This window comes from Prunus mume, linkage group LG1 (assembly GCF_029339155.1).
Source record: "Prunus mume cultivar Tortuosa linkage group LG1, ASM2933915v1, whole genome shotgun sequence".
NCBI lineage: Eukaryota > Viridiplantae > Streptophyta > Magnoliopsida > Rosales > Rosaceae > Prunus > Prunus mume.
The window spans coordinates 2,035,929-2,087,476 of record NC_142698.1 but is presented as its reverse complement, the minus strand read 5'-3'; the positions used below and the strand labels follow the sequence as shown (position 1 = coordinate 2,087,476).

At 35.3% G+C, this 51,548-nt stretch overlaps 3 protein-coding genes and 1 pseudogene across 6 annotated transcripts; 3 read left to right on the top strand and 1 right to left on the bottom strand.

Annotated features, from left to right (window-relative positions):
* The first annotated feature begins 2,895 nt into the window (after nt 1–2,895).
* On the top strand, nt 2,896–8,610 carry LOC103329768 (TFIIB zinc-binding protein). Of its 2 annotated transcripts, XM_089050709.1 has the most exons (7): nt 2,896–3,194; nt 6,218–6,288; nt 7,122–7,280; nt 7,593–7,633; nt 7,982–8,041; nt 8,131–8,190; nt 8,307–8,610. In XM_089050709.1, exons 3-7 carry the CDS (start codon nt 7,163–7,165, stop codon nt 8,379–8,381), a joined length of 354 nt encoding a protein of 117 aa, XP_088906835.1. In that variant the 5' UTR covers nt 2,896–3,194; nt 6,218–6,288; nt 7,122–7,162; the 3' UTR covers nt 8,382–8,610. The 2 variants fall into 2 exon arrangements, with proteins under 2 accessions (XP_088906835.1, XP_008230497.2); XM_008232275.3 differs by lacking the exon at nt 6,218–6,288 and having other exon boundaries at nt 2,898–3,194.
* Nucleotides 8,611–10,319: 1,709 nt separating this feature from the next.
* UBP8 (ubiquitin-specific protease 8) lies at nt 10,320–24,285 on the bottom strand. Of its 3 annotated transcripts, XM_016792644.2 has the most exons (14): nt 23,623–23,683; nt 23,255–23,503; nt 21,855–21,950; nt 21,471–21,612; nt 18,934–18,993; nt 18,766–18,855; nt 16,928–17,272; nt 16,653–16,793; nt 16,390–16,560; nt 15,819–16,076; nt 15,499–15,647; nt 12,722–13,267; nt 11,698–11,971; nt 10,320–11,011 (listed from the first exon to the last, which is right to left on the bottom strand). In XM_016792644.2, exons 4-14 carry the CDS (start codon nt 21,549–21,551, stop codon nt 10,895–10,897), a joined length of 2,232 nt encoding a protein of 743 aa, XP_016648130.2. In that variant the 5' UTR covers nt 21,552–21,612; nt 21,855–21,950; nt 23,255–23,503; nt 23,623–23,683; the 3' UTR covers nt 10,320–10,894. The 3 variants fall into 3 exon arrangements, with proteins under 3 accessions (XP_016648130.2, XP_008230487.2, XP_088906832.1); XM_008232265.3 differs by lacking the exons at nt 21,855–21,950; nt 23,623–23,683 and adding an exon at nt 23,822–24,285; XM_089050706.1 differs by lacking the exon at nt 21,855–21,950 and having other exon boundaries at nt 23,623–23,761.
* An 8,257-nt stretch (nt 24,286–32,542) lies between these two features.
* LOC148920672 (uncharacterized) lies at nt 32,543–33,482 on the top strand (annotated as a pseudogene).
* A 9,360-nt stretch (nt 33,483–42,842) lies between these two features.
* LOC103329744 (uncharacterized) lies at nt 42,843–48,204 on the top strand. The gene is made up of 4 exons (XM_008232249.2): nt 42,843–43,073; nt 43,447–43,548; nt 45,875–46,035; nt 47,963–48,204. The coding sequence occupies exons 1-4, from the start codon at nt 42,971–42,973 to the stop codon at nt 48,068–48,070; spliced, it is 474 nt and encodes a 157-aa protein (XP_008230471.2). The 5' UTR covers nt 42,843–42,970; the 3' UTR covers nt 48,071–48,204.
* Nucleotides 48,205–51,548: the final 3,344 nt, after the last annotated feature.

Below are 51,548 nucleotides of genomic sequence, written 5' to 3'. Positions count from 1 at the left end.
AAATTCAGGGTTTCACACATAAACTACAAATATGAGTTTTCTAAATAATTCTTTCATAATAACATCAAAAAAGCCACTTTGGTAGATTATTCAATTGGTCCAAAAGAATTTTAAAACAGATCAAGTTTGTGTATAACAAACATAATTTCCTTTAATAATTTAAAAGAACATAAAACCACTAGCTAAAACAATCGAATTCTAGTGTTTGTTGATGTATTGAAAAACACAGTAATCATCACTTAATTGAATTGAACTCAAGAAACAATTTGGTGATGATTTAGACAACAACTGTATTTTTCAATAATAAATAATATAAAAAATCTTCAAAATAGCTCTTGACCTGTTGCATTGGGTTCGCAGCATGACAATTATGCGGAACATAAGATTGGAAAACATAATTCACGCCCTTCAATATTATTTCTCATTAAAAACAATTAGTTTCCAAGCAGCAGGTTAGACAAAATTAAGCATGTGAAATCATGTAAGTAAAACTTTTAATTATTAGGCTCTGATACCACATGTAAGTAAAACTGAAGTTAAATACAATAAACACATGAATTACAACATGAATAAAGCATACTTATCGATTGATTCATACTCAGTGAAGAAGACATGACAACTATGGGAAGCTGCGACTTTCTTCCATATTCCTAAATAATGAAAACAAATGTCCAACTATGGATACCATATCAGTGAGTCAAAGAATTTCAAAAAATGCAAGTCAAGCCAATATCAAAGAATTTCTTTTAAAACTCTCGTCACGGATCCTTTGTTTCAAAATTTCAGATTCATCTCAATATCCTATTCTTAAAAATTATGAAAAAAAATATTAAATCAATTTATAATAATATAATATAACACTTATTATAATAATAAAATTTGAGGCCCCCTTGAATAGGGGTGGAGAGGGGAAGCTGCATTTCAGTTTTTTATTTTATTTTAAAGATTATGTGACTTTTTAATCTTATTTTTTAGTTTTAAATTGAATTTTCCAATACTTGAAGTAATTACATTTTTTAATTAATTTTCTCAAGGTTTGATGATGTGTCTTGTTTTAAGCGACTAGATTATGAGGATGGTCAAGATTTTGCAAAATATGAGTAAATGCGTAAACTCTAAATGTAGAGGCTCGGGATCCGTAGTTAAAATAGCCACTAACTAATTTAGTATACTAAATTTTTGAACCCCAATTTCTTTTTGTCCTTATTTAAAAAATATATATATTATATTTATTCTTTTAACTAAGGCATGTGCACGGTTTATGATGATGTAAACATTTTTTTTTAACAATTTAATGTTAGGAATTTCAAAAAAATCAAAATGACATTTCTCTTAAACTTTTCTTGATTTACAAATGAAAACTCAAGTATGCTATGTCTAAAACCTAGATGATGGCTACATAAGCAATGGAGCTAAATTATGTGGATATATACGAAGGGTTGTTATATATTTCATAAGAAGGGATTGAGAACCACACAAAGTGTGCAAGATGAGAATGCAAAGCAAGTCATCACAGTGGTCCTCTCCTGGTGGTGTGAACTGGATTATAGAGAAACATGGTACTGCTACAGCATGGCATGGCAATCAGCAGCTTGGTTTGGTCTGGTCCCCATCTTTCAATTATACACCCAGATTGGAACAGGTAACGTGGTCCAAACTACTATAAATATGAACACTGCGACTTTCTTCAATGAAAATGAGACTATACCATACTGAAGCTGTCCCCAATTTTATTTTATTTCAGTACAATCGTTTTCTCTCTATTATTTCCAATTAATAATACAAATTAAATCTTATAAAAAAATAATAATAAGACAAATTAGATTTGAGCAAGTTGTTATCGAAACCCACTATCATAGTTCACTAATTGGGCGCAAATCAAATGTCTCATATTATTGCCAATGAGGTTTAGCTTATTGAAAAATGACCTTATAACTTATAGATTAGTGGTATCAAATTCAACCCCATGACACTGACAGTAACGAGCCTTGAGCCTTGAGCCTAAAGCCTAGTTAGTTATGATAAAGTGTAATGATGGTTTATAAAATACTAGCATTGTAAAGGCTCCTTCAAATTTGATCTCAAAAAAAAGAAAAAACAAAAAAAAACCAACTCCTTCAGTTCCCATATTAAAGGATTGCTTAGCACCTTTCTTTTCCTTCAAAATTTAAAATTGCTTGTTTTTTTAGAAAAATTTAAAATTGTTTTGTAATTAAAGAGAAAAGAGGTAATCTATCTATATATAAAGCAAAATGCAGAGAATGGTGAAACATTCAAAATACCAGAATATGCCCATTGGTTAATTCAAACATTAAGAATTGAAATTATTAATTAAATGAGGATAATATAGTAAATTCACATTTTCATATTTAAAAAAATTAAAATTAAAAATAAAATCAGATAAAAGGTCATACTTTTATGGAACATAATACAATGTTATTTTCTTAATTCTAAAAATAAAATAATAAAAAATAATAAAAAAAACCAATTGGCACATGAGTGAACATGTGCCAAGGGGCTAGTATGAAAGAATAAGAGAGGTGATAAAACAAAAATAAAAAGTGATACTTAAAAACAATATGAACCTATCAATGGTACGAGGATAATTTTATTAATTTTATCAATAGAAAAACCTCATTCTAGCGTCCTAGTGAAAAACTCTTCGCTCCATAGAAATTTCGGAGAGAACCTATTCACTCCGCATTTTCAAATTCTGAATCGTCTGAGTTAACGTTCCTCTTACTCACTCTTACGACATGATGATAAAACTCATTGCAATGAGAGAACGAATAGAACGCAAACTAAACTATTTAGGGCCTTGGTGGGCTGGACTGGACAAGATTTTTCAATTAAAATGGATTACAATCCTGTCCGTCGTTTGGTGAGCTTAAATGCACAACGGGACTGGTTAGTACTCATATTTCCTATTGGATAACAATCCAGCAAACCTAGTATTGTAAACCTGAGGGGAACCACGGGTTTAGAACGACATCACCTCCTTTCTCCTTTCTCCTTCGATCGTCTACGGCCTACGCTTCCTCCCTCCTTCGTTCTTCTACGCCCCTGCCTCCGCCTCTGCTCTTTCGATTGTCTACTCCTCCTCCTCCTCCTCCTCCTTGGCTTTTCTCCTCGGCTATCGGCTATTTCATACCCAGAAGTGTTGGATCCTGAGCAAGCAGTGAAAGAGCTATCTGGTAATCTAATGACTAATACTATTAGTTGGATATGCTGTGTATGTTTTCTCTTCAAAATTCCAGATTTAGTAGGATTGGCATACACTATCATGGCCTGATATATTTTCAGAGTGTTTTAATTACTGGCTAATAGGGTGTGGTTTGAAACTTTGACTGATGGGTAGGGGAGCTTGGACTTGGAGTTTTCTTGTTTTTGTGAAATGGGTATTGGATGATTAGGGTTTTTAGGGGAGTGTGTGAGTTTGCTGTTTTGGTGGAAGATATATGCAGAAGAGTTTGCTGTTTTGGGGTTTTCTTGTTTTTGTTAATTCTTTTGTTTGTTGGAAGAAGAATGAGATATTGTGGATAGTTGGGGTTTTGCAGGGTGGGTTTTGAGAAATATCTGGTGTAGAATTTATGATTGTTTGTTTGTGTCCACAAATCTTCTAGGGTTTAGTGTTGGACCAACAAGTCTAAATTTTGGGTTCATACTTGCATTTTGAATGTGCCAGCAAAGATTGTATGTTAGCTATTTTTCTGGGTGATTAATTGGAGATTATGAACATCAGTTTCAAGTGCTGGTCCTTATTGCTATCAGTTTAAAATATGTTTTCAAGTCTTATGAGTGAGTTGGGTTCGAAAGCAATTTTCTAAAGTCATATTTTATTTTTTTTAATTATGAAAAGTTTTTGTGTCAGTTGCTTGATCTGCTGTTTTATGTAGTTTTTCAAAGGCATATAGTTCTTTGGCCAGTTCATAAACCCTTTCAACCAGAGAAAGCTTAGTTAAAAAAGGCGTAAAGAAAGATAGAATTAGCAGGTTTTATTTGAAGTTCCTGTTAGTAAAGCTATAAAGAACAGAATGGCATTTCTTTTATTTTTTGCTCTTTATTACATGCTTCAATGTAACATTCAGGTTAGGTTATTGTGTGTTTAGCCTTATGCTCAAATTGATTTGTTAGCTTGATTTATGAGAAGTGTTTAGCCTTATATGTGCTAACCTACTAGCCTGTGTGTGAAGCTTAATGGAATTCTGAACTTGTCTTGTTTACCTGGTTTGGAAGAATCTGAATGCAAATATTGCACCTTGCATGAACATAGTAATTGCAGGCTTATTCTTATAGACATCTGTATTAGTTTTCTAGACAAATCTTTGACTATAACCCTTTATTGATCCTGCCTGCATGCCAAAAACTTTCACTGCTTGGAAAACTATGGTGACATTCAGTTAACTAGAGCATTGGCTTTCTAAGTTGATCTCATCTTTGTGAATGTTGCTTTACTGAAATAAGTGTATGAACACAGGCTGCTCATGTCAGGCAATGACAAATCTAGTCTTTGTTAAGACATTTGATGAGCAATAGTGCTTATTTCCAATTGTACTGTCTTTAAAAGAAAAATTGAAAATCCGTAAAAAAAAACAATAGTGCTTGTGGCTGGAATTCATGCATGTGCTGCAGATACAAAGTGTTTGTGTGTTTGGTTTTTGTATGATAAGGCCATGCCAAGAGAGGGCAATGCCTTGTCAATGCCGTAAACTGTAAACTAGATTTTTTTTTTTTTCTCTCTGTTCTCTCTCTGTGCTGGTTTTTATTTCTCCTACCTTACGAGTCATACGACTGTCCCACTCATATTTCTTATGTTTTAATTTTCTCTTACTCAATGTTTCTTGTTTTAGTCACCTTCTGAATTTGATTGTTTTCTTTTGTTAAACTTGTAACTATCTTCTCTAATCTAACATGATCTAGACTTCTTATCTGCTTCTAAGGTTGCTTTAGTTCAGCTGATATCTGTGTGATTAATGCAATATTTTTCTAGACAAGCATATGTCTGAAACTGTTGGTGCTGATGAACTTATTTCTATTAGGCCTGTTCCTCTTGCCTTGAACTTACATTGCCTAGTAAGAACATGCTTACCTAATCTCCCTATGTTTGAGTCTGTTAGTTTATGTTTGAGTATAAAAAAGAAAGTCACAGATTATGATTTTGTTCTTGCCAATATTGTTAATGGCAGGGTAGACATGGATCGAAAGAGAAAGAGGAAGATTGTGACAACTCTAGTTGCAGTAGAGTTAGAGAAACAACGTTTGTGTGCATCCATGATGTTAGTAACTGTCATATATGCTTTGACAACATGGTACTATGAAAAGTACTATCTTAAGAACCGAACCTTTGTTAGGCATGAGACTTGTTTGAGTGTTCTAGACCGATTTATAGGACATAGTGATATAACATGTGTGAATGAACTTCGAATGGATAGAAAAACATTTGGTACATGAAATAGAGCAACCTAACATAAGTATTTGTTGATCATTTGAATGTACTTAAAAGAATTTTCGTGTTATTATTAATTTTGTGAATTTTTGAACTATTTTTATGGTTTCTTCATGTGATTTCTTATTTTTAATTTTGTGTACAAGTTTTTTATATATTAAATTTAATTATTTCTGATATTAAATAATTTTAATAAACATTAAAATAAATTTTATTTGAAGTCCAATGCTGTCCAGTCCATACTTGTACCAAACAATAGACTGGACTTTAGTCCAGTGCAGCCTAATTCAACTTAATGTGCCAAACAACTTATTAAAGTCCAATCCAATCCAAGCCAAACCAGTTCAACACTCAAAAGCTCAGTCTTAACCAGTCCATTCCAGCCCACCAAACAGGGCCTTAGGTAACTACTAACCATCGTTTATCTAAGATACAAATTCAATATATCTCATCAACAACGCCAAAAAATTGGGAGTTGGGCCTTCATAAATAAATAAACTAATGAAGGTTCAACCAGCCCAAAACTGAAAATCATAATAAACTATCATAATCTTTCTTCGACATTCAAAATTCCCATAAACATATTAAAATTGATTTTTTGGGTTTAGGGTTTAAGATTTTGGAGGCTCACAAGTTTGAGATTGCACGCCCAATTTATTTTCACTTTTTTTTTAAAAAAAAATTTTTAGTTCTCTCACGCTCTCTCTCTCTCTCTCTCTCTCTCTCTCTCTCAACTCTCGGTCTACCTTGGTTATCTCACCGCCACCTCAGTCCTCTCTGTCTCACTCATATCCTCCTGTCTCTCTCTCTCTCAGATCTCACTGCCTGGGCTTTCATCGAAGGTACAAAAATCTGACTTGGACTGTTTGGGTGTTTCTGATTTGGTGTTTTTGAACAGTTTTAATTTGTGGGTATTTGATATTTGGACTGTTTTTGTATTTTTTTGTTGCTGTGTTTTTGGGTTTTGGTGTTGCTGTATTTTTTATGTGCTTCGTCATAACTGAAGGTATTGAATCCCCTAGTTGTAAGGGCTGAACAAATTGAATGCTAGATTGAAAAGCAAAGAAAAAACAAAGAGAATGTAAAGGGTTTGCTATTTTTGTTCTTCAAATTGCACTTCGTTGTGTAAGGTGTTCAAAACTGGGGTGGGAGGTAGTTCCCTTATGTAACAAAATTCTAGTTTTCTGCTCCTATTTGTATTGGAGAAGATTTCAGCTGCTAGCCACTAGAAAACACAGAACAGTTGCAATGTCTCTAGATAATTGTTATAAACATTTGAATAATGATTTATGGAGATTAGTTCTCCTTCATCAGAAAAATAATGATTTACATATGTTGTAGCGGCATCTAGGCATCATTGTTTACAATTTCCTCTTCAACTTATTACTCCAGTAATGTTGGTTATATAATGATTTGGTCTTTTTAGTAGCTGCTGCACGTTTGTTTGTTGAATCCGCTGTTTGGCTTGTGGTAATATGAATGAAATTATCAGATATGAATTTGATTTGGTAGACCTTTTAAAGAATGGAACATGGACAAATTAAGTGCCACAACTAGCCATTTGATGAAATTCTCAACATAACTCGTGCATTTTCTTGGAAAAATCTCATTCTCAATGCACCTCTCTAGACATGTATGGATATTACTTTGTTAATCCTTAAGGGTCTACGTGCAGGTTCATCAACAATAGTGAACGGTTCATAGGGGAGGCATTTCATGGCATATTCTGAAGGGCGTGATTTCATGTTCTGCGACTTGTGTGGGACTATGCGAACATTGAGTTCAACTAAGCATGCTCAATGCCCCTTGTGCAAGCGAAAGATAAGCGCGAAAGGTAGAGGAAACTTGAGCTTTCAGCCTTTCACGTTGACTTGCATGTTTAATCTATTTTCAAATTTTAAATTTCATTTCAGATGATTGATGGATAAATAATCATGTATTGGTATTGGGCTTTGTATTCTTCTGAGCTGTACCATTTGTGCTGCAAGTATTACTTCGTAGTTTACAAACTTGTGTGGTACCACATTTACCAAATTCACGGTGTTTGGACAGTTTTGTTATGTATGGCATAAATACTATTTTCGTAGGTTTATAAATGACTTCAAAATATTAACCATTAACTTAATATGATTACCATTGTCTTCAGAGATCTCCGGAAGACAAATATCTTACACAGCCACTGCTGAGGTATGCCCAAAACTAATCTTTTGATGCCCATCTTTCGTGACAAGTTCTTATGTCTTTCATAACGGCTGCATTTGGTCGATACTATTATTAATTATGAACTAATGCAAAAGCTACCCTACTACACACACACACACACACACAGAAACATATATACATCTTACTGCCTAAGAAGAAAGTTCATAATCATTTTAATCTTAATCCATGTGTGCTTTGGTGTGTGTACTGGCACGCTATTCCTTTTTTCTTTTTCTTTTTTCCTTTTTCGGGGTGGGGAGAGATGGTGATGCTTGAATTGAGTTGTTTGGATCACCGAACCAAGGGATTACTCTATATGTGTCCTTGTTGCAGGATATTAGAAGGGAGCTAGGCATATCAATAATTCGTGAAGAAAAAGTGCAATTGCAAAAGGTAGCTGTGCTTTTCAGTTTACATTTAAGGTGTGGTATTTGTTTGGGAATCTGCTTGTCATTTTTCTATACTGTTTTTCCTCTTAACAGACAGATGCTAAAACATGTGAAAAATGTGGCCACAATGAGCATACATATTATTCCAGACAGGTATTCTACAAACGCCCAATCATCTAATTGTCTTCTTTTTCTGCTGCTTATTTTTCCTGTCATCTAATTGTCTTCTATGTTGCCTTCTTTTCTTTCTTTAATATCTTTTTGTATAGATGCGATCAGCAGATGAAGGAGCAACTACTTTCTACGTGTGCACCAATTGCCAGCACCAGTTTACAGAGAATTGATATGTCAGAGGTTATATAAGCGACTACGGGGATCAAAATGTATGCGTTGATGTAAGTCACTAACAGAGTTCGTAATTGAGTGTGGTGTAGACATGTTAGGATATTTAAGATTTCTCTGATATCAAATTTTGAAGTTGTACCGTACCTAGTATTAGAGTAGAGTGAGTCGAGAATCTTTATATCCTATTTTTGCAACATTATGCACCAAATGTTAATTGCAAGTTCTTCTTGTGTGCTTTCCCTTCTGCCATGAAAGGAACGAGCTTGCCAAAGTGAAAAGAACTTGTTTGCAGCATGATATGCTAACATACTAAGCAAAGTGATGGAATGTTTGTTATCAGGTTGCTGCCAACCAATTATACTGCACAGGAATGTGCTGCAAGCCTTTTTGTATTTCCTTGGGAACAAATACAACCAATTAAACCAATTACAACAACTAAAATCCATGACTTGCTATATATTTTTCATTTTATAGCAACCAGCCTAAAATCCAACATGTCAACAAACTTTAAAGTTTAATTACTAATACGGTTTCAACCCAAAGATCAAAAACTCAAAATGCATCTTTATCTAGATTCGTTTTAGGCTACTTTACAAAAACTCAGAACCACAATAAAACCGAACCAAATCGGTCAATACAGTTAAAATCGGACCCCTACCGAACTGACGTTAGAGAAGAAATTGGGCTACCTCATGTGGATATTTAGGGAGACTTCTTATATTTCATATGAAGGGATTGAGAACCACACGAAGCGTGCAAGATGGGAATGCAAAGCAAATCATGACAGTGGTCCTGGCGTCAACAATCAACAGGTGGGGTCTGGTCTGGTTCCTATCTTTTAATTTTACACCTAGATAGGAAAGACAAGTAACGTGGTCCAACTTACTGTAAATATAAATACTGCGATTTTCTTCAATGAAAATGAAAGTATACCAATGTTGTCCCCCAATATGGCACCACAGTAGAAAAGTGGGCTAAATTCTCCCCATTCTCCCCAAAGGCACCCAAGTTCGATTTATGTAGAAAACAATCTTGAGACGACTCAATATAATACTTCCTCATCCCCCTCCCTATCGAATGACAAAAAAAAATATAGTTATCTTCTATTGAGGGATTTCTTAAATAATTTTATTTGAGAGACACCCTTAAGGGTCTCTTACAATTTTTTTTTTCAACGATCTAAACTTTAAGTCTACATTCATAGATCATCCTTATAAAAAATTAGACAAATCGAAAACCGTTTCAACATCCAATCGTGTCCTACAAAATCAATAAATACATCTTCAAGAAAGTACTAAAATTTCAATAATTCAATTGGTGGTCAAATGATATCGGATTCAAATAATTATAGGGCCTCAAATAAGCTTTATTTAAGGAATTCCTCAAATAAGTTATTTGAGGGGCCCTACATATATATATATATATATATATATATATTGTACAATCATGTTCTCTTTCTTTTCTTCTATACTTTCAAATTGTTTTTTAATTAAAGAAAAAAGAGGGAATATGAAAGAATAAGAGAGATGATAAACAAACAAACAAAAAAAAGAAAAAGAAAAAAAAGAATCATGTATGAATATAAACTCAAAAAAAAAAAAAATTTGTTTTTATATTTTGGCTTTTAATTTTTTATTGTATATATTTTCTCCTCTCACCTTCACATCTATCATCTCCATTTTCTCATTCCCATTTTTTGTCATCTTTAGATAACAGAAAAGCAAACAAATTTGAGTGGTGAAAAAGGCTAGCATCAGAACATCCCATGCCACTTTATGGCATAATAGTAACAGAAATTAGACAAGATGCAGCATTCTAGTAAACAAAATCAGCTTTCGCTAAATTATAGATGAAAAAGATTACAATAAATTTCATTAGATATCAGGGCTCAGACGGTCTATTTCATCACCAACCAATAAAAAAATACACCAAAAAAATTATAATAAAGACTGGAGAGGAAGTTCCATATGACCAAAGGGAAGAAGTACACACAACCCCAAGGTCATTGGCAGTACCGCACCCAGCAGATCATATTTACATGATGAATGAGAAAGAAGCCAAGCTCAAAAGCTAAAAATATTACTGAGCGTTGAAAAATAAATATCGCCAAAAAGCTAATTCAAAGTTACAAATTAATGAATTGCCCATCAAATGCCTAATCCCAGTAAAAAAAAAATTACACTTTCATAGAGCAGATCACTTTAGAAATCTCTCTAATCCAGGGAGTTCAATTCTCTTCATCAAATGGTTATAACTCTCTATAGTATCCTAGGTCCCTCTTTTTGTCATTTGTCACTATGTTACAATCCTCTAAGCACCTCCTCTATATAGGTCGGTACCGTCACTCTTTCTGAATTTCCCCCATTTTCATTCACGACGGAAACTCTCAATCCGAAATAAAGAATGCTGAAGACTAAAAGAAAAAAACTTTGGGGTTACAGTCCTAGGACTGATGTGAAAAATTCACTCACCACGATAAAAGGGCTTCCGAAGATGCATCTCAACTCTGATGTCACACTTCTATTACTCTTCTGTAGAAAAGAACATAAGCAGCTGAAGACTTTATCTTATCCTGGCTGATAGGGTTAACATGGCTATCATCAAAGTCATACCACCGATCAGCCCCATGCTACACCAGTAAAAAAAAAAACAGTTGAACTTCAGTGTGAAGCAACATAAATTAACCTATGCATCAAATCATACCAAATTACAAGAAAAGGGAAAATAAGCCTCCAATTTTACAGATATTAGATTAACTAGATCAAGTTCTCTTGTATGACTTGCAGTGCCTTGATGGTATGAGGACAATTTTAGTAATTTATCACTAAGTATGAGAGACATTAAATGAACCCCACAGTGAAATTTTGCAACAAAGTGCAAAGCCTCTCAGGTTAGACGTCGAAGAGATTTAAAAACAAAAAGGAATAACTAGGTAACTATAATTAATTCAATTTCTTCAAGCATCCGGTCAAATCTTGATACTACCAGATTAAGTAGCAAAGTTATAAGAATCTATGCCTCAGCTGTAATGTCTAGTTACCAACTATATCGTGTGGAAATTAGTATTGCATGTTTTCACATGATGTATATAACATATGGAGATTCCAACGCAATACTCTTTGAGAAAGTGGAGATGATAGAGGTTACAAAGGTTTGAACCGAAATGTATTAGCTCTGAGTCTATAATGTTTGAAATGTGAACATATTATATAATTCAAAACAAGTGAACAGAAAGTTGATGAAATTCTTCATCCAGATATAGGAAAAAAGGCAAAAACTAAATGAAAGAAACATTGAGCAAGAAGCACCACTTACGTGGACAAATGCAGTATAATGACCACCCCCCATGCTTCCATAGTGATTACTAACTGCATAGAGCATGTAACGATTACATAACTGGTCGCTCCTGCAGGCAATGTATGTTGACAAATCAAGATTATCATCAGGGAAGTCAACATATGTCTCTAGCTTGTTCTTAAAACATCGGCTATATGAGAACCGCTTCAAATGAATCACCAAGATCTCTGGCAGTCTCCAAAGATCCAACTTCTTACTGGCTTGACGATGTTTTTTGCAGCCAGGGCAATACCTAAAATAGCAATAATGGTAGCAGACATTATAAATACCTTCTCACAAAGTAATAAAAATTTGAGACCTTGTACTAAACTCTAAATACCTTGTCTTAATTTATACCACGAGAATATAACATTATCACCCTTTGTGTGTTAGTCCTAAGTATCAAACTAAGCAATAAAAACGAGTAATACTTGACAGACCACTATTTTGAGCATTACAAGATCATTTACCAATAGTGGATGGGGATGCTGTTTAGATGAGGGTGTTGTGAAAATACAGTCAGATAGTGAGAGGTAAATTGATATAAATAAATAAAAATTCATGATTTAACAGATATTACAGAATAAATTTTTTTGATTATGTAATTTGTTCGAACAAAAGCGATCCAGCACAAGTGAGAAGTTATAAGTTTGGAGCTAATGTCAATGGCATCACAAGAAACCTGCAATTATGTATTTTGCATAAGCAATAAAATAAAGACGCAACCAGAAGGGCTTTAATATCTTAATCCAAACAGAGAAATCTATAGATGACTGGAACAAGATTTCATTCCAAAATTGATATCAAAAGTACTGCAATGAGTAAATAAAATAACAACAATTTCACATAACCTACCCAACTGTCCTTGACTCTACGAAAAAAACCAAGTGAACAAACCATTACATTCAGTGATCAAGATATTTCAGCTCTTCCAAATCATAGGTGTATACAACACAAAATACTTCAAAGCTAAATTTAAAAGGATCAAGATGTACCCACTCACCACATGTCTTCTGGTCCAAGAGGCTCCTCCTTCAAGAACGCTTCAAGGCACTTATACAGAGAAACAGACTCCTGAGGCTTTTTCGCAAAAAGGCTAGACTTGAAAACCTCTGCCAATGAGCTGAGAAGGCGAGTATCATACTCTGCAATGTACTTTTTTGGCCAACATACAAGCACATTTAATTGCTTGGACTCCTCTTTCTCTACTATCTCATTCATTACTATCTTTTTATCCTTGGAAGTTCCCTTTTCATCTGTTATGTAAAACTGAAAACCAAAATCCACAGGTGAGTCAGCCCCATTTCTATAGCAGGAGTTCACACCCCCACCTAAAACAGGAGGTGTTGTATCCTGTGTTCCACTGATTTCTTCAAGAGTGGCGCTCTCTGAACTATCAAGACATTCTTGGGAATCATTTCTAGGTGTTTGAAATGGCTTAAGTAATTTCAAGTACAAATTGCAGATATCTGATCCACTAGCAGAATTACAAAGTCTTGATACAAGAGGAATTCCAAAGCTTGATGTCATTTTTCCATGCATGTACTGCCTGACAATATAGAACAAATAAGAGGGTTAAGAGTGGGCATGTACTGCCTGTCAGAATAAGCAAATTGTACACAGGACCCAGTATGTCAATGAAGAAAATGAAGAACTAACTTATCAGAGAGCATATTCCTTAGTCATGAAAATTACGACTACTAGGAGATCAAAATGCTAGGTGTAAATTATGAAAAATACCCATATTGCGTTTTCTTAAAGACAAAAGTCTTTCTTTTTTCCGACCAAAAAAAAAAAAGAATTCATATAATTACAATCAGCCAGTCACTATATTCTCTGCTATTCCCAGATTGGACACTCTTTTATGGACATTCAGCTTCAACATACACATGGCAACACATTTAAATGCATCTCCAAAAGTACAAGAAACTATCATTTTTAGTTAATAATGAACTTTCACTTTCAGAAGGTTATATACAATAAAACCCTTCACACGGAAAAAATAAAAAATAAAGGAAAACATTATAGTATTCAGTGACTTATTTCAACAAGAACAAAGTAAAATTAGTTTTGTTGGTGGATACTAGCTGGTAGGGCTGTTCAGCTGAGGAAACTGCAACCTTATCTGATCCAATGTTTTTCCTGGGTTTCCTTTTGATTCAATCTTGAGGAACCCGATGAGGTTGCTTCAGCCTTGGGTTTGGATTTTCATAACCACTAGAAACCAATCCAAACAACTAAACATATTTTACGTAATATTGATATACCAGGAAGCTACAGTCTTTTGGCTGTTGTTTTCAACTATCAAAAGCCTGTAACAGTTTACCAACCAAAAGGACAAAGCTAATCAAGCTCTAATCTCTCCAGCAGCCTCTTTTGAATATCCTCTCCAACTTATCTGCCACCTCAATTCTATTCCAATGCCATTTTCAAGAACCAAAGTCGCATCACCCACTCTCATGGTCACAGACTCACAACCCCCTCTCAATTTAACCTCTATTCTCCTTCCTTTTTCATCTCCACTAAGCCTCCAACTCACAAGTACCCTTTCTGATCTGTTCTAAACTACTACTACCATACAGATCTCAGAATGGGTGGGTTCAGTTTTCATGTGGGCATGGCATTGGGCCACAGACCTTGTAACCTAAAGAGCTCAATCCATTACAATCTGAGCATCCAACACAAAACCAAATGGCAATGGGTGGAGAGGCCCAAGATCATTTAACCCACTGAGGCAAGGTTTCTATTTCTAATGTGGGATAATACTCTCCACACGCCACCTCACATGTCACTCTCGTAAGCGTGACAGGGGACCACATGTTAGGCCCAACGTAGATAACCTGGCTCTGATACCATATTAGAATGCATGCATCCAATCCAAAACCAATTAGCAATGGGTGGAGACTGGAGAGGCACAAGATCATTTCAACCACTAGGGGAGGGGTTCTACTTCCAATATAGGATAATACTCTCAACACAGTTTGAGTTGTACAACAAAACTAAACCAACCCATGAACAACCCTACTGGCTACATCCAAACAAAACCCAAATTCAGGCCTCCTAAGTCAACAAAAATATGAGATCACAAGAAAAGACCGAACGAGCTTCAGATTGTCATAGCACGCCATTGCATATATCAAGAAAACTCTGTTGTTTTGATAACCTTACCTGATGTTACATTTGTTTTCATATCCAAAAGAAAATCTTAAAAGTTGAATCACCTTCTGAGACCAATAATTCTAGCCTCATCGGCATAAAGTAAATCGCTACGTACACATCTCAACAAAAGTCTTTCATAGGACTAAACTGTTTTCGATAACACCCTTTTCTTTCACAATAACAGTAAGGAGCACCCACTACAGTAAAAACCATTCACATCCATGCAATGAATGTAGTGTTGTTGACAAATACCTTGAAGTTGCTTTAACATAACAAATATTGTGATTCTAAAAGAAATCGTGTGTGTTACGTGTGCGCGCATGAGCTTAATAGGCAACTAAGATTCACTTACTTTCTGGTCTGAACTAATTTTCACTTCATAACTATTCAGAATATAAAACATTGCTACTGAGATTTTCAATTTAAATTTATTTACGCAGGTTACACCTATTTCCATTGAGCTATAGTATTCTACATATAAAAAAACAAAAAAGAATGCAACTCCTACATAACGTCCCTTCTTACAACCTAACTCTGTGCAACTTGCATACACAAATTACAATCAAATAAGAATGGAAATTGCCCACTATCAATAGATTGGAAAAAGAAGATAATACTTACTCCTCCATCAGCTGATGCATGAACACGACCAAAGGGAATTGCTCAACATCTTTTATAAACCGATAAGCAACTAGCTGGTCTTGATCTCTAATTAAAGATAATGAATCAGATGGTTCCTCAAGATAACGTAAAATGCAATTGTTGTATATCTGCACAGAACTATATATCTTCAGAGATCAACCAGATAGGAACACAAAGACACACATGTATATATGTGTGTGTGTGTGTGTGTGTGTGTGTGTGTGTGTGTAACACACATATCATCCAATAGCACTGGCATGCAAGGAACTCATATCAGATACTCTAGCACTGAAAAATACCTCAGCCACCAAAAAGGTTTCATTAACCCCCAATGAACATGCAACACTTAAACCCTGGATGAGATCTTCAAATTTTCCATGCTTGGGCACAGTAATGGTATATTGAGATGGCTGAGAATTTCCATCAGTATTGACAACTGTTAACGTCATTGTCCGCATCATTGTTGAAGGTAGAGGTAGTGAGAGGTACATAAATGGATCAAATGTAACAGACACCTTTTTGCAAACAGGACAAACTAATGTTGATTTATATTGACCCTGCAATGTATAAAAATAAAAAAGGGTGATGCATTTGGTCAATAGAGCTGATAAACTTATCTTTTAAAATAAGAAAAATTCATCTTATATTAAACTCTCAAAAAGGAAGAAAAAAAGGGAATGGGGATCCAGTTCGATGAGCTATTTTCTGATCTGGGTAATATTTTGGTAATAAAACCTTAATTAAGAACTCTAGACCCTGTAGGTTCATCATCAAGTGCATCTCAAAAGTAATTAATGCACATCGCTATCCATATTTTAGTACAGCAAGTAAAGTATCGAACCAAAAGGCAAATCTAAGGAAGATGCTCACTTGACACACATCAACAATGATAGAGTCATTGCGGGCTAAATGATTTCGCCAATACTCATCAGCTACCTCTTTATCTGATCGACCATCACCATCCTTAACTTCTACATAAGGCTTGCGTTTAACACGATTAAGATCTTCATGAAGTCCATCCAATAAAAAAGCCAGGAGCTCCTATGACAATAATATAGTATGATACATGAACATCCCAACCCTTATAAACCTTGAACCCAAAAGAGAGAAATTCCAAAAAGAAGTTCACTAACTTGGGAATCATGTTGATTAAAGCCATTAAACTGCGGAGCAAATCGAGAAAGTTTTGACTTAAACGTCCGTGGAGCCACTGGAGTTGCTCCAGGAGCCCATAACTTCCTTAACAGATCTCCAAATGCTAAAGCAATCTCCCCCTGACAGAGAAGGGCATAAAATTAAATAAATTAACACTGTAAACAGATGATAGACTCAGTAACATGTTCTTCATTCATACCAAGTAATGTATTAAGAAATAAGTTTATGAAGAAAGCAAAAAAGGATGACATACATCCATGCCCAACGGATTGTCCGGATTTATTTCTCTACCAAAATCTCCAAGAAAGTAGTCAACAAGCTTTGGGGTGTGGGCTAAGCACTGGATGGAACTATTCATGAAACAAGTATTTCCAAGGTTCTGTAGTCCTGTCAATCCTAAGGAACCAGCTTCACAAGAGCTTCCCCAGAATGAACGAATGAAATTAGAATTTGTGATTCCACCAGAACCATTCATCATAACTGAAGAACCACAACAGGAATTTGCGATGGTAGAATGTTGTGCGGCCCTCTCATCTTTTTTCCCTTCCCTGCACTTAAAGGAATCTGACAACCCATATACTTGCAACTCCAATGGGATCTGCACAAAATCATACAAAAACTTACAACTATTAGAGCTTGTGAATCAAAACGACATAAATCACAAAAATGGCAGCCAATAATTCAGAATTCAAGCCCAATCATTTACTTTCCATATAAGACCAATACGAATACATCCAGCAGACAATTTAGCAACTTAAAATTGGCATTAACTCTAAACAAGATACAGTGGTGCCACTAACATACCTAAAAGAAAGAAAGCATCAATTATATACGGCCAACCTAACAAGTCAGTATATGTGTTCCATAAGACTAAACTGAAGCCCGGGAAAAATGTGCAAAGAACTTGGCAATAGCTTTAGACTTTTTCTTGCCCGAAATACCATGGCTTTTGACTAATACAATTTTGAAGAGTTACGACATTAAGGCAGTTGAAGAGGACAGTCTACAAGACCACTGGCACAAATATCAGGTCAATAAATCGACAAGAGGGAAGATATATTTATATATATACACACATATATATATGTATACTCTTAAGAAAGGAAAGTCATATGCCACCTAGTGGACAGGAACAAAACTAAGACTTGCCACAGACAAGCTCCAATTAGTATCGTTTTTAAACCAATATACCCATTCAAGCTGGCATTTAAGGGCATTTATCAACGCATCCCACATAAACATAAGGGAATTAAACACATTTAGGCTGTCCCATACCAGAAATGAAGCACGATGGACATGCCTCAAACACATGAACTGTGTATGAACCCAACCATTTGTGAGAAACTCAAAACTGGACTCAACAATTTGTGCTTGACTGTAAGGATTTAGTTCAGTTACTTTTCACGCAGATAAAGGGTTTATTGATTTTGGGAAGTATTTTATGCTAAGTTTTGGACAACCCATTTTGGTGCAATTTGATTTGGTTGCCATTATTTTAGGAATTTTAATTATGTCATTATTTGATTTTATTTAGTTTCCTTCTATAGTCAAACCTCTTTCCACTACTAGGCCCATGAATAAATTGAGAGATCACCGTGATTTGGCCTCCCTCTTGGTCTTCTTCTCGCCTCCCTTTTTTTCTCTCTATCTCTCCCTATAATTTCCCTTTGGGTCCTACATCAAAGACTCTAACAGGCTCCAAATTCCATACAATACGATGTTGAGGCATTAAAGTTCAATTAAACTTATTACCATTAAAACCATATATAAGCAAGAAAAAAAAGAAAAACATTTCATTTGTTTAATCGAACCTAGCTGGAGCTGATCTTGAGCACATATAGATTTTTCAACCCAATCTAAAGCATGAGTTTTTAGCTCATCATACAAGAGTTTACCAAGCTACCAAGCTATCAAGCCAAAGCATGAGATATGGCAGTGGGTAGATCATGAGTATAGCTTACTTAATATCAGATGGAAGATAGCAAGAATAGAAATCCAACTGAGAACACGAAACAAATTCTGGAGTATGCAGAGTAGCAGAATGGTTGATGACAATGAATTAACAAGTGTCCATATCAACCTATCACTTACCCCTTCTGACTGCCGTTGATAACTTGGAAACTTACTTTTCTCATTGGTAAAAAATAAGCTTGTCTGCCCAGAAAAGTCCCAGATGCGCAACTGGTGCAATAACAGAAGTTAAAAATCCAACCACTTTATCCTGATAAAATAACATACTCAAGTAAAGAGTTTAATTACCATCTCAGACTCCACACTGAAGATTTTGCAGGCTCTCTTGAAGAACTCGACTGCATTATCCTAACAGAGAAATACAAAAATGAGAAAATAGATCATATTAACATAGGGAAGACAAAGAAATCCCGCAACAAGCAGAATCACCAGAACCAATTTTCCGTGGGTGGAGTGGCCGAGGACATTATATACTACCATGCAAGGCTTTACATTCCCAATGTGGGATTCTCTCAACACGCCCCCTCACATGTGGTGTGACTTAAGCCAAGCACATGGATAACTTCTATTGGGTGACGTGAGGAGCACATGCAGCCATTGGGCCTGATGCATATAGCATGCTCTGATTCCACAAAAGAAATAAAGCATCCAACTCAAAAACAAGTGGCAATGGGTGGAGAGGCTCACAACATTATACACTACTATGCACAGCTTTAAATTCCCTGTGTGGGATTCTCTCAACAATAAGTGATTCTGATACGGAGTAGGGTTTTCATCAAAAGAATAAAAAGAAAAAGTGCACTCCGACGAACATGTCAACAAAGCAAACAGTTACGGATCCATCCTATACTTTTAGTTCCATTTTAAGACTTAAGTATATTATCAGTGAATAACTGACTGCAACACATTGTTGGACAAATGTTTAAAAACATGTCTGATCATAAGTTCAGAAATAAACCACTTACTAAACGTGTGATCATGAGCTCAGTCTCATTAAGCAAGTTCCACTAGGAATCTTGCAAAATTCAAATTGTATCCTCTAAATCAGCTTTTCCCTTTCTCTTGTATCATCTTACTACCTCCATGGCATATTGTTTCCATCAATGGTATGCAGAAATTACGTTTCAAAATAAAACCCCTACCCAAGTCACTGAAAAGGAATTTAAGGGATTAAAAAAGAAAAAGGGGAAAAAGGGAAGTGCTATTACCACCCACCAATTTAATCACCATATCTACCAACTTTTCTCACCCTCATTAAAAATATGAAAAACTACTGATGCAGGATGCGTAGGACCTAAATTGATTAGTTTCCTAATTTATTTGTTAGTTTCCTATGTTCTCTAGTTTTCCAAAATCTAGTAGGATTTCTTTTCCGGATTTCTAAGATTTCTAAGTTTCCTATTTTATTTGGGTTAGGATTTCTGTTTTAACAAGGGATTTTTATCCTATTATCTCTAGGTTTTAGTTTGCTATAAATACTCCATGTAGTTGTTTAAAATTCAGATTTGAATGTTGAGTGAACCTTTTCCTAGAACTCTACTGTTTCTGCCCTTTCTTTCAACTTTTCGATCTATAACTTCTTCATCTCTTATAATCTTCTCTGTTCTATTGTTTAAGTGCTTAATCAAATACCGGCAGGCTGTACTACATTACTCAACCACCACTGCAGAATCCAGCCATCACCTTACATATAGGTAATCAAATGCCAAAGAGAATTATAAAAACCTCCGATTACTGCCTTAGAAGCGCCCTACTTATAGAAATCAAATTTCCAACCCCCAAAACCCATTTGACAGGAGGATGAGACACTACCTCCCATCTCACTAGATGATCTTTCTTCCCCTCACCATGATCACGCATGGGCTTCTTAATCCTTTTTGCGACCTTACTAAGTAAATCAAACAATTAGAAAATAGATAGTACTAAACAAAACGCACCAAGTTAAGTATCCTGCTCCTAGACAAAATACAACTTTCCAACCTCTTTCAACCGTCTTAGCCATGGAGACCACAGGATTGCTCTATGTTTCCCTCCCTAGAGGAAGCCCCCACACTTCATCGACCAACTACCACCAAGGTCTACTTATATAGGCAATCCGAGAATAATCAAATGCCAAAAATAATCAAAATTCTACAATCGCAATCCCTAAATTTGGAATATAAGCAACTAAATAATTATTTAATCCCTAAGAAAGCGATAATATATCAAACCAGAGCTAACAAGTTCAAATATTCTGAACCTGTCTAAATAATTTAAAACTTACTTTGTCCAATACTTAATATATATATATTATGGGGCCAAAATACCCATATTTAGTGTATTTAGCCTCTCTTCTAACAGACCCGACAAGCCCAAACTTTGTGTCATTTTGTTAAATGAAAGAGCCCAAAGTGCAAAAGATAATAGTTGTCTGGAAAAGGTATGAAGCCAGGACCTCATCATTAATGAACGGTAATCATTTAATCAGTAAACTGAGTAGCATTTCAACAAAAATGAACACCAGCGGAGTTGTAAAGTTGTTCTCATTTCATCATAACAAAAAATAACACTTTTCGCTAAAATGTTGAAAGGAAATAATAGGGAATGAAAAAAAAACGAAAGAAAGAGACAGAGGTACAGAGAGAAAGTGACGATCCCTCCAAATAAGTATATACTTTTTTTAGTGACAACCATTAAATTTATGCTTCTTAAAACGTTTGCATCTGCATGCAATATAAATCCATTGCTTGAATTTCAAATCTTAGCCTTCTGAACATTAAGAATGCAAGGCCAGAAGAGAACTAAAAATAAAAAACAGGAACAAGACATAAGCTACATATACTGACCTTTTTAGTAATCCTTACTCCCAATGAATTTGTTTCTCGCAGAGCAGAAAGTCTGAGTTGTAGAGGATAGACATCGGTCATGTCATCTTCCGCAGCTGAAAAACATTTACCATCCTTCACTGCAGCCTTAGAATCACTATGCCTACATGTATACAACAATCATACCATGGATGAGAAACTTGGCAAACTATAAGTAACAAGTAAAGAAGTTAAAAGTATTCCATGAGTTGCAATGGGAGGAAAATGCATCATCTTCAGCAAAAGTGACTAATTGAACATATTAATTACAAGAAATACTTTTAAACTATTATGACTGCCTGCACGTCTGGAAACATTAAGGGATTTTTTTTTCCTTTGAAACATGCAAAACCCCATTATACATACCTCAGGTGGGTTCAAAAGGTTGCTCTTCTGAGTGTTAATGCTAGAACAAGCTTTAATTGTTCTCAAATTATTAACAGACGGGGCAGTATTCTCAAACTGCAGAATTTCAATGACGATATTGTTAAATGAATGAAATAACTGCAGTCTTGTCAAAGAATTATGAATCACTTTAATTTTCTTCTCTTTTAGAGGCTTAAGATCTGCAAAGGTTCTAGCATTGTTCAGGGAGTAGGACACAATCAAGCAACCCCAAGAAGGCAAATCCGAAATGGCTTAAGCACATCAAACTTTAGTGACTTCTGCAAGGTGAAAATTATACTAAATAATGTTCCTAATTTAAAGGCTTTGAGAGGAATTACTTTACCCCAATCTTAATGTGAAAAATAAATTAGTGGCTCAGGCTCGATTTGCTCACAGGCTGCAGGTTTAAAGTAGAGATGGTGGAGCTCCCCAAAATTCATTGTACCTTAGTTTTTTTGACAGGAAAAAGAAAATCAATGTGCCCTAGTGGTATATAATAAATGCTACTGTGTTAGACCAATTCAAAGCTCAACTAAAAGGAAAATGTAGGGAGCCAAAGTAATTACAAGTAATTGCTTACGCAGTCAGTCCATTTTCACAACTTAAAAAGAATAAAACTATAGTTGTGCAATGCAACAAATATATATAGATATTAGCTGACCGGCATCAGAGGCATACACTCTGCCCTGGAATGTATCTAACTTCCCAAAATCATGACCAAATATATCAAAGAAGTCATAGAGACCTATGCAGATCATTGAGACTTTTAGAGCACAAGTGGAATCAAACGCAAAATATCTCACATCAAGGCACCAATTAATATCCAAAGAAGCACAATATCTCACATCAAGGCACCAATTAAAATCCAAAGAAGCACAACATCTGATTCTAATCAAACAAATATTAGCAAGAATCTTAGAATCCATCAGTCATTTAATCAAATAGTGGAAATGTAACTGCCCAATCTAGAAAGCAATGAAGCAAGGGTGAATAACCAAACAGTTAGAAGCTTGCAAAACATTCCCTGCAATATTCATGGGCATAGAAACAACTCACTTCAATCCACTTCCATATAAAACAACAAAGCGTCATTTAAACGTGAGATACCATTACGGCCCTACAAAAGCATGTCAAACGTATCGTATAATGTACAACAAAGTATCAAGTTCTAAAACACCAGAAGGACCTAGAGCCAGCTATTCATATCACTAAACACCACCTAAACCGCAAGTGGCAGCATCAAGCACTGATCACTCTTGGCGCAAATTATATCAAATCCGAATTGTTTTTCAGTAGCGCCTTTCTCTTTTTTCATTGGAAACACATTCAAAAGATCCCATATCATAAAAAATGGCCCAAATCGAATCAAAACCACTCACCATCTGAGTGCCTGAACCCACATTTCTGCGGGGACCAATGCATAGTCTCGGCCTGAGACACCCACTTCGCCATTTTCACCACTGTGCACAGTATCCTCCCGCTTGAGATTAAATACAAGATCTGAGTTGAAAATGTTGTTGATAATCTTCATAGGTCCAGCATACGAGGAAGCATGCGAGGTCACATACAAAATCCCTCTCTTTCCATCCGAATCGCCCAAAACTGAGTCTTGTGCATCTCTCCACCAACTGAAAACGCAATTTACATATGAACATGAGATACATGAATTCAATCAAAACCCTATGATTCAGACACTCCCAAATCTAATACTTTGAAAAATAACAATACAAGAAGAGAGACTAAGAACCTTATTTCTAATTATATAGTTAAGAAGCCCAAGTGACACTTCTCTCTAATTTCCTTTGCTCATTTCTAATTCCGGAAAATTCACAGAAACCAAAATGCATAGAAAATTTGATGAAGAAACTTCATTGTGGAATGGTGAAAGTTGTGCAGCTGTGGAAACTGGAAAAAACGAACCAAATCGAGAAGTGAATGAGTTAGACCTGTAGGGAATGAAGTAAATTTGCTGTTTGCTGTCTGAGTCGGAACGCTGAGTGGAATCGGACAGATCTTCAGAGAGAGCAACAGCCTCCATTCTCTTCTTCGATTGTGTGTATATTACATATAAAGAATGAGAGAAAGAGCGAGTGAAGAAAGAGTGAGAAAATGGGTTCGGAAAATGCAGATCATCAGAGAGAGAGAGTGAGTGAGTGAGATGGAGATGGAGATGGCGGATTTGCAGAGAAACAAATGGAGCTTTTTCTGTGAAGAGGATTCAATAAGGAGGGAAAATATATATATTAATACGAGTTTTTAATATTTATTGGTGTTCTTACGTGGAAAATGAATATTGGACTTTGAGCAGCTGAGAAACATATGCGGAGAGCGAATCTCATGTAAGAATTGGAAGAAGAAGATCACAGGAGGAGTGAATCTCCAATCCGAATATCCGATTATCAAACGGCTCGAATGACACGACTCATGTAAGTCGTCTATTTATTGGAGTGGATTGAATTTTATTTTAGCTTAATTTATTTAAAAATTCTGCTCTACATTTCATGTATCAGTCAATCAGTTTTTTTTTTTTTTTTTAACGAACGAAAATGGCACTACTATAGAGATATATAAAAGCCTAAAACAAAAGTCAGAAAATAAAAAACAAGAGCCCAATCAAACAAAATAAAAGCTCAATCCAAAATACAAATAATTTAGGCACAAAACACAAAAACCTATAATTAAATCCTAGAAACAACAAGCAATCGCCACCACCTAAGAGCATTTCCATCGGCTAGCCTTGGCCCAGACAGGAGGGGGCCCAAGCCCTAGTTAGATGTTTCAGACCGAGCGAGCACTTGGGTCCTAGTAAATTGGGCCAACCCAAAGGCAAAACCTCGTGCTCTAGCTTGATTGCGATATCGAGATGATGATGCTGATGTCAACACCGGATTTAAAATTTTTACCGTTGACAAGTGCGTTGACGCCAGGTGGCGTCATCCTTGATATCCGCCAATAGTTAGAAGCCACGTGGCAAGTTCTAGGTTGTCCGATCCTTTTTTGTCCTCCAATCCAATGGCTGCCTTTTTTTTGTGTAATCGAAAAAAAAAAATATTTATTTTTTAAAAATTACCAAAATATTCTGAACTTTTTTTTCTATAAATACTTACCAATATTCTTCACTTTCAACACCAAATCTTCATACATTTCTTCTCCTTCTAATATTATTCACTTTCTACACAAAATTTTCTTCACTTTCAATTTTTTTTATTTTTATTCATCATCTTATGGCATCTTCTATCAAAGTCGGATGTGCATGGACAACCATGGAAGATGTTATGTTGTGTGAGTGTTGGGTCCAAGTTGGTCATTGTCCGATCACGGGCAATGAGATGAAATTCTCTCATATGTGGAGAAAAATTCATGCCGAATTTTATGAAAGATCGGCTCGTACGAAAATGACCTTGGCTAGTAGGTGGAAAATTTTGAATAAAAAGTTGGGGAAATAGAGAGATGCGTTGGCAAAAGCAAGGGACAACCATCGAAGTGGTGAAAATCTTGGCAATGAGGTAAATTATTTGTAATTTCCGTTTTATTAAATTTAATGTCCTAATTTTTTAAATGTTTCTTGCATTTCCAATATTTTTTTTAATAGATTATGCAAGTACAAATGTGGTTCGGTGCTATTGGCTAAGGCAGAAAATCTTTCAACTATCACCAATGTTGGGAGGTAGTGAAAAATTGTTTGAGATTCAAAATTATTCCCACGAGTCTGACCATTGTGTTGAACAAGATGGCGCTCCATGATTCAACGGCATCAGATTCTCCTTTGGATTCCCTGATGAGTCAAGACTCACCAATCCAAAAGGAGCCGAGGCCTATTAATAGAAAGGCGGCGAAGGCTAAGAGAGGGAGCACTTCCACCAATGATACTACAAAAATTTTGGAGTAAATTGCTCTGAACGGCACCATGAGAATTGAGAGAGACATGAAAAAAGATGCGGATGAGAAGGCAATGAATGAAGAATATGCAAGAGAAATGGAGTATATACGCAAACAAGACATGGAGAAGAAGGATCGAGAAACTATAGCCATGGATACAAGCCATATGTCCCCTTAAACAAAGTCATTTTATAAGCTAGAATGAAGGAATGTTATGAGAAGAAGACTTTTCCGTGACGATGGACCTAGCAACACCGATTGGTTAAATGATCAAAACCATTAGATTATATTGCTTGCCTTTTATTTAATTATATTGCTTGTTTTTTATTGAATAAGTTGTATTTCTTGTCTTTTATTTACTTAGTTGTATTCTTAATTAGTTGCATTGCTTTTCTTTTAGTGAATAAAGAAATCATTTAATAAAATACATTTTTATTCAACACATTGCATACATCAAACTAAAGCATAATTATAAAAAAAACACAACCAAAGCATAATTCAAAACAAAACACAAACAAAGCATAATTCAAACAACGCATACATCAACACAAAGTATAATTAAAAACAAAGCATCTTCGCTTGACTTCATTCACCGTCATTGCCTCTCACCGTCCATAAGTGCTCCATCAAGTCAACTTGACGTCGTTCATGAATATAAGATGATTGCATCTCCGTATATCGATCAATCATACGGTTGTTGAAACGACCATCCCTAACCAACGGTTCATGCTCCAGTGGTTGTCCATTTGCTCTCATGGACCTTTCATAAATTCTTGTCAATGTCGTGTTCATGGGATCGGGTTTGAACACCTCTGAAGTATCATAATCATACTCATCCTTCACAATCATGTTATGAAGGATGATACACGTCATTATAATGCTCTGAAGCACCTCATCATCAAATGTACGAGCATCACTCCTAATGATTGCCCACCGAGCTTAGAGGATACCAAAATACCGTTCCATATATTTCCTGTAACCCTCTTGATAGGCAGCAAATAATTTTTCCTTCTCCGATCGAGGATGCGGAATTGTTTTGACAAATGTCATCCACCACGGGTAGATGACGTCTGCTAGGTAGTACCAACCCCAGTAGACAATATTGTTGATTTGATAGGTGATATGAGGGGATAGATCTCTCAACACATCGTTGAATACCGGGGATTGACCCAGCACGTTTAGGTTGTTTTAAGATCCGGCAACTCCGAAAAGGCATGCCAAACCCATGTATCGAATAAAGCAACAACTTCCAGAATGATATTTTTTCGCCCTTTTTTATTCCCATAATCTCCTTGCCTGGAGTTGGCAATTCTTCCATTACCCGTGCATACAATCGATGCTTCCAATCATGCCTGGAAAACCTTGAGCTTCGGCTTTTTGTAGAAGCTTTTGAAGGTCCCTAGGCATAGGTTTGCGAAGGTAATCCCTGGTGTAGAGAGTTTCGATTGCATCACAGAATCTGACCAAATTCTCTAGTTAAAGGCCAAGTTTATTGTTTAATATCAATTGTCTCATTAATTTTTATGTGCATAAAAAATAGTCTAAAGAATATGAGATGAAAAGAAAGTATCTAAAGAGTTTGATTCAGGAGACCTTTCTCTATAACCCTCATATCCTTAATTATTCCTAGTCATAACATTGTCAACTATAAGGATATTAAATGCAATAGGGTCAAGTTTGGGCTGCCTATGGGAATATAACCACAACTAAGGTCCTACCGTTTGCACAACACACTAGGCTAAGCCCCTCATAGTATCGGGCATAGGTACGAGCCATTCTTATAGGCTAATGAGAAACTAAAACAAAAGGCATACATCAAAGGAAGCAAATTTGTTTTTCTTTGTGGCCTAATCGAAAAGATGGTAGAATATATAGCATTAGAGAGGATGTCATTATCGTTTCCTTATGCAAAGAGGATGTGTGCGGTGAGGAACTTCTCGCATGGTGTCTAAAGAACCCTGCAGTAAACAATGGCATTACATTGTTCATTGGTCGCTTGTTTAAATGATTCCAATTCATTAAGTAAACAAAATACTTATTCAACGTGGCATTGGTTTGTAAATTAGGAAGAAAAAAAAGTCAGGATCCCTTGTCATAAATGGATGTGCAATAAATGGTGATGTGATAACGTAAAAGTATTTGCACCCTAAGGTGCAAACCTGGAAGAATTCACAGGTCGTTTAGCAAGATTCTTGTAGAACGCACTCTTGCAAGGAGCCATAAAGTTACTTATTATCTCAACCAACAAAACTATTTTGTTCTTGTTTATCTCTTGTGGCCAATCAAAACTCCTATGTGAAATATTCCTCACTTGTGGTGTTTTCGATTTTGCAATGAGGGCAAATGTAGCATACTATTATGATATATTCCTGCTATATTTGTTAGGTGCAACCTTTTAATAAATTACAGTTTGACACATATAAAAAAGTAGTTCATCAAAAACTTAAAAATAAAAATTTATGCACACATTAGCTGCGATTAGAAAGAAAGTAAAAGTTCATACTTCTAAGAAGTAAAAAAACAAGCATTTTCCTAAGCATAATTTGCTCTACCAAATTTCTTATTTAGATTGCATATCAAATCAAACACTACTACTTTGTCCATTAGCATAACTAGTAACACCCTCTTTGCTACCTTCCTTTTTAATAAGAACTGCATCTCTTGACCAAAACAAAAGCAAAGTAAACTTGACCATTGTCATCACCAACCTGCCGTTAATCTCATTGTTGTTATGATGAATTCGGAATGACCAAAGTTTGACCCCATCATTTACGTCTAGTTGATGATCACAGAAAATGTGGTTCCAAGTAGATTTCAACACATAAGATTGTTTGGCATGTACCACAACCCTAAAATCATCTATTATTCCTCAAGCTCTCGGCCAATCAATGGATCCCTATGAATCCCATTACCCTTGACCATAGCCTCCTTATTGGAGTTGAGGAAGATCTTTGTTTTGGTTTGATGTCGAGGCAGCAACAACCTGTCTTGTTCTCTCTTTATGTCACTCTCAGACCAACTCTTATGCAATAATATTTGCAGTTTCGTCTTGTTCATCCCTCAAGAATCAAACTCTTAAATTCTCCAGGCACGTCGTTTTCGAATTTGATCTTCTTGCCCTTGTTCCTCACCACCATAACCACCCTCTTCTTCTTCTATTTCTTTCTTCAAGTTCAAGTTCAAGCCCAAGTACAAGATGTTGTTGGAAAAACTAGCTCTCTTCTTCTTAGGATAGCTTAGCTTTTGGCCGAATATAGTGATACATTTGCATGTCGACCTTGGTTTCTTAGGAAACTTTTGTATTATACAACATTCCTCAAGTCAACTGTGGCAAAAAATCAAACAGTACATAATTAATTAATACCTAATGAGAATTAATTAAAGTATGAGTTTTCTAATTTACACAATTGTTTTTTAGCAAAGTGCGGATGTGATCGACTGTGATCAGAGTTCCCATTTGGTGATCAAATTGACTATTATTCCCATTGTCAATTGCTAATATTCAGTTCATAATTCTACAAATTGTACGTATATCATATGGATCCATTAACTCATCAATTACACACAAAGCTAGCTAGCTAATTCCTCAATTACATTGCAAATACCAAACCTAGCTAGCTCTAGCTACAAAAAGCTCATCCTAAAAAATATTTACAAAAATTTATTATATAAAATAGTCTTGATTAAAAGTCCCTTGGTCTTTTTTCACCAACTTTGGGGCTGCAACTATCAATTTTTTCTGGGTTGCTACTCTCAAACTTTTCAGGGATGCAGCTCCCACTGCTGCTACCTACAACTTCTCATCATTTATTACTTCTACTGCTACTTCCTCTGTTGCCTCCTTCCTTGAGAACATGATCACCTCTCCAAACTAGAATAAGAGCCAAGTGAAGATAACCATAATCATCATTAAGATCATCATCAACATTGTCATCATCTTGATCATCATTGCAATTATCATCGAGATGACCATTGAGATCATCATCAAGATTGTCATGGTTAAAATTATGGTTAATAGCCTGACATGACCAAACTTGAACTAAAGCATCTTTATCTAGATGATGCTTATGAACAATGTGATTCCAGGTAGTTGTTAACTTAATGAGCACTTTGACTTGCTTGACAGCTTCTACCACCCCAAGGTTTTCTATTCTTGCTCAAGCACAGGATCTATCAATGGAACCTCCGTTTTACATTTCTCGAGCATGTCCTTCTCCTTACACTTGATGAATTTCTTGGGTTTCTTGGATGAGGTTTGCTCTTGAGGCAGCAACAACCAACCTTAATCTCTCTTTACACTAGCGCGGAATAAACTCTTCCATGCCAACAATTGGAGCCTTGTCCCATTCATTTTTTCCAAGATCACTTGCTTGAATTCTTCAGGAAATCATAAGTAGGTTCGGGTAGGCCCATGCCCTTACTTGAATTCTTGTTCCCCGAAAACTTAACCTTTTTCTTCTTCTTATTAGGAGCAGCAGCCCAATTTTTGTCCTCATCATTACTATATGTTCTTTTCAAAGAAGTATTCTTAATAGTTATTACCTGCTCTTGATGAAGTTGATCATATTCAATACTACTGGCATAGTTACTAGCAAGGTTAGTCGTGGTCATTGTTATCTTTTGTCCAAATAGGATGATGCTATTACTATTTTTAGGTTGTAAAAACCTCTGTTTCTTAGGGTATGGACTAAACTAAATTGCAACACAATTTACAACACTAAAATTAGTTAATTAACCTATAAAAAAATGTTAAGTGTCAAAAAAACACAATAAGCTTAAAATATGTGATTTAGTTCATTGACAAAATAAGTCAAACCATATTTTATTGTGCATGATTTGGTTAGACTCTTTTTATGATTATATGTTTTTAATATAAAATTATATCGAACCGTTCAAATTGGTCTCGTTGACTAGCTTCAACTATTACAATGGGTTTTGGCCCGACCTTATAGTATATGCAATGAGAAATTAAACTAAGCAACAAATTACTAATTGGTGCGCTTAGTTCAAAAAGTGGTTTGGCCAATTCACTTGGCTTGAGTATTCAGTTGTTAAAAATTGAAACTAATGTATAAATTCAGGTGACATTTCAACAAATATCCCATTTGATTTATTTGGGATTTGGGTGTATTAGATTTATTTTGGGTGATTGATGCTTGTTGCAATTCGAAAAATGATATTCGTCGATTAGTGTTTAGTACATAATCTTGAATTGATTTTGATATGGTTTTGGTCTATCCATATCTCTGATCGATCATGCAGTGCATTTGTATGTATGAGTTTTCTTAGGTTTTATCTCATAGTGAAAATAACACTAAATTATGGATGTTAATTTTTGTGAATTTGGGAATATGATAATGGTTGAGATTATGATTGGAGCTTTTTCGAAGAGATGAATTTGCCTTTTGTGAAGCCATTGTTGAGATATGAACATGTTTGGTCATGATACGAATTTCTTTTGTGAATCTATTTATTGTTGTTTTTATGCCTTATACCCTGAGAGGAATTAGTTAAAACATAGTTTTAGCTTGAATTGAATTTTTTTTGCTTACGAGCATGTGTGAGAGCATAACATTTGCGTGGATTTTAGATGTTTTTTTTTTTTTTAATTTTATTTTTGAGTGACCAAATTGAAAATTTGTGTAAAATTCAGTGACCAAAAAAGAATTTTCACATAAAACCCTAAGCCACTTAACGGAAGATAACGGAATGTATATAAATTGTAAACTTTGAGAAGCGCATTGACCAATTTGGCTAAAAAAATTTCTCAATGATCAAATTGAATTTTCGTGTAAAACCCAATGACCAAAAAGGTATTTAACCCTTTGAAAAAAAAAAAATCAAGGTGAAAACTTCATTAAAACTTTTGCAAAAGAGTCACACAACGAGAGAAAATTGGAAGCAAGAGGTGTATCAAGTGTACCGTCGTTAAAACCTTACCATGCAAAACCCATAAAATGAGGAAAATCCGTTAAGAAAAAAGAGTACCACACACCACAATACAAAAGCAGTTAAAAGCATATTGAAAGATGGCACATTCAAACTGAATAAGGCAGTGTCTATTTATTTATTTATAGCTTCTCTCTCGGCATTGGCAGCTCTGCTTCCACCTTTAGCCATCACCTACATGAATTGCATAGCATAGTATTAGTATGCCTGCATAGTATTATTATGCACATAACATAAACAGAACTAGATTATATCTTAGTTACTGATTAGAAACAGAAATATTGCTAGTTATGGTAATTTGCTAGCTACCTATATACTCGGAGTCACGAAGGTCCCCATAGATGACAAAGGCTACCATTATAAGTACGTATATGACCACCATGGTGGTCTTAAAGTAAATTGGCAGAGAGAACAGCTTCCCCACGGCATAGATGCACATGCAAGCCGCACCCAGACTTTCCTGTAAGTCGTGCAGGGTGAGAAAGGTGTGATGGTTAATAGCATTGTAGTCTTGAGCGATAGGGTGTTTCGGGAAGATGACTGGTTGTTTCTCCTCAGACCCATCTCCAAGGTTGACACACAAAGACATTATAAATCCCAGCAGTGCCATGGCGATGTAATTAAATTAGTTTTTGAATATGATGCGTGGTGAATATATTGAACGCCCATTAACTCGACGGCGAATTACTAGCATTGGATATGACTATATACATCAAGCATTAAACGATGATCCTACAATCTTTCGACAAGTATACAGAATGTATCCAGATGTATTCTGGAAGTAATACACAATTCTTTGAGAAAAAACACTTATGGAGGAATTTATTTGTGTTGAAGAAATGCTTGCAGCGTTCCTACAAATAGTTGGCCAAAATACTCGATATTGAGTAATTCGTAATACATTTGGCCGATCACAATTCGCTACTGCTGAAAATTTCCACAAGATTTTGAAGGCCTTGAATTCAATACATTTGATTTGATGGCTAAACCAAAACCGGTTGTGTCTGCTAAAATAAGGGAAAGCACAAGGTTTTACCCTTATTTCAGGGTATATATGTGATGATTGCCTAATTATATTAATATATTTATTTTTAATCATATGGTTATCATTACATATGAATTATTGTAGGATTGCATCAGAGCTATTGATGGTACGCATATTCCGACAATGGTGAGGGGTTGCGATGTAAGCAGCTATCATAATCGCATGGAAAGATATTACAAAATGTATTAGCAGCTTGTAACTTTGATTTGGAATTCATGTACGTTATTAGCGGGCGGGAGGGTTCAACTCGTGATTCAAAGCTGCTAAGTGATGCTTTATCAAGGAGTAATGGACTTAAAGTGCCCGGCGCCAATTTTTAGCTCTATTTCGAGGTGTGTGATATCATCTCCAAGATTTTGCAGGTCATGGTAATGACCCTAAAAAATGAACATGAATTGTTCAATCTTCGCCATGCATCCTTGAGGAATGTGATCGAGAGGATATTTTGCATTTTTAAATCGTGGTTCACAATTTTTAAGTCAGCGCCTCCATTTCCATTTAAGACACAAGCAGAGCTTATGTTAGCATGTGTAGCACTACATAACTTTCTTCACAAAGAGTGTCGTTCTGATGAATTTTCAATTGAACCAATAGACGAATCTTCATCTTTAGTATTACCAGTTAATGAAGAAGATAATTTTGAACCTATCGTTCAAACTCAAGAGCAACAACGAGAAGATGCTAATGCTTGAAGGGCTAGCATAGCTTTAGATATGTGGTGAAATTCTATTTAGGAGGAGATGAAGTTACATCAAATTGGCTATTAAAAGATTGGAAAAATTGTATTGGCTTTTACTTTTCTTTATTAAAATTATCATTTCTTTGTTATCTTTTTCATGACTCTTGTAACTTTGAATGTTTGCTTTTATTTATTGTTCCATTGCTTTGTTATCTTGAACCAATTGACTTTCATTGGCTTTATTTATGGTTCCATTCCATTTAACCAATTGACTTTCAAAACAATAGCTTGAACAAAGTGTCTGCAGCCTAGTAACCTTATACCAATCATACAACCTTTTGGAAGCAAAAATTACACCATCATTTGGAAAGCTTGGGAATTTGTAGAGGCTGTTCCTCGAGAATTTGAGCATTATTGAAGTAGACTGCCATTGCTCATCATCCGACTAAGTTGGTTGGTTAGCAACATAAAAGTGAAAAATCCAAGTGGTCCTTTGAAATCTTATAAATTCTTATGATATAAATATTTTAAAATCCAAACGTAAAAAGTCTTGATTATAAAAATCTTATAAAAAAATCTTTTAAGTCATAACATTCCTAAATAGTCTTTAAAAATCCAATGGACTTATTTATCCATAAATAGTCTTTTAAAATCTCAATTTAATACACCCCCCTAAGAGCTTCAATTTGAGTAGTATGACTGTATGTAGAGAAAGAGAGAGCCAAAGATGGATATGCTGAAGCGGCCCTTGCGATTAGGGTAATTACATTGAGTTAGTCGTATGATACCATGCCCTATGGTTCACCGTTACTTAGAAGGCCATAAATAAAAAAGCTTCCATGTTAATATTTTGAAAATATAAAAATACCCGGTTTGGGAGGGACCGACCGACCATGATGGGGACGATCTAACCCATAACCACTACTGAAAGGCCTCGCCTATAAACACTTAAAATTTTCAAAACAAATTCAAAAAATCGTCCTTAACAAAACTAAAACAAAGAAAAGGTCGATGACTTTACCTTAGAATGCGCTAGAGGCAGCGGCGCACGAATCGACATGGGCGGGGACGGAACACGGCAGGCTAACACAGGCTATAGCCGGTGGCTTTAAAATCCCAGCCCAAAAAAAATATTATAGCCCAGCCAGCCATCCAAGTGAATATCCTAATCCTACCCTTCTTAGGAATCCTTTGCTTACATTGCTTGCATGTGGGGAATAAAAGGGAAAGCTCCGGCCTATAGCAACAGCACATAGGAGAGAGAAAAAAACAAAGGGAATGCACTAGCCAGTGGAAAAAAAGAAAGGAAAAAAGAAGAAATTTTTTAACTATTCTTGCACATGTAAAGGAACACTTTTGTTGTTGTTGCACCCACCTTCAAGGCTTAATTCAAGAAGCGAACCAAGCTCCTATATTTGTTAGGTACAGTAAGCTTCTCTCAATTTGTTTATGTTGAAATTTGAGAATTTTTTTGGATTTTATTTAGTATCGATTAAAGATTTGCAATTGAGACTTATGATTTATTTATGAATTATCAAATAGGATTTGTAATTGATTTTGGTGTTCTTGCTTATCCAATAGATTATACTTTAACTTTATAAAGTCGGATCATCATCTAAATCCTAAGAGATCAAAGACTATTCTGGATTTTTAAAAAAAGAAATAATGAAGAATCAACTAGCATGGGTTCTAACTACTTCCTCCAATTTGTGAGGAGCAACCTTATTCTGAATCTCAAAGAGTTGAATCTGAAAGTTTAAGAGCTGAGTCTCAAAGAGCCAATTTTGATCAAGAAGTTGAAACCAATTCTCTTGAGCGTGATCCAAGATTACATCCTCAAATAGACACATTTCCGCCTAATCAACATGATAATTTTTGAAGAGCATATATTCTCTTAGGACCATGTCAACCAAAACTAAAGGAATATCCACCTCATTTAGAAGGGAAACACATGCGTCGATTTAATGGTAATTGGTATAACCAATATCCTTGGCTTGAGTATTCTGTTCATAAAGATAAAGTGTTTTGTTTTCCACGCTTTCTTTTTGACGTTGATCACTCACATAAGGCATTCACTATAGATGGATTTAGAAATTGGAGAAGAGTTGGTGGCAAAGAGTGTGCTTTCCTTACTCATTTAGGCATTATAAATTCAATACATCATTTTGCTATCCAAAAGTTGATGGATTTAAAGAACCCGACTCACCATATTGACAGAGTTGTGCAACTCTCACAAGAAGTTGTGAAAAATAGGTTGAGGCTTACAACCACAATAGAGGCCATTAGGTATCTAGCAAATTAAGGAATGGCTTTTAGAGGTGATGATGAATCTCATGACTCTTCTAATCGGGGTAATTTTATTGAGTTCGTAAAGGCTTTTGCAAGAATTAACAAAGAAGTTGAAAAAGTTGTGTTACAAAATGCTCCTCTAAATGCCCAATATATTTCACATAAGATACAAAATGAGATTCTAAATATCTATGCTAACAAAGTGAGGAAGAGGATACAAGATGAAATTGGGGAAGATGAGAAATTTTGTATTCTCGTTGATGAAGCACTTGACGATTCTAAGAAGGAACAAATGGCTATTATCATAAGGTTTGTAAGTTGTGATGGGCATATTTGAGAAAGTTTTTTTTTGATATTGTGAGTGTTCACGACACTAATTCCTCAACTCTTAAAAGTGATATTTGTAAAGTGTTTAGTAAGCATAGTATTTTAGTAAGCAATATGCATGGTCAAGGATATGATAGTGCTAGCAATATGCGTGGTGAATGGAGTGGCTTACAAACATTATTTCTCAATGATTGTCCATATGCATATTGTATTCATTGCTTTGCTCATCGCCTTCAATTAACTTTAAACGCTGCTGTTAAAGAAGTATGACTTTTTTGGAGATTTTTTTCAATGTTGAATAACATTGTGAATTTTGTTGGTGCTTCTGCCCAATGCCATTCTGAGTTAAAATTAACCCGACTAGCTGAAATTGAAGACTTATTAGCAGCTGGAAGACTTGGAACAGGTAAAGGGACTAATCAAATTCGATGTCTGCAACGACCTGGAACTACTCGTTGGGGCTCACATTTTAGTTCTATTAGGAGTTTGATTGATTTATTTGGTGCAACCAAGACACTTCTAAAGGATATCATTTATAATGGATCTACTTCACAATTTCGTGGAAGTAGAAGGTATTAAAATTTCTATGTTGTCTTTTTACTTTGTCTTTGCCTAGAATTTGTTGGACAAAACTATGAGATGCACTGATTTTCTTTGTCAAGAACTTCAAAGAAAATCTGAAGACATTGTAAGTGCTTTGAATTTGGTTACAAGTACAAAAATGGAGCTTGATGAGAAACAATGGTTGGGATGACTTTATACAAAGTGTACGATCATTTTGTGAAAAACATGAAATTATTATGCGTTATATGGGTGCCCGTCATACAATGGGAACTGGGCGTTCTTGTCAACAAAAAGATTGTATCACAGTGGAGCATTATTATCATATGGATGTATTTAATGAGGTAATAGATTATCAATTGGGAGAGTTAAATACTAGATTTCCATATGAAACTGTGGAACTCCTTTGTCTTAGCTTATCATTGGATCCCCGTGATGCTTTCAAGCGATTTAACATTGATGATATATACACTCTTGTTGATAAATTGTATCCTCAAGATTTCACTACAACTGAGTTGCAGGCTTTAAATCAACAATTGAGATTTTATAAGATTGACATGGATCACAATCCAACCTTCAAGAATCTTGATTCCATTCCTATATTACTTGAACGCTTAGTGGAAATAAGATTAGCACAAACCTACTACTTGATTGACAGATTGATTCGTTTGGTGCTAACTCTTCTTGTTTATACAGCAACAACAGAACGAGCATTTTCTTGTATGAGACTGTCAAAAATCGGCTTCGAAACAAGATAGGTGATGAATTTCTTGCTGATTGTATGTTACTTCACATTGAAAGAGAATTTACTGATAATATAGATAATTAATCGATAATTAATTATTTTAATTCTATGAAGACTCGAAGGGTGCAACTTATATAGTGTTATTTGAGAGGTAAGGCTCATTATGTCCCTCAGCGCCCCCCTCCATTCCCCCTCTTGAGTAGATGTATTATTAATTTTTTGTTATCAATGAAATTACATCGTACTATCGAGTTTTCTATCTACTTAGTATGTTTATATGTAAGGTAAATTTAGCCCAGTCAAATTTGAAATCCTGGGGCTATCCCTGAACATGGGTGGGTAATCAGGTTGAGTTAGTTGTATGACACCATGCCCTAGGATACACTGTTACTTAGAAGAACATGAATACCAAGCTATCATGTTAGTAGTGAAGCCCAGCCCGAGGCTGGGAAAAAAATTTGCTTTCGGTTGTGGCCCGGGGTGTGGGACCCACCAACTCGGGTGGCCCGAAGGCTACTCCGCTGAGGTCCAAAGCGTGGGGTGGCGTCGAGCACGCGGTAATCAAATTTTTTACCGTTAGCGTGCATTGCGCTAACGTCGCGACGCAACTCCAACGTCTGGAAGACACGTGGCACGCCCGATTGCTTGATTTGGTTCTCTGACCTTCATCCAAGCTCGTTTTCCAACAATAAAATTATGAAAAAAAATCAAAATTTTTTAAAAAATACTTTTAAAATCTGATTTTTTTTCCTATAAATACCTATCAATACCCTTCACTTTCAACACCAATTCTCATACATTTTATTCTACTTCTACTATTACTCAACATTTTATTCACTCTTCACTCAACATTTTCATCTCTTTCACCTTGTATTTTTATTTCTTATTTTTATGGCTTCTTCTATCGAAACAAGAGGGGCATGGATCACCATGGAAGATGTTTCTTTGTGTGAGGCTTGGCTCCGAGTTTGTCATTGTTCCATGACAGGCAATGAGATGAAATTTTTCCATATGTGGAAAAAAATTCATGCTGAATTTTGCGAAAAAATTCCGGAGTTGCCTCGTACGGAAATGGCATTGTCGAGTAAGTGGAAACTTCTCAACAAAGAGATGGCCAAGTGGAGAGATGCCTTGGCAAAAGCGATGAACTTGTATAGAAGTGGGGAAAATCGTACTAACGAGGTAAGTATTTTGTAATTTTCATTTTATTAAGTTTAATGTCCTAATATATATATGTTGTTAATATTTATTGCATTTTCAATATTTTGTTAATATTTCTTGCATTTTAAATATTTTGTTAATATTTCTTGCATTTTCAATATGTTGTTAATATTTCTTGCATTTCCAATTGTTTCTTCATATTTCTTGCATTTTCAATATGTTGTTAATATTTATTGCATTTCCAATTGTTTCTTCATATTTTTTGCACTTCCAATTTAGTTGTAAGGTTAATTGCATTTCCATTATTTTTTTTTTTGTTACTTGCATATCCAATATATTTTAAATATTTATTGCATTTCCATTTTTTTGTTAAATAGCTTATTCAAGCACAGATGTGGTTCGGTGCAACCGGGGGTGGCAAAAAAAGTTTCACCCATCATGAATGTTGGGAGGTGGTGAAATATTGTAAACGTTTCATAATTATTCTCACGGGTCCCGATGTTGTGTTAAACGAGACGCCTCTCCGTGATTCAACGACATTGGATTCGCCTCTCGATTCCCCTATGAGTGAAGACTCACCCATCCAAAAGGAACCGAGGCCTATTGGCCGAAAGGCTGCAAAGGCAAAGAAAGCGGGTAATTCAAACAATCATAATTCAAAGTTTTTGGAGGAAATTGCAAGGCAAAACACCATAAGAATTGAAATGGAGCAGAAACGCCAAGATATGGAGGTGGCAATTCAAGCCGAGTGTGCACGAGAAAATGAGTATTTGCGCAAAAAAGATATGGAGAAGATGGATCGGGAAACTATGGCGATGGATACAATTCATATGTCCCCTGAAACAAAACAATATTGGAAGCTAGAACGAAGGGATGTTATGAGAAGAAGACTTTTCCAGGATGATGGGCCTAGCAACACGGATTGGTTAAATGATCAAAACCATTAAATTAGTTGGCATACCTTTAATGTATTTTTATTTTTCATGTTTTGTATTAAAGTTGGTGTACTTCATGTATTTTATTTTAGTAGTAGTAATTCTTAATGACTTGTATTGGATTTCTTTATTTAATAAACAAAGCATTCAATAAAAGACTATTTTATTCAACATATTCCATACATCAAACAAAACATAATTCAAAATTTAAAAAAAACTACAAACAAGGCACAATAATAAATAAATAAACAACATAATCAAACCATAAGCAATAAAAAACAACACAACCAAACCATAAGTAAATAAAACATAACCAAAGCATCTATACTCCATCATTCATCTTCATTCCCGCTCACCGCCCATAGATGCTCCATCAAGTCAAGTTGACGCCTTTCATGAATATACGAAGATTGCATCTCTGTATATCGATCTATCATCCGAGTCATAAAATGATCGTCCCTCACCAACGGTTCTGGCTCAAACGGTTCTCCACTTAGCCCCATGGGACTTTCATAAATCCGGGTCAAGGCCGTGTTTATTGGATCCGGTTCGTAGACCTCTCCAGCATCATAATCGTACTCATCCTCCACAATCATATTATGGAGGATGATGCAAGTCATCATAATGCTTCGGAGGATCTCCTCATCAAACATACGGGCTGCACCTCGAACAATCAACCACCGAGCTTGAAGGATGCCAAAACACCTTTCGACATCTTTCCTGTATCCCTCTTGATAGGTAGCAAATAATTTTTGCTTCTAGGATCGGGGATTCGGAATGGATTTGACAAATGTGGTCCACCTTGGGTAGATACCATCAGCTATATAATACCCCGTCTGGTAGATTGTATTGTTGACTTGATAGGTAATATTGGGGCCTTGGCCTCTCAAAACATCGTTGAAGACCGGAGATTGACCCAGGATGTTAAGGTCATTTTGGGCTCCGGCAACTTTAAAGAAAGCATGCCAAACCCATGTGTCGAAGCGGCTTCCAGGATGATACTTTTTTGGCCTTTTCTATTTCTGTAATCACCTTGCAAGGCAGTTGGGCAATTCTTCCATTGCCAATGCATGCAGTCAATGCTACCAATCATTCCTGAAAATTCTCGAGTTTCGGCTTTTTGTAGAAGTCGTTGGAGGTCCCTGGGAGTAGGTCTACACAGGTAGTCCCTAGTGTACAGATTTTCAACTGCATAACAAAATCTTACCAAAGCCTCCAACGTAGTGGACTTCCCCATTCCAACAACCTCATCCACTTGATCAGCAGATGCTCCATACACCAACATTCGTATAACAGCTATAAGCTTTTGCTCCGGAAGAAGTCCCAAAACCCCAACAGCATCACACTTTTGAACAAAGTATGCATCATAATTGCAAATATCATGCATGAATTTATTGAACAAATGGGGTTGCATTCTAAATCACCTTCGAAAATCAACATCAGAGTACAAAGCAGTGGGATAAAATAATCTTCCAAAAGATTCTTACCGAGAATGCCTATGTCTGTCCACATTCCGGCGACGGCCGACTTGCGAACCACGGCGGCGACCTTGGTTTTCTTCCTCTTCCATTGCCACTGCTATGAGAACTTGTTCATCGACTTGTCTCTGCAACTCACTGATTTTATCGGCTCTACGGTTTCTCTCCTTTCTTTCTCGCTCTTGCCTCTCTAAGCATCTCCTATATTCTTCCATTGAGAATGAATGGAGTATGAATTCTAAACTCTAAGAAATGAAAATATAGAAAGATGTGGTGCGAGATGTATGGGTGGAGCCTCTGGTTTTATAGAAAAATTTGGCAAGATAGAGATGCCACGTGGCTTGATTTTATTAGATGAAAATCTTATTTGAAATGAAAATCTTATTTGATTTTGAATTTGAAATTCATCCGAAATTTGAACCCAAAAATTTATCTGAATTTTGAATTTTGAAATTCATCTAAAATTTGAACCCAAAAATCTTATCCGGAAATTTTATCCGATTATGAATAGTCTTGACATGTAGGAACCCGGAAATCTTATAAGAAAATATTATCCAAATTAATTATTGAGGTAAAAAAATTTGTGAATAAAACAAAAAAATGAATAGTAACTGCCCTTAGCCATGACAACGGGTGGAAACACAAAATACTATTTGCAAGAGCAACCACTATTCACGTGAATAGTAGCTGCCCTAGCTCCCCTTTTGCCATAGCTAAGGGCAAATGGGTGGAGTTGCTCTAACACCACCCCAAAGTCTCTGAGCCGACATCCAACACCTACCCTCCTCTAGGAACCCACGCCACACACCCAGCCAACCCCATGAACTTCGCTGAGGCTCCAAAATTATGAAAACAATAATTAAAGAGGGAGAAGAGCACGTCAAAGTCTCATTATCCAGGAACCAGTTCGTTATTAAAATCAAACACATGCATTGGAATCTACAAATTGAAGGATGCAGATTGATTAACTAAATTTTCAAAACATGTAAGCTTTGTAAATGATGAAAAGAGATATCACAAGCCAAAGAGGCATGCCGTTGAAAATTACGCTTGAGGCTTTTAAAACCCCTACAAAAAAAAATCACACAAATAAAAAAAATAACCCACCAAACTCAAATAGATTAAAAAACCTAATTTGTACTTGGTTAATTTATTGATCAACTTCGAATTTGAATCCAAACCCTAAGGTTGCAGAACACTAAAAAGCCTCAATTTCAGGCTTCGCTTGATCAAAGGAGGAGCTTTATGTGGCTTCGCTCGATCTGAACAAGAAATTTTCTTCTTGTTTAGGGCACGGATAAGACGACCGTCCGATCCGAGGCTTTCGAACGTCTGCTCTTCTTTGTCATCACTTTCAATATCCTTGGGTGGCTTCTCCGTTGTTTCAGCTATGGGAGAGTCCGTAGACTCAAGTTTTGATTTAAGTGCGAACAAAAAATCGAAATTGTTTTGTTTTTCGCTTGGGTGGGGAAGAAATGCAGGTGGAGGGAAGAAATCTGGGGAAGAAATTGGGAGAAAGGGGCAGAGATCGGGGAGAGAAAGAGAGAATCTGGGTAGGATTTTTAATTTTTATAAATTTATAGTTTAATATGTTTAATTTTTTTAAATAATTTAAAAAGTAAATTTATTATTATTTTTTATCCACGTGGAATCCCACATCAATTAAAAAATGGGTCTCACAAATGTCACATAGGTAGATAACTAATTTTTTAGCTATTTTAACGGAGAAATGTAGGTTTTCCGTAACGTTGAGTATATACTTATAAATGTCCCAAAAATCAAATATGGACTCATAAATAACCCTATAAATTGGGAGGTTTACTGTAATTCACCTATATTTTATGCTTCGTCTATTACAAACAAAGTCACTGGCGCAAATAACTCCACTTAACCACGTTTCTTCCTCTTCTTGTTCTGTTCGACACCTAATCCAAACTCTCTCTTTCGTTTCCACGAAATATTTTTGTTTGCTGCTCCTACTTGCATTTTCTTTTCTCTGAAATAAAAAAAACGAAAGCATAGGGAAAAACCCAAGAGGAGGCGGATCATGACCATGCTTGTTCACTTGAAGCTCAACTTCATTGTGCTTTGCTTCTTCACCTTGTTCCTGCTTCTACCATTCACTCAGTCTACGGATGTCAAATATTGTGGTCAGTTTCGGTTTCACTTTAATGGGCTCCTAAATGTGTTTCCTATTTTGTCTCTTTCCTTTTTCTTCTTTTACATATCTGAGAACAACCCAATTTGATTGTGATTGGTTGCTTAAAAATTGTGGGTAAATGGGAAGATACTAGATTACTGTATCCCAGTTGTTTAATTTGGTTTAAGCTCCTGAAATATGATCAACCATGAAAGTTTCTCATAATTTCGATCTTTATTTTTCGAATCCTTGAGGAAGTTATTTGTCTATATCATTTTAATCAATTACCATTATAATTCATTCACAGAAAGGTTTTGTTTTTTGTTTTTTTGGGGTGGGTGTATTTTATTTTTCAACTTTAATTTGTATCTGTCAAATTTCAGGTCAGACAGATGAATATGCTGTGAAGGTCCAGGGAGTCGAGATATTGCCTGACCCAGTGGTGAGAGGCAAGCCAGCTACCTTTAACATCTCGGCCTCAACAGGTATAACTTTTCAGCTTTCACTGTTTGCCTGTCTTATCTTCTTAGACCTTGTTTGATGAATCTGCTTAATGTTGGCTGGATAACGAATAGCCATGACCTACTTTATTTTCTCAGCTTGCTTTTGGTTTTATATATTCCATTTAGGTAACAGGGACCATGCTTATGTAGAGAACCAAGTACATTAACAGCCAGCTTTTGTCTCATCAAAATAGATTACTCTTGTTAACAATTAAGGACAAACATTCAAATCCAGTTTTCCATTTGAAGACCTTCTTGACTCTTTTCCAATCCAAATTTTGTTTTTGCAGTATCCGATGTTTAATTTAGTTTATTAAAGATGACCTTTCTATGTTGTCGTGAGTGTAGGCTGCTAATGATTGTTTGTAACACAAATTAACTTCAATTTAGTGCAGAACATTAGGACAGGTTTGAGGAAAAATATACGTCCTAGGACAGATTTGAGTGAACATATATGTACAGGTACTCGATTATGTTAACCACTGTATTGTACGGTACCCCATTGAGATGCAATACACAGACTTTCACTCTTCCTTTCTTTAAAATTTTCTTTTAGTACATGTAAGTGATCTAACAAGTCATCCAGCAAACATAAAAATTCTTGTCGACCACCATATTATCAACTCACATCCTCAGTGAATACTTCCTTTTGGGAGTAGGGCTTGTGGACTAATACTCATTCTCTAAAGAAGTCCTTGGCCAACAATTCCCATCATGTCAACACAGTTACTTATGCCCCTTGGAACTCATGCAGTAATGAGGTCTATTAGGTAAGATATACCCCAGAAACAGATCAATTTGGTACCACATGTCCCTCATAGCTAGTAACCTGTCTGGCTGATCACTGGGAAATACATCTTGGTACTCTTCCAGGCTCTGACCACATAGAGAATCTTACCAATAAGCACCTGCTCTTTCCTAATGAGCACAATTCTCGTTTGCCACACCATCAGAAAGCACCTTATATACAGAATACTTACAGTAATTAGGCAAATTGGTCAGAGAGACCCTTTGAGGGGGAGGATAACAGAAGGGCTATTTTTGAGTGCCTTGAGGATATAAATCACCAAGGCATGATGGTTTTTGTATGGATGAATTGCTTGGACATTTTGGAGGATTTGATATGGTGTTTGAGAAGTTTTACAGAGTGGTCAACGTGATAACCAATTGATGTAGTACAGCCCGTAGGTGTTAGATTAAGCACTTAAACAATAAAACAGAGAAGAATATAAGAGACCGAGGAGAAGAAATAGAGATCGAAAAGACGAGATAAAGGACAAAAACAGTAGAACAAAGAAGAATATCGGAGGCCGAGGAGAAGAAATAGAGATAGAAGGGACGAAATGAGAGAGTTCTAGGAAAAGGTTTACTCAACATTCAAAAATCTATTTTAAAGAACTACATGGGGGTATTTATAGCAAACTAAAACCTAGACATAACAGGATAAAAATCCCTTGCTTAAACAGAAATTCTCCAAATAAAATAGGAAACTTAAAACTAGAAATCTGGAAATCTGGAAAAGTAGAAATCCTACTAGAATTTGGAAAACTTGAGAATCTAGGAAACTAACAAATACATTAGGAAACTAATAAATTTAAGTCCTACGCGTCCTGCATCACCAATTCAGCATTCATATTCCTAATTCCACAGAAACTGGACTCTTTGAAGCTTGGTGATTACAGGCCCATTAGTTTGGTTTCAAGTTAACTAAGGGGCTGCCTTTTTGATTGAGGGAGCTCATGGAGGGGCATTCATTAGAGGTGGATTAGGGCTTCCCATCAGAGCTTATAATAGACCATTGTTCATTCTTCGTGAGGATGGGATTGCTGTTTCTCAAGGCATCTAAAGAGATTATAGGTATAACAACCATAACCATCCCGCCAGACTTGCAAAATACAAACCTACTGTTTCTCCAAATGACAACTGCAGTGCTCATTGATGCGTCTCTGATGCAGAATAGGTTTCCAACTCGCAGCTGATTTTGACTTAGGTTCATGAATTTCCTCTCCTGCAGCCATCTGTCTTGGTTTTCATTTATACGATGGCCATAAAAGAATATTTCTCAAGTCTTGAGCAACATTTTGCAAAGATGCCTTCAAAATATGTATTGTTTGTTTGATTTGTAATTTGGGTACTTCCAAAATATATTTCTAATTGACAAATGTTTTTGGCCTCCTCTTTATCAATGTTTGTTCTTCTAATAATAAACATATTAATCATGTATCTAAGAGTTTCCTTTTATGCATGCATCCATCGGTCATATCCTTCGGCTTTATATAGACAATTTTGCCTGCTGTGCTTCATACAGGTCAAGCCATCTCCAGTGGGAAAGTGGTGATTGAGGTTTACTATTTTGGGGTGCGCGTACATACAGAAACTCATGATCTTTGTGAAGAGCTTTCCTGCCCAGTTTCAGCAGGAAACTTTGTGCTCTCTCACACCCAAACTTTACCTGGGATCACTCCCCCTGTAAGTTTCACTTATTAAGATTATACTTGCCATCTTCCATACCTTTACCATACTAAGATTCTTACCTCACTTTCGAGGCACACTTGCTGACTTCAGTTTATAAAGAATCTCTCAAATACTAGTGGGCACGTGTGAGCTTATGTGTGGTTGTATTACTGCATGATTGATTATATTGATACCAACAGTTTGAGAATGTTTATACAATATCATGTACCATCTACTTATCAACTACTTTTTTTTTGGTCTTTGCCTTATTATTTGTAATTTTTCCCTGCGCTCTTTACTGAATTATTAAAGTTTAAACACTTGCCAATGGTTCCTGAAAAAGTGAAAATGGATGAATGTACCAGATGGATTTATACCATTTGGTTCACAAACGGGACATAACTTATATTGGCAACCGAACTTTCTTAAGCCTCAATAAGCTTCAGGAATATAACTTCTCACCTTCTTAACTCCATTTTTAACTTCTTTATTTTTAATATAGATTTTGTCGTGCTTTCCCTGGTTGGGCAGAAAACTATTTGGATATATCATGTAGTTTTTTTATTTTCTATAAATTTATATTCTGATACTACCTAATTTATTTTTCCCTATCGAAATCTTGTGCCACGATTTTTTGTATCCACTTTTGAGTTCTCCCTATGTTTAGGGTTGCAGTATATGATAAGTTTTTCTATTTAGGCTCCGTATCACATTCGGACTATCACAATAATTTTTTTGGTCATTTCCTCATGCCCACCATTTGATAACTATGAACCTTTTACAATTGTCTCTAGTATCTCGGCGTTGATATGTCTTGGTTAAATGTATAACTTATTCAGAACTGAAACCTTTATGTTTTAAATTTAAAGTTTTTGAACTCAATACATTCTTATCTGTTTTCTACTTTACATGTTTTGTTGTTCTTACTTCTTCAAGACCATTTTAAAGTAGCAGGACTTCAGATAATTATTAGTTTGTGCCTGTTACTAATAATTTATAGCTTTTTGTGTTCATAGAGCTATTATGTATTGCTTATGTTGTATATATTTTTATTGGCTTATCACATTTATGTCAATTCTTGACTTGAGAGATTCATTATGTTTATGGATTCCTCTGTTATTTTATTCTCTGATACTATGTTTTATTTTGCGACTTCCTCACTGGATTTAATTTTCCAATGGCTTGTTTATCCTGATTGAAGATAGTTGTTTACCTCAGATTGCTCGTCATTGGTTTCTTTTGGCGAATTATTACCTATAATACTTTTCTAATAGATTCCAGTCCTCATTGCCACCTTTTGTTTTTGTTTTTGTTTTTTTAATTGGAAACGCATGACTTTCGTGTGGTGTGTGTGTCTGTTGTATGTATATTGAGTGCGTAACATTTCCTAGAGTTTTGGTCTTACCATTATTCATATCATAATTTGACTTTTAGTCTTGAATTTTCCTTTAATACTTTTACTTTTGATCATCTAGTCACATGTTTTTTCTTAAAATAAACAGGGATGAAGAACAATTTTATAAAGCACATGTGAAAACAAGACAAATGCAGGGAACCAGAACTCCACCTAGAAAACACTGAAGCAAAACAAGACAAGAAAAAAAAAAACGAAAAGAAAAAATAACAAACAAGCACAAAAAAATCCAGAGTTAAAAAAAAAATCCCAAAAGAACCTAAGAAACAGCAGCTTCCTATGTTGAAAATGTTTTTACTATTTTCATTCAGGAGTTCTCAATGTGGCAGTAATTAGATGGTTAAGGCTCAAGAGGCATGAGAGAGAAAAGAATATCATTTTCTTATTCTTATGTGAATAACAAGATGCAATATTTAAATTCTTTTTCTTATTAGCATTTCTACTCGACAGTTGCACTTTTAAACCTATTCTTTGGTGATGGGTTTTATTTGGATGTTTCGCATGGATAACATTGTTTCGTATTTACAGGGCTCTTACAATCTCAAGATGACAATCAAGGATGATCACAACCAGAAGTTGTCTTGCATCAGTTTCAATTTTAAAATTGTCTTTGGATCTTTGGTCTCTGCTAGTTGAGCACCTGGTATCTTAGTCATATAACAATCAAATGTCTATTTCAAGTGCCTTGTAAGGATTGGAATGCTCCTTTGTTAGACAAAACCGTAAATGAATGTATGTATAAAATAAAAATGCAGCACTTGTCATAAGAAGGTGGTGGATGGATGGCTATTTGGTCCCAGAGAATGAAATGAATAGATTGTGTTGCCTAGGCATCCATCCTGCTTGCAAATGATAGCAGTCCCCCATCACCGGTAAGGTTTTGAGCTAGTTGGTATGTGGCAGAGCAACCTTGGAACATTAGTACTGAAAACTGAGAGTAACGAGTCATTGTTGGACTCACCTACAAAGCCATCATACTATTTACCGCACGCATCTTTGATGCTTTGGCTCTACGGCATCAACTCCATAGATTGTGTGCAGAACATAACAAACTCCTTCAGGTAGTACATGTGATCCGTGTATGCTACATGTGCGAGACTCTGTAAGTTGTTACTTGTAACTATGCTTTCTCTATATTTTGGCTTGACTGACGAAGGCGAAATCCGATTACTTGCATGGGTTTGAAGCTGCAGAGCTTCTCAACTCAGAAAGTGCTAAAGTCTGAATGTCACTTGATTTAAGCGTTAAGAGAAGGAGAGTCGTGGGTGCCGATGAAGTTGCAGGCTTCAATTTATTAAACCTGGGAGAGATCAAGTTTAGGGCAAAAGAAGATAAGAAAATAGTGGGGGAAACATCTCATGAGCCTTGAAACTGTGGCAGATTTTAGAGGAATTTAAAGGTGCTTTGGTGTGAAAAGGAAAAATCATTTGAGGCCTCTGCACACCGAACCAGTAAACACCAAAATCTGGATTGATTTGGTTTAAGTCTCATACTAGTAGTATAACGGAATTAAATCAATCCATTTGGTGATCAATTGAGTTCAATTTGGTTGGGTTGGTTCCCTTAATAACAAGTAAGCAAATATTCGCTAACATGTAACGGCCTGACCTTATAAAAGAAAAAACAACTTATACTACAAATTAAACTAATCAGAAAATATAAGGTGTCAAATAAATAAAAAACTATTGTGGACGGGTTGGTTCGATTTAGCGGTTTCCAAAGAGGCCAAACCGACCATCGAATCCTAAATTGTAATATGATTCTGCTTGGTCCACGATTGCACCTCTTAAGCATAAAACTAAACCAAACCAAACCAAACCATTTATGCATGGATAGAAAAATAACTTGAAATATTCTCTTATTCAGGGCTTATTAACTTAGGCATTTAGAAATTCTATCTAGGAAAAAAAAAAATAAGGTGGAGTTTAGGGGCCACAAATTTGAACTTCAAATTTTATCTAAATAAGTGTCGTTTCTGAATTTCAAAAAAATGAGAATTTTTTGTATGAGTCGGTTTGGTTTTTTGGACTTTAATATTCTAAATTGAACCAAACTGCTCATTACAATTTGAATTTAGAACTAAATTGTGAATCCCAGTACTGAAGCACTTGAACTCAAGAACACATTTGCATTTCCAGGGATAAACTTCCATTCCCTGAAGTCTCTAAATATGAACATTGACTAAATAAACTTGCATAAGGGAGTCCAATTTATTACCTTAAAATAGAAACATGAGATGAAAATTTAGTCATTTGACTTTGGAATTTTGTTTAAGCACGGAGATGTCTTGAGAAGTTTATCTAAGGAGTTTTTTTTATTTTTATTTTAATTTTAAAAACTAATCTAAACTATGGTAGAGAGATTCGCACTCGGGTGCAAAGTGAAGAGCACCTTTCACTCTAGCCAATTTAGTTAAGCTCATAATTTGTTTAATATGAATGTTTACCTATGTTTAATATCTTGTGAATGTTTACCTATAGACCTACTTCATTTGTAATCATAAGGGCATTTTAGTCTAAATTTGATATTAAACTCACTTAATTCAATATTTTCACATCAAACCAAATTCATAAAATACTCAATAAAGTCACACAACATAACATTTTCCACAAAAATAATAAAACAAAGTATTATTTTGAGGTTATTACATAATTAGACCATAATCAGAAATAATTTAAAAAATAATAAGTATCAAAAGATATTTTTTAAAGGATGGTATAAATAAATATGTAAATGTTTGGTGATGTGTTCAAGAAAAACATGATTATATTTGGTGGTAGTAGTACGATTATGTTTCGTGATATGATTATGTTTAGTGATATGATATATTGTTCATCTTATTTATATATATATATATATATATAATTGTTTATTAATAATTGACACAAATTAATGTGCTAATTATCAATTATAAACTAGGAATGAGTAAAGAAAAGTAAATGAAATGAAACAAATATATATGTGATTTAAGTGATATAATCCTAATCCTAAACTCTTATTTATACAAATTATATATATTTTTATATACAAATCCTTAAGCCATCTTCAGCCACGGGACATAGGCCACATGTACCCCTCAAAAAAATGTAAAACCCATCTCCAGTCATGGGATAAAATTTAAAAAAAAAGGAAGAAGCTTGGCTCCTTAAGATTGAGGATGAGCTCCTCCTTACAACCAATATGGTCGTGTTTAATTTTTTTTAATTTTTTTTTAACTTTAGCCGAAACTGTCAATGTTGCTCAAATTTGACAAGTGTCAAAACCCTATTGATTTTTAGGAGGAGATCCTCCTCAACTTTAAGCAACAAAGTCATGCTAAAAAAAAATTGGCCAAATTTTGAAGGCCACATTTAGCCTTTTAACCTTCCAACCGTGCCAAATTTTTTTGGTGGGCTCAACACATGTGTTGCCCAACAAGAGGAAATATCACACTTGGGCATGATCAGGGGAACATCTCGTGCAACTGCAATCCAAGGGTTGATATTAAAGGCGCAATGACCCTAGCTAGCCCCTTTTTTTTTTCTTTTTTTTTTAAAATTTTTTTTTATAATTTAAATGTAATTTATATATATATATATAATTTGGAACATTAACTTTTTTTCTTGTAATGTTTAAATATATAAAAAAATCATTTTTTAAAAAAATTATAAAATTAATAAAACAAGGTTGTCAACGTACACGCGTCATATATGTAATATTGTCTCTAAATAGTTGTTTAATTAATTTAAACAATATATAATAGTGGAATGTATGAGTGTTGTACCATGGTTTTTCTAAAAATAATAAAATATGGAGGGCCCTAAAATATAGTTGTGTCTGGAGATTAAAAAATTTAGCCTTGCACTATTTTTTAAAAAATGGGAGACTTTGGAAAAGACCAAAGGAGAGAGAAATTTTTTAAAAGAAGCCAAAATTGACAAAATTGCCCTTATTTAGTTTTGGATTTCTTAAGGAATCATTTACATTTTTATGTCTTTGATTTGAAAATTGAGAGGTTTTTCTGTCTTTTTTGGAAAAAATTTGGTTTTTTCCAAAGTGAAATTTTTTTTTTGTGTGGCTAAAACCTAAATTTACTTTAAAGAATTAATATTTTAGAGGGCTACATTTAGCCCTT

Excerpts from the sequence above, each read along its gene's own strand:
- LOC103329744 (XM_008232249.2), top strand. The coding sequence starts at position 42,971 with ATGACCATGCTTGTTCACTTGAAGCTCAACTTCATTGTGCTTTGCTTC. Across the intron at positions 43,074-43,446 it reads TACGGATGTCAAATATTGTG|GTCAGACAGATGAATATGCT; the intron begins GTCAGTTTCGGT and ends GTCAAATTTCAG. Across the intron at positions 43,549-45,874 it reads TAACATCTCGGCCTCAACAG|GTCAAGCCATCTCCAGTGGG; the intron begins GTATAACTTTTC and ends TGCTTCATACAG.
- LOC103329768 (XM_089050709.1), top strand. The coding sequence starts at position 7,163 with ATGGCATATTCTGAAGGGCGTGATTTCATGTTCTGCGACTTGTGTGGG. Across the intron at positions 7,281-7,592 it reads GCGAAAGATAAGCGCGAAAG|AGATCTCCGGAAGACAAATA; the intron begins GTAGAGGAAACT and ends CATTGTCTTCAG. Across the intron at positions 7,634-7,981 it reads CTTACACAGCCACTGCTGAG|GATATTAGAAGGGAGCTAGG; the intron begins GTATGCCCAAAA and ends TCCTTGTTGCAG.
- UBP8 (XM_008232265.3), bottom strand. The coding sequence starts at position 23,913 with ATGGAGGCTGTTGCTCTCTCTGAAGATCTGTCCGATTCCACTCAGCGT. Across the intron at positions 21,613-23,254 it reads TGGGTTCAGGCACTCAGATG|GCATAGTGATTCTAAGGCTG; the intron begins GTGAGTGGTTTT and ends GTATACATGTAG. Across the intron at positions 16,794-16,927 it reads ACAATCCGTTGGGCATGGAT|GGGGAGATTGCTTTAGCATT; the intron begins GTATGTCATCCT and ends CTTCTCTGTCAG.